The sequence below is a fragment of the Tympanuchus pallidicinctus genome, unplaced genomic scaffold (genome assembly GCF_026119805.1).
Source record: "Tympanuchus pallidicinctus isolate F22 unplaced genomic scaffold, pur_lepc_1.0 scaffold1, whole genome shotgun sequence".
In the NCBI taxonomy this organism is placed as follows: Eukaryota; Metazoa; Chordata; class Aves; order Galliformes; family Phasianidae; genus Tympanuchus; species Tympanuchus pallidicinctus.
In genome coordinates this window covers 26182166-26254254 of record NW_026294618.1, presented here as the reverse complement: position 1 = coordinate 26254254, position 72089 = coordinate 26182166, and positions in this window count along the sequence as shown.

Genomic DNA, 72089 nt, shown 5'->3' with positions numbered 1-72089 from the left:
GGACCTATCAGTTTAGATTGCCCCACTCAATCTAGCTCCCAACATTCTGTAGAGGGAGATAAGGTCCCTGTAGTACATGTGAAGGACACTTTGGGAAAAGCAGTTTGGGTCTTACCAGCAACTGGAAAAAAGCGAACTTCTCTGTGGAACTGTTTTTGCTAGGTTTGTGTTTACCAGGGTCATAACATTATGTAGTGCACCGGGAGTTAAAGAGCTAGTGCTCCAGTACTGTGGATTATCAATAGTTCCAGGGTAGCTTTCATAGAAGAGAACAACAATCGCATCTTCACTGTTTCATTTTTCTTTTTCAATAAGAGGGAAAGATAAGACTATTTGGGAGTCATGAGACTTCCCTTTCTTCTTTCTCTTCGTCTCTGCAGTGTGCTCCCTAGACATCTTCCCTTCAGCATTATAGTAAGGCCTTTGGTTTTTGGACACACTCTCTCATTTTATTTGATTAATTGGCTTCAATTACAATTATATTGTATTATACTGTGTTATCTTGCATTCCAATATAATATTTTGCAAACCAATTTTCTCCCTCAGCTCATTGCTGCTGTTTAATTTTTAGAATCATCTCCCTACTTTTCCCCCTTCCTCTTTTCTTGGGATGTGGTTCTGTGGGACTCTCCAACTTATTACTCATGGAACTGTGCTGGAACAATTGACACCCTGTAACACATGCCTCCCACATATGTCAATAGAACAAAACATTTCATACAGATTTTTGAAGGAGTTCAGAATTACCTAACTATAAGTTAGATTTCTGATCACTTAAAAAAGTACCAGCTCAGACTAACTGAAACGTTAATTGAACTATCTAGTTAGCTAAAGTACATGCTAGCTAGTTTTTAAAATGAAATGTTTGTTGGAAATTTCATTGGGAAAGTTGGTGATAAAAGCCTCATTCCAAAAATGTGTATGTTGATCCAGGTACTGATCAGACTAAACTTTTAGTTTTAATCTAAGAAATTGCTATGTCATGACATTTGCCTCTGGAACATCATTGGACTCATGCCACGCAGGAAGGAAGTCAAAAACTCTTATAAATGAGCAAGTTTCTAGTGCTAAATGGGCTAATGGGAGTTTTTGTAGTAATTTTTTTCATTTGAAAACTCTTATTTAATGAAAAAAACCTTTTTCATAGAAATGCGAAAATTGTTGAAGATTAAATTTACAATTAGCTGTGCTTCTACACTCAGTTATGAATGCATTTTGAGAGTATGGCTTAAAAGCCTTCATGCCTTTTAGAGGGGAAAAAAGAACAAGTACATATGTAAAACCTGTTATGTACAGTAAAACTTCATCATAAAATAGAATTTGTTGATCAGTGAAGGAGGAATGATCAAGTGAAAGAAAATGCACAAAAATGACTTGAACTGGAAATGAGTATGAGAAAAATAAATTCCTATCACCAAAATCATATCAATGAAGAACTCAGATGCTGGCAAGTTACTGCAGCCTTCTACCAGCTTCATCTTCTTAAATAAAATTGTTAACATTTACTGAAAGACCCAGAAGGGAATAAAGAAGTGAGCATAACACCATTTGTGTATCAACGTTAAGTGCATTACTAGTGAGTCTCTTTCTTTAAATATTAGATAATTTAGACTATCAGTACTGGTATCACTGTAGCTGCAATCATAATAGCTTAATGAATTGTTTGTTTTGCATATATAAAAAGCCCAGGAATATTACACAGTCCCTCTGGTTTTATTGAAATCTGAGTATAGAAAATCATGTTCAACAGTTGAATCCAATAAAGAAAATTTTCTGCCTGTAATTTAGAAATGTTATTTTCCATAGGTTCTGAGCCTCAAGTTTTTCACACCGAATTCCTAATCACTGAAGAGGACTTCTAACAAGCATAAAACCTTATTCTGACAAGTGAGATAGAACGTAAAAAAAACATATCTTAAGTTCCTCATGTCCACAGTGAAGATATCTGTATTAGAGTTGCAAGAAATTGCATGTGATTCACAGTCCCTTTTTGAAAGTGGCCCATCCAGGTTGTTTTTTGGAAAAGAAAAAATAAGCAAAGAAAAAGAAAGTGTTAGTGTTAATGGAAACTTTCTATGATAACAAATAGCACATTCACTGAAGAATAAGGACATGAAGATTCAATGCCTTCTTGCTAGCCTCTAAGGACAAAAGCTATGTGTATGAATCAAAAGCCATACGATCCATTAAAGGCATGTCAATAACTCTGCATTCCTTATCCTCTAATCTCTGTCAGAGTAAGTTTGCTCACTGCAAGGCAATTAATTCAAGGTGGATATCTGAAAGTAAAGAATAGAATTTACATTGGTATCACAGCAGAGAAAATGAGTCCTGTATTCTCATGCTCATTCCACAGGACTGTTTAAAGCCACACAATCCCAACTTCTCATCTTTTGAATCACAGTTAAAAAAAATAAAAAAAAAAATAAAAAAATTGAGCACTGTACAAGGATACAGTTTAACTAAGCACAAAATTGGCACATTAAGGAAAAATATGCCTATCCAAGTGTGTGATTCATTGTGCTCTTTGTTTTCAATTTGAATCAAATTATTCCTTTGTGTAAAGCCAGCTATGAAGAAATCTTGTCTCTTGTTCCTGTCTGTTTATATCCAAGCTCTATTAGTTTTAATAAAATAGATCCAAGACCTCCTAAAGTCAACGAGCCAAGGCTTCTTTTCTTGGACTGGACTCAAGATATCAAACCAGAAGGAGATTAGTCAAAGTTGACTGTTATATTGCAGAAGGTATTTAGAATTAATTGACAAATTCTATTAACATTTTGAGAGTTAGTTTCTGAACGGTGAAGTGGATCCAGAAGAGAACAAGGTGTTCATACAAGCTGTGGAATAATGATTTAAAATATAGCTACTGTCACATTCAAACTGATCAATTTATTGCAAATTGGCTGTAGCATCTTTTTTTCTCTACTACAAAAATCTTAACAGATACATTAAATTACATGTAACTGAGTTTCTGATTGTTATTAGCAACTTCTACCATGTAACAAGACTAAAGACTCTCGCTTCTTAAGGGTAAAGGGGTCTAGGAAGCCTAGATGCTCCTCAAGATGGAAATCTTAAAGGCACAAGAACAGGCTGTCCCTGAGTGCCGTAAGGCGAGCCATAGGGGTAGACGACCTGTGTGTATGAGCCAGGAACTACTTTTGAGACTCAGGGAAAAAATGAGAGCCTATGTCCTCTGAAAGAAGGGACAGGTTACTTGGGGAGATTACAAAGAAGTAGCTAAGGTATGTAGGGAAGAAGTTAGGAAGGCAAAAGTCCAACCTGAAATCTGCCACTGCAGTAAAAGAGAATAAAAAATCCTTTTATAAATATATCAACAGCAAAAGAAGAACCAAGGATAACTTTCATCCTATACTTGATGCAGCAGGAAATGTGGCCACTGAGGACAAGGAGAAGGCTGAGGTCCTCAATGCCTTCTTTACATCTGCCTTTAATAGCCAGACCAGTTATCCTCTGGGCATTTTATGCCCTGATCTGGAAGTCTGGGATGCTACTCAGAATATGCCCCCAGCGATTCCGGTGGAGACAGTCAGAGAGCTTCCCCTCCGCCAGGACTGTCACAAGTCCATGGGACCGAATGGGCTACAGCCTTGGGTGCTGAGGGAGCTGGTAGAGGTGATTGCCGAGCTGCTCTCAGCCATCTATCACCACTCCTGATTAACTGGAGAGGTCTCAGAGGATTGGAGGCATGCTGATGTGACTCCCATCTTCAAGAAGGGCCATAAGGAGAATCCGGGGAACTATAGGCCTGTTAGTCTGACCTCAGTACCAGGGAAGGTTATGGAGCAAATCACCTTGGATGAGATCATATGGCACATGCATGGTGTCCAGGGGACCAGGCCCAGCCAGCATGGATTCGTGAAAGGCAGGTCATGCTTGAGTCCTGCCTTTGAGTCCTTCTATGACTGGGTGACCAGACTGGTAGATGAGGGAAGGGTTGTTGATGTAGTCTACTTAGACTTCAGCAAATCCTTTGACACGGTCTCTCGCAGGCTTCTTCTGGGGAAACTGGCTGCCCATGGCCTGGACAGGTATACCCTTCTTTGGATAAGGAACTAACTAGAGGGCCGTGCTCAACAGGTAGTGGTGAATGGAGTTAAGTTCAGCTGGTGACCCGTTTCAAGTGGTATCCCCCAGGGGTTGGTACTGGGACCCATCTTGTTTAATATCTTTATTGATTACCTAGATGAGGGGATTGAGTATACCCTCAGTAAGTTTGCAGATGACACCAAGTTGGGAAGTGGTGTTGATCTGCCTGAGGGTAGAGAGGCCCTTCAGAGGTATCTGGATAAGCTGGATCACTGGGCTGAGGTGAACAGGATGAGGTTCAACAAGTCCAAGTTTCAGGTACTGCATTTTGTGCACAACAACCCCATACAGTATTATAGGCTTGGGGATGAGTGGCTGGATGATTGTAAAGAGGAAAGGGACCTGGGGGTGCTGGTTGATGCTTGGCTGAACATGAGCCGACAGTGTGCCCAGGTGGCCAAGAGGGGCCAAGGGCATCCTGGCCTGCATTAGAAATAGTGTGGCCAGCAGGAGCAGGGAGGTGATCATCCCCCTCTACTCAGCACTGGTGAGGCTGCATCTCGAATATTGTGTTCATTTTTGGGCCCCTGACTACAGGAAAGACATTGAGACCCAGAGAAGTGCAACAAAACTGGTGAGGGGTCTGGAGCACAAGTCTTATGAAGAGCAGCTGAGGGAGCTGAGATTGTTTAGTCTAGAGAAGAGGAGGCTCAGGGAAGACCTCACTGCACTCTACAACTTCCTGAAGGGAGGTTGTGGTGAAGAAGGATTTGGCCTCTTCTCCCAAGCAACAAGCAGGACAAGAGGGAATGGCCACAGGGTGTATCAGAGCAGGTTTAGATTGGACACAAGCAAGAACTATTTCTCTCAGAGGGTGGTCAGGCACTGGAATGGCTGCCCAGGGAGGTGGTGGAGTCACTGTCTGTGGCAGTGTTCAAGAGGCGTCTGGATGAGGATCTGTGAGATATGGTTTAGTGTTTGTGGTAGCAGTGGTAATGAGAAGATGGTTGGACTAGATGATCTTATAGGTCGTTGCCAACCTTGTGATTCTGTGATTCTATGAATCTAAATAGGAAATTTTTCCCAACCAGTCAATGAAGCTCGTATCTCACTTTCAAATTTAAATCTAATCTTTTCTTCCCAGATCTTTCTTTGAAGGGACTGGTAGCAAATAGATCTGCCAAACATTTTTTAGAGAGCAATATTTTGGAGACCAAGTATAAGATTTGGCCAAGAACTCATTCTACAAACTTTCTGGGCAACCTTTTTGCACTGCTTAATCTTAAGTTTAATTTGTATTTTTCTTGTTATAAACTGTGCTCACTCTCACTCTGCCTCTTCTGTACAGCCTCAGAAGTTTATTTCCTCTGTGTCCTCCCACAAAACAGTAGAAGAGGAGATATGGTTCCTCAGGCTTTTATTCTTTAGCCTGAACGAATCCAAATCTCTGCTTTGGGCAAATCTCTAATTTATTGGTAAACTGTGTTCTTCAGGTGGATAATCATCATCATTGTGTTGAGAACTGTCTGTAGGGCTGGGCCCAGTGGTGGTGAATAGAACTTGATCTTCATTTACAGTAGGCAGATTTATCATCTCGTTTTTCTTACCATGTTTTCTGCAGCTTGTGCAGGGTGGTTAGAGCCCTTGTTGGTGAAGACTGACACAAAGAAGTCATTAAGCACCTCAGCTTTCTATGTATCCATCATGACCAGGTCTCCAGTTTATTCTGGACAGGGCCCACATCTTCCCTGACCTTCTTTTTATCACTGATATACCTGTAGAATTTCTTCTTGTGTTCTTCAATGACCCTGGTTAGATTTAATTCTATCCGGATTTCAGCTTTTCTAACCTGATCCCTGGCTGCTCAAACAACTTTTTTACTGCACTTCCAGGTAACCTGTTCCATTCCCACTCCCCATACACTTTCTTTTTGAGTAAGACTGGACTTTTAAGTAAGTCCAGAACTCCTTGTTAATCCACAGAGGCCTCCTTGCATTCTTGCTTACCTTTTTTTTTCTCTCAGGATGCACTGCCTCTGGGATTGTGTTCAAGACGCGTCTGGATGACGTACTGCATGATATGGTTTAGTACTAGTGGTGGCAATGGTGATGAGGAGACGGTTGGATTGGATGATCTTATAGGTCATTTCCAACCTTGTGATTCTTGTGATTCTTGTGATTCTTGTGATTGGAGGAGATGGTACTTGAATACTAACCAGCTCTCTTGGGTCCCTCTTCCCTCCAGGGCTTTCTCCCATGTTACTCTGCCAAACAGCTCCCTGAAGAGTTCAAAATCTGCTCTCCTGAAGCCCAGAATAACAAGCTTGCTGCACACCCTCTTTGATGTCCTACTGATTTTTGTGCTCCACCGTTTTGTGGTCACTGTGGCCAAGGCTGCTCTTGAGCTTCACATTACTCACTGGCCCCTCCTCATTACTGAGAACAAGGTCCAACAATGCACCTTTTCTTGTGGGTCACTGTACCACTTGGAAGAAAAAGTTATCATCAATGCATTCTAGGAAGATCTTTGATTTCTGGTGCCCTGCTGTGTTGTCCCTCCAACAGATATTGAGGTTGATGAGAACTCCCACGAAGATGATGTTTTGTGAATGTGAAGCTGCTCCTATCTGTTTGCAGAGGGTTTCATCCACTTGGTCTTCCTGATTGTGCAGCCCACTGAAGAATTGCACTGTGATGTCTCCTTCCTCTGACTTCCTTTTAACCCTAACCCATAAGTTTTCTGTCAGCTTCTTGTCTATCTCCAAAAGGAGCTCCATGGACTTCAGGTGGTCATTGGTGTGTAAAGGGCAACACTCCCACACCTTATTTCCTACCTGTCTTTGCTAAAGTTTATAACCATCTATTCCTCCATTCCAGTCATGAGAATTCATGGAGGAATAATTACTCCTTTGCTTGCTCTTCTTAATTCTTTTGAAATATTAGTAGTCCTGAACAATTAGGAATGTGAATAATGACATAAGGTCAAACAAGGTTATTTGTGCAAGCTTGGAGGAATTATCCCCCTTGCACCAGGGTTTTCACTCAATTGCCAATAAAACATAGCTTCCCTATATCCTTACAGGCTATAGGGTTTGATTTTCCACATGTCCTTAATTCCAAATACATTGAAAGTTGAGGTTTTAATTAATTATAGCTACTTTTTTTTTTCTTTTTTTTTTTTTTTCTTATGGTTATAATTGTAAGTATGTTCCGTGGCCGAGTTACCAAATGCCTATACTGATAATATATTTATGTAAGAAATCCAGATCTCCATGGAAAGCATCTTTAAACAGTTATCGACTCCAACAATAAATTTTAAACAAAAGAGATACGTAGGAGTTACTTAAATTTTCACATTGTAAACTTACAGTAAAATAGAAAAGAGTAAAATCCGACTTTCAATATGTTGAGTATTTTGTGCCTGATAAAATTTAAATATTTTACTGATGATTAGGTATAACTAACACAATATATCTCAGCAGGACATCTGACACAGCAAGGATCAGAAATTGCTTTTCCTAGATTTTTTTCCTAGATTTTTTTCCTAGATTTTTTCTAGATTACTATAACTAGAAGAAACCAAAACCTGACAGACTTACAAATAATTGCTCTCTTAATTAAGAGGGAACACCCTCCCTATGGAACTCCTATCAAACATGATATTTATATTGGCTTGCTTTGCACATAATCTAAGGTTGTATTAATTAAGTTTATGAATGGCAGAAAATTAGGGAGTAATAATTTCCTCAGGAAAATATTACCTCATATGGAGACAAGAAGTATTACAAGTAACTGTATGCACTGTGAAACAAAGGACTGGGGATACACACTTTGGGTTATGCACACACACAAAGACACATCCATACACATACAAAGAAAATCATGGGCATGTTATCAATCACTAGGGCCATTAATATAACAAATATATATATATATGCCAAAAAAAAAAAAAAAAAAAAAAAAGGAAAAACATTCCTAGGATGTCAGTAAAGACAAGAAAAGACAAAATACCATGCCATTTTATAACGCTATGGTAATACTGAAATGTAGAAAACTAAAAAAAAAATAATTCCAAATAAATCAAGTAATGAGGTAAACCACTGGACAAATCTGAAAACTGTTCCTAAGGAGACAAATAAAGGAAAACTGGATTGTTCAGCCCAGGAAAGAAAAAGATTCAGAAGGATGATAATGGCTGTATTATATCATTTAGGAGACAAATACTGACAAAGAAGAAAAGTCATTTAAACTGATGGAGAAATTCAGTTTGGAAATTAGAACTTTTTAGATGCAGAATAAGTGGTATCCAGGAATAAATTCCTACAATATCTGTGTCTCCATGCAACAGAATCACCATAGCCACAGACCAGTGTACATGACCCAAAGTCCATGTAAATGTTATGTTCCTATGAAAGATACCATCATTTCTTTGATGAATTTTTACTGCATCTTCTGTTTTTCAGCTTTTCTACCAGCACAGTACATCTGCTGGGATGCTGAAAATTCAATTTATATTTTCTTTCTGTTTCTTTGAAAGTATTCCCTAGAGTAAAATAATTTCATTACATATTAATGTGCCAGGAATATTTTCTATTATATTTACAATTGTTTAAAAATAACTGAATTAATGTTTGAGTTTGACTTTTAAAAATTATTTCATTTTCATGAAGAGCTGGTAAATAAAATATTTATTTTTCGATATAAACAGAAAAATGAGAAGAGCCTAAAGAACATAACAGTACATTAATAAGATTATGCAGACAAAAAATTAAGTGGAAAAGATGTAAAAAAAGTACTGATATTTTTTTTCTCCTAGAATAATAAAAGACATGTTTTCAGAGTATAATGGATTTCACTGAATCTGAATATTCTAAGAGCAAAATCTTTTTGCAAAACAGCTATTACTGGATTATTATGGTATTATTCCACACAAGTAAAATGTGTCTTAAACTTGACAACCCTTAAGTTTATTTCTATTTGAAAACATGAGTAAATCAACTGTCTGAAGAAGTCTGATTATATTATAACTATATATTACGTATATAATTATAATTAACTTTGAGTTTTCACAAGAATCCAAGTTTACTTTAATCTTTAAGTCTTCAGAAAAACTAAGATACTATGTTTGTTGTACTTCTACATGAATGCAATTATCTTTCTTTTAACTTGATAAAGTTTGAGAGTGGAATTGATTTTACTTTATGCAAAGTTCCCTTCTGAGATTTTCATTTTTTCACTAAATATCTCAGAAGGGCAATATAAGATTTGACTGCAGATTAAACAATGCATTAATCTGATTCAAGATTAATTTATATAAACAGATCTGTTGACTCGAAGTCAAATTACATTTCATTTTGACTTTTTTTTTTTTTCCATATAGGTAAGGGTTCTTTTTTCATATAAAGCACTACTTTACACTTGTTTTAACACTTCTTTTGATTCAAAACTGAAGATATTCTCTGGTCTACACTGACACAACAATGAGTTCAGAGACAGACTGTTTTTATTAACTTCATAAAAATAAGATTAATTAATTAAAGAGCCCCACCTAGCTGTATTTGCAATTTGGTTCTTACTGAACTGGAAATTTAAACACCATAAGAAAAAAAAACTCATCCGTAAAGAAAAATGAACAATTTACCAAACTTTTATCATGGTGACAAGATGCCTGATATTGCATATGGTTAAGATGTTTTAGATATTTCTAGTGTTACTGGATGCCATTCTCTGTAATAATTGGCAGTAACAGCTAAAGAACAACTTGTCTCTCTGTTGCCCATTTCAAATCAAAAGTAAGACAATGCCTTCAGAAAGCTTTAGGTGCATTTGTTTTTCTTATATAACAGCTGAACATAAGTTAATAGACCTGAAGTCCTGAAGTTCAAATGATGACAATAATTTTGGCATTAATGCTGTTCTGATATAAACGGTCCAGTATTGCTATATATCAAATTCAAATTTTATTGAATCTATTCAATTTTCCATTAATGATTAAGGAAATTATTCCGAAACTCTGTCTTTTGAAAAGTCAGGCCTCTAAAGACTTGTCTACAGCTTACTTTTAATAATTATTTTACAATAATATTTCACGTTGAGAATATTATTACTTTGAAATAGATTCTACATGCAGATCTGAAAGACTTCCAAATCTAGACAGGTCCTAGTTTAATGTGATTGATCTCTTTTACTGGCAATATGAGATTCAAATATTAAAAAAATATTCGAAGAAGTTTGAAATGATCTGAGGATGATTTGTAGGACTTATTTTCAAAGCCAGTATTTATAGTTGGACTAACAAAGTTCACAAAGAGACTGTCATGGATTGACCTTGACTGGGTAATAGATCTCCACTCATCAGGACAGGAGGAGAAAATAGGATTCAAATTCCTTTGGTTCAAGATAAAGACAGGGAGATCATTTACTAACTACAATCATGGACTGACTCCTCTACTTGCTTTGTCATAACTCCTGTTTGTTTGTCCAGTGTGTTCTGCAGTGGGGCCAATGGAGACAGATGGAAGTGGCTGTGTACAGCATGGGTCAGGTCCTATCTTCTCAAGGCTGAGAACTCTTCACACAAAGTCTAACAAAGTCTTGCCACATAAAATGTATATGCATCTATATGGAAAAAAAAAAAAAAAAAAAAAAATGAGGAACACCTAAATTTCTTAACAGCATTACTCGTGAGTTTTAAATATCTGAAAATGGTAATCAAATAAATAAACCATAAAAAGATGAAAGTCAAGTAGGACTAAAATCAGTACCTGAACTGATTGAAAATCAGATGATACAGAACTGAGTCATTGGCTCTTAAAGAAGAAGGCAGGACTACCTGTGTGATATGTTAGCTATAGCCTCAAAACAAGACAAAGAATTCACTCTCAACATTCATCACAAAATCAAGAATAACATAGTATGAAGGACATAAATCAGAGACATAAACGCTTTGATGAACAGCTGTGCAGAGGTTAGAACATTTTTGTGCTGTGCTGTGGAACAAGGAATGAGAGATGTGATATATACATATAAAAGTTAAATTCACTTCCACTATCAAATAATTTTGTTTGAATGGCAAATTATGAGAAGCAGAAGAGAAGAGCTGTCAAGCTCTCCTATCTCTACTGAATATACATGATCATCTTGACTCAAAAACAGGTAGCTCAAATGAGTGTTACGCTTTTTTGCAGAATTCCACTCTCGGAATTAGTGAGGGCAGAGGAAGCTCAGGCCAGTCAGAACAGTGGTGTCACTCATGTTGCTTTTCAAACCTAGCCTTAAAAAGTTGCTTGCTTGACATTAAAATGAGAGAGACTTTAATACCATAATTGCTAACACACATCATTTTGGAAAGGTGTAAATGTGCCTTGAATTCCAAATACAGTTCAGTGTCCTTAAGCATTCAAATGTGGAGACATTTTTTTCCACCAACAGCCAATAATTATGTAGGTTGGCAAATTAGTATCATGTCAAGAAAGTAATCTATAATGTTGAGTATAAGATAGGCTATTCAGATATCCAATCTCAAGCATAAATCCAATCACAAGCTATTATTCCCAGTGCTTAAGTTGTGTGGAATCTTAGAAATGTGATGAAATCTTTGACATGTTTCATTGTCACAACTCACATTAGCTATTTTGGAAATAGGCAATTCTAAAGAATACTTCAGGCTGGTGTTGTTCTTAAATATGCACCATCATAGATGAAGCCATTTGAGATGTTCCTGAGCTAAGAGCAAAGAAATAGAAGAGTGCGCATTTTTCTTCTTATACATTTTCCAGCACTGAACTGAACAGATCACAGATGTTTATTCACTTAAAATGGCAAAAGAAAAAGAAACACATTCTTCCACTTAGCAATTCAAATGTCCTCAAATTTCACATATCTTCTCAAGATTTTCTGATTGAATAATCACTTTATGGCCATCTTAGTATTTTAAATGCCTCCAAAGACAACATACTTTCACTAAAATAATTTCATAGAATGCTGATTTTATAAATCATTAAATTAAAATGTTCAGATCTGGTTTATTAACTCAGAACCTGTATTTTCAAAACTTTTGTAGCTTTTCCCATGCTTCTTTACTGTAGCAGGAATTAGGAGAAAATGAAAGGTTGTTCTAAATGCAAAAGATATTTCTTCAATACATTGCAAAATGTTAGAAATACAGAGAGTACCAATGGAAAAGAAAAATAATAAATGAGGAGTCAATTCTGTTTCCCAAAGCAAAATAAAAAAAGTGGTGAAAAATTAAATGATTTAGAGCAATATGTTTCATTATCTGGATTTCCCATAGGTCATAGTCTTTCTGATAGAATTTCTGCCTGAGACTGAAGATAATGGATTTTCAATAATTTGTGAGATTAGGTGGATTAGTAGATTAAGTGCACAGGTCTTTGGACTCTGAAGAACTAAGTTAACGGATCTGCTTAGGTGAAAAGAGAAATGAATTTGATAATCTGTGCTGAGTCCCTGAAAAAATATTTGTACAAAACAGAAAACCACATTTAAGCATTTCCTACTATTTATATTCCATATTTGCAAAGGTCAAAGCTGGTGTTACAGGAAAAGAAAATCATACAGCAAAGCATGTCTTTCTAATTAAAACTGAGCTACAGAGCTAAGATACTGAGTCACTCAAGCTGTACTCAGATGGTTCATAACAACTCACATATGAAACAAACAGTTTTGCTTATATAGTCACATTAAGTTTCCTTTTTCTTTTAAAATATCAATTTAACAATTGTTATTTTTCACTTCATGTAATAAGGTAGCCAATGGAGTTCACCAAATTTATAAGCCCATTTAGAAAATCAGTGTTACTACTTTACAATAACAACCAAAGAAAAATCAAGCAAAATATTTCTGTCTATTTGTTTTTGGGTCAGGAACTCGAGTACTAGAGTAGGGTGCAGCCAAGCAGCTTCTGTGAAGCAAGGCTGTGGTCTGCCCTGTGCTATACACAGCTGGTTCCATTCAGTTCCAACAGTCCTACTACAGGGCACAGCTGTGATGCAGCAAAGATGGCAACATCTCTAGAAAAACTATTCTGATAGCTTATCACCCTCTGAGTAAATAATTTCTTCCTAACATCTAATCTAAATCTCCTCTCTTTTAGTTTAAAGCCATTCCCTCTTGTTTTGTGACTATTAGACCATGTACAAAGTTGGTCTCTCTCCTGTTTATAAGTTCCCCCATCCTTTCTTCATAAGAGAGACAAGAAGATCACCTTTATAAGAAGATGATGGGCCATCTGATCATCTCTGCAGCCTCCCCTGGTCCCACTCCAACAGTGCTGCATCTATCTTATGCTGGTGGCCCCAGGCTTGGACACCCTACTCCAGATGGGGCCTCATGAGGGCAGAGAAGAGGGCGACAATGACCTCCCTTGTTCTTCTGGTCACTGTTCTTTTGTTGCAGCCCAGGATACAGTTGGTCTTCTGAGCTGCAAGCCCACAATGTTTGTGCATGTCCATCTTCTTGTCCACAGGGAATCTCAATAAATATATAGTGCAAAAATATGAGACTGTAAAGCAAGTATTTGCAGCCAAACTGTGTGGACCAAATAGGCTAGAAGCTCCGATACGGAAATCTTTTTTTTTTTTTTTTCTTATATGTCAAAAATTCCCTGGCCTTTATGGAATGGCTATCTGGCTTTTAGATCCAGAACATTATTCTACCTACTTTGCCTCCAAAGTCTAGACCTAGTATAATGGACATGTGCTATCTTGTTTCATACCTGCATAACATATTTCCAAAGCGGAAGTCTGTGTCACAACCATTTCTCGTGATCTCCAGCCTCTCAGGTAAGGAACAGTTCCCCACACAGCAGCTCTCCCAGGATATATCTTATTTCTCAGGACCTTTTTTTTTTTCTTGTAATATCCTTGAACATCCTGATTTTAACAGTTGTTGATTCTGATTTCTCTAATCAAATGTTACAGTCTCATTCCTAATTAACATTATGAGTGATTAAGCAAAACTTATGGCTAGCCATAACTGTTGTAGTGACTTCACTACTTTTGGATTTCCTCTGTTTTTGTATCAGTGTTCCAATGCACTCATCTTGTCCATTTATTTTTGCCAAGTGGGCATCCTCACTGGAAAGTGCTTGATACTTCAGGCTACCAGGTGCCATTCCACAAACTAAAAAATAATGGATATATTTTTTTTGGCCCTCTTTTTGACATTTTCCTGTGTCCACTTTAAAACTCCGAGCAAGGAAATTAGCCTCTACCTGTATTCCTAGGAGGTGGTTTATCTTCATGTTGACCTTCTATTTTTTTGAACACCCTCAGTACTAAGTAACCAAAGCAAGAATATGCTTACTCCTGCATTGCCCTCTGATCTGATCAACTGCAAGAAGCTGTTGCTGTAGCTCAGAGTACTGCCAGGAACTGTTTATCTCTCCAGAATCCCTCTGTCATTCAGATGTAACAACGTGGCTGAGAATTCAGACAACTCCAAAACAGCATGGTAAGCCTCCCCCATCTTTCAAGAATCTTTTGCACAATATTATCATTTTTTTTTTAAGAGTATGGAAATTCAGGTACCAGAGAATAACCAAGGACAAATTTTATTTTCCTGCAAGATACAGGTGGTATATCTTACTTGCATCACCCATCCCTGAGCTCTGCCCCTTAGCACTGCTTACAGTGCTGCAGCTGTAGAAGCCAAGGTGTCCTGTTCCTCAGTGAAAGAGTAACAAACAGTACAATATTCCTGTATTCATACTACATATTGGGCTACAGCTTGATACATCCTCACTAGACTGGTTGCCCCAGTTGCAAGCACCTCCTGACAAAATGTTCTTACCATACATTAATACTCTAGGACCAAATGCTAGAATCACAGATTCTTTACTCCCCATCTGCACATTGCTCACTGCTTAGCAACAGAGTGATGTCCTGATTTTCCTTTCAGGCACAAGCTATGAATCTTTAATTCTCTGCTGCATCATGACCCAGTTACAGCAGCGAAGTGGGAAGGTAATCCTGTAATTTGGTGATTATGGAATTCTACTCAAAAATAGGCTTCAATTCATAGGTTTGAACCTCCCATTTCTGGAATGCAGCTACTGATGTTTAGAAGATATTACAGGTGCCTTTTCTCAGAAGAGAACAACCATATACACAGACAACAGCTTTGCAAATGTGATTTGTTTCCATTCATGTTAAAGAGGAATGGACAACACAATTGGGTGCATAATCTTTCTTGTGACTAGCTCTCCAAATTCTAAAATGTCTGAAGTGCAATATCAGAACATTGCTGGCATGAAGGTGCACTGCTGGGCTCAGCCTACACTTGCTTACATGCAAATATGTGATTATCTTTAGACTTTCATCCCAGTAATTCCTAAAGACAAGAATAAATGTAAATAGTTCTTTCTTTTGGAAGGGAATCATTCCTGCTTTGCTTTATTTCTTGTAGCAAGTATATGTGCAATTGCAACTCTTTTATCTGCCTTACTGTAAAAGAGGACAGTATTCATTCAGTAATTCTTTACTCCAGTTCAAAACATTTGGATCAAGCAGCAATACATTTGTAAGAAAAAAAAGTCAACCTAACACATTATTTCTTGAAGTGGTAGTTTAGTAGTGGTTACTGGTTTAGAATCATAGAATCCTTAGAGTTGGAAGGGACTTCTGAAGTTCATCTAGTTCAGATCCCCTGCAATAAAATGGTACACCCACAGTTAGATCAGGTTGTTCAGGGACTTATTCAGCCTTGCCTCAAAAGTCTCCATGGATGGGGTATGTATCACATCTCTGGGAAACCTGTTCCAGTGCCTCACCACCCTTACTGTAAAAGACTTCTTCCTTATATCAACCTAAGTCCACCCTCTTTCTGCTTGAAGAAATTTCCCCTTGTTCTATCACCACAGACCCTGCTAAAGAGTCCGTCCCTTTCTTTCCTGTAGCTCCCATTTAGATACTGAAAGGGTCACCTTTCAGTAAGGTCACCTCCAAGCCTTCTCTTTTCCAGGCTGAAGAGCTCTAGCTATTTTCTGTACATACTCCAACAGGTCTATATGTCTCCTGTACTGAGGACTCCACATCTGGATGCAGTAAACTAGGTGAGACGTCACTAGCACAGAGTTGAGGGGCAGGATCACTTCCCTTGACCTGCTGGTCACACTTCTTTTGATGCAACCCAGGATATGGTTGGCCTTCTGGGCTGCGAGGACACACTGCTGGCTGATGTCCATCTTCCCATCCACCAGTATCCTCAGGTCACTTTTGGTAGGGTTGTTCTCAATCCTTTCATCCACCAGTTTGTACTGGTAGTGGGATTGCTTTGTCCCAGGTGCAAGACCTTGAACTTGGATTTGTTGAACCTCATGAGTGCTCCTCATGGGTGCACTTGACCTCACTGTCAACGTCACTAATGAAAATACTACAGAGTATTGGCCCCAGCACCACCCCCTAGGGGACACCAGTCACCACTCATCTCCATCCAGACATTGAGCCATTGACTACTGCTTTCTAGACTCAATTCTGCAGCTAGATCTTAGTCCATCGAACAGTCCACCCATCAAATCCCTATCTTTCTAATTTGGAGAGAAGGACTTTGTGGGATACCATGCCAAAGGCCTTACTGAAGTTGAGATGGATGACATCAGTGTCTCTTCCCTTGTCCATTGATGCAGTGACACCATCATAGAAGGCAAATAGGTTGGTCAAGCAAGATTTGCCCTTGGTGAAGCCATGCTGGTCCTCTTGTATCATCTCTTTGCTTTCCATGTGCCTAACCATAGATTCCAGGAGAATCTGCTCCATGATCTTCTCTGGTACAGAGATGAGATTGACAAGTTGGTAGTTCCTGGGGTCATCTTTTTTACCCTTTTTAAAAATTGTATGATAATACCTTTTCTCCAATGACTAGGGCCTTCACCTGATTGCCACAACTATTCAAACATCTTACAGAGTGGTTTGGCCACATCAGCCAATTAGGTTGGAAGACAACTGCAATATTATAGGTAGTGATTGACTAGGTTTGATTCTACAGTATTTGTTTTATTGGTTGGTTTTGTTGTTGTTGTTGTTGTTGTTGTTGTTGTTGTTTTTGTGTGTGTGTGTGTGTGTGTTGAAATATTTCACAGTAGCCACTTTGCAAATTCCAGCTGGCCAGTTTTAATGACCTTCAGAGTAGCGAAAACTGTGTTTCGTTCTGAATATGAAATCTTCACTCTACTATTCAGTTTTTTCTATGTAGGAATGAAATAGAATACATTCCAACTTCTGGAGCATCAGTCAAGCATCAATCAAGACCTAAATAGTATGATATCATACTGAGAAATATAAGATTATTGTATTGATATGGAACTTTAGTATACTCTGGAGTTACCTCAGATTCACAAAGCAATTAGCCAATAATGTTAAGAAGTTATGACTAATTTAACTGATGGTTAATGAAGCCTGCTAAATCTGTCAGGGTTGATGAGCCCAGTGAGATTTTGTGCAAGAGCACACATTAAAGTTAGGGTCCTCATTTCATTTTGGCAGATTAATCAGTATCTTAAATGATAGTCTTTATCTTCTAAGATACAAAAAAGATGTATTTTCTTTATTAAATAACTTCTTAAATGTTTAAGTATATATAGTAGCACATGTATTTTATATTTAAGAAAATAGTTTGTGGTGGACATTTGCCCTTAGAAAATAGGTAAAATAGACATAATAGGCTTATATTTGAATTACACAATTATTGGAGCAAAGAACAACTAAATATGTAAGTGAAATGTGGTCTTCGTACTCCTAAATTTCAGTAACTTCTATCTCTGCTTCTGTGTTTCATTACTATTTTTGAGTAATTTATTAAATTTATTAGTAAGTACAAAAAAAAAAAAAAAAAAAAAAAAAAAAGTGAGATATTCCAGCAAAACTAAAAAAAAAAAAAATTGCTGCAGAATGGAAATCTGCGTCATGAAATATTAAAAATTAATTAAAAAGATGACAAATCTTACACATAGAAGCTTGAAATATGTAGTCTAAAGCACAACTACCTTTCTGAATTAGCTTTATCTTTTATTCATGAAATGTTGTGGGCTTTTACAAGCTGTTTGCTTTTCCACATAGTTCACGTGACAACACAGATTCCCTTCCTTCACTCAGCACCCTGCTGTCTGTAGTTCACTTGCTTCCAAGATTACAAATTTGAACAATGCATCAGACACTGGAATAAGAGATTTTAAAAGAGCTTTCATTAAGAAAAATATGTTACACATGGCATGTCTGCATGCATACTCGTATACAACATAGAACCTTTTAAAATGAAATGCTTCCATTTAGATTATATAATTGATAAAAGTATTTACCATTTACTTTGAAAATATGAAATATTACTAATATGAAGAGAAAAACATATAGCTATATTTTTCTTCACTTATCTGTTGATATTAATGTTTTACTGTTGAGATTCAGTATTACATGTAAGATATATAGCAATATATTTTGTATTCAGGAAAAAGACTGATTTGGTGTTAAACTATGTACCAAAATAAGATGATTTCATAAAAATCAGAAAAATCATTATAGAGTTTACATTTTCATTAAAAAAAAAAAAAAAATTAAAAAAAAAAACAAAAACTTCTTACTATTGTATTTCTTTTCACTTTGTATACATACGGGTTCTGAAAGTTTCAGTGGTTATTAAGCAAAGGAAAAGGGCTTTTCTTTCCCCACTATGCAAAATCAGTTTTAGTAGACAGGATACTCTTTTATGAAACCTGACATTCAAAGCATACATAATATATCCAACTATGCTATTTATTTATAATTTATTGATGAACAAGAAAAAAGATGCCATATGACCTGTTGGAAACTTCTGAATCCCGTCACTTAGAAGCAAATGATCTCCCTCCCTTACTTCTGAAGAGAAACAAACAAACAAACAGACAAAAATATCTTAGCACTTAACAAATGAAACCATAAGAATAAATAAAATAGTCACTCTTAGAGTTTAAATTAATCAAATTCAAATTTGTTTAAATCAAAGCCTCGTATCAAGAATTGCACTCATTTATCATGTGAAAAGTAAGTACAATTTTTATACAACTGAAATGTTATGAACAGAAAAGTAAAGCTGGTATACTCTAAGCCAGTTATGTAGCAAAGGGCATGGTAATGAAATAAAAATCTTCAAAATAAATTGGAACACTCACACCAAAGTATACAGCAGCAATGAAAGCTTTTACTTTTCTCCCCAAATGGAAATGTGCAAGCAAGACACTGAGGGATGTGGGTAATGAAAAGACGCAGTAGGTCAAGCTGATGGCTGAATCAAGTCAAGTCAACTGGTCAAGTTGATGATCTCAAGAGTCTCTTCCAGCCTTGACGATTCTATGATTTTGTGTATAAGAAGGAAATAAAATGGCAAAAGCAAGTGAGAATTAACATATTTATGATTAAAGAGGAATTCAAAACTGAAGAGATTGGTTTAAAAGGCAAACTCCTTCAGATGTTTAATCTCAGGAGTATGACCAAAAGGAAATTCTAAATCAGTTTAGGCAGATATTTTATAATATTAGTTTTGGTGTATGCAGAGATTTGAAAAGTTTTTATGTTTCTCAGAAGAAGAAATCAACCAAAAACCCAAGTTAATATTAACTGAATACAGTTTCCTTAAAGTAAAACACCATATCAGCTTCAAATTAAGGAAGGAACTTAATTAGTTCAGTTCTTCAGATCTGGGAAATAAGTTTGCTAACATGAGATGATGATGATGAAAGCATGTTGGCTTATTTTAGAAACCAGAAGTTATGAGACAATAAGCAAATGAGATTTATTTTGCAGAATAAAGGGGCTCACCTCCCTCAAAATGTTGGTCACACTTCCCTTGATGCAACTCAAGATATGGTTGGCCTTCTGGTCTGCAAGCAAGCACTACTGGGTCATGCTGAATCTTTCATCAATTGACACTGCCAAATCTTTCTCCTCAGGGCTGCTTTCAAGCCACTCTCTGCTCAACCTTTGTCTATGCTTGGGATTGTTCCGATCCAGGTGCAGTACCATGCACTTGGCCTTGTTGAACTTCAAGGGGTCAGTATGGGCTCACCACTCAAGCCTGCCCAGGTCCATCTGGATAGTATCCCTTCCCTCTAGCATGTCAGCTGCACCACTCAGTTTAGCGTCACCTGCAAACTTGCTGAGGGTGGACTTTATCCCACTGTCTATGTTGCCTACCAAGACATCACATAACACTGGTCCCTACACCAGTTCCTGAGGAATATCACTTGTCACCGGTCTCCACTTGGACAGTGAACTACTGACTACAACTCTCTAAGTGTGACCACCCAGACAATTCCTTATCCAGCAGGTGGTCCATCCGTCAGATCCATTTTTTAATCCAATTTGATCACCAGGGTGTCATACAGGAAAGTGTCAAATGCAGAAATATTTCTGCCACCAGGAATCACAGAATCACAGAATTATAGGAGTTGGAAGGGACCTCTAGAGATCATTAGTCCAACCCCCCTGCTAAAGCAGGCCCACTATAGCAGATAGATGTCCAGGCATGTCTTGAATACCTCCAGAGAAGGAGAATCCACAACCTCCCCGGGCAGTCTCTTCCAGTGCTCTGTCACCCTTACTGTGAAGAAGTTCCTTTGCATATTGGTATGGAACTTCCTATGCTCAAGTTTACGGCCATTTCCCCTTCTCCTGTCCCCACGGACTACAAAGATCATGATGCATTAATACTATAGAAAATATAACACAGTGTAAATAGTGTAGTCCTATAGAAAAAAAAGAAACATAAGAAATTAGCAGCAAATTATGGAGAATCATCTAGGAAAAAGAAATTAAAAAAAAAATCTCTTTCTATTTATTTTAAATGAAAGTATTATCAAGGCCATTCATTTTTTGGAACTTTAAAAATAAAAATGGGGCTACATTCCTATTTGTTGAAGAGGTTTTTTTTTTATGCTTGGTTTTATTTGGTTTGTATGATTTTTTAAGTAGGATTTGAGTTTATCAACTTGCTTTCAAAATACTGACATTTAGATAACTGGCATAATTAATTATAATTTTATTAGGGAGATATTCTAGATGTGCCCCAAACAGATAAAAAATAAATTAAAAATAAAATCCTGCTAAGAATCAAAGAAATATGTTATAAATTCACTTGGTTGCACACCTAAGAGAAGAGAGATTTTCCAGTTGAAAAATGTACTGTTGTAGTAAAATAGGTATTTTCTCCAGTGAGAATTGTACTTTCCCATTTGACCCTCTCCTGTAGCATAGGAGTCCAAACAGAGACAGCAGCTTAGATAAATGTCTGCTGACTTAAAATGATTATCAAATTACCTGCTGCATTCCTTTCCTTTCTTCAAATAAGAAGTGATCAAATACAGACAATTCAAACTCCTCTTTTTACTGCTTTCAGTCTGTAACTCACATTTGCTTTTTCTTTAATGGAAACCAACTGAATACGTCATGTATCCTTCCTTCCAATGATCTTGTGGTTGGCAGCTCTGCCTGTGGCAGGGTGGGTGGAACTTAACGATCCTTGTGGCCCTTTTCACCCCAAGCCATCCTATGATTCTGTGATGATTCTATGATTTTATGATTATTGCATACATTCAGAATGTTACCCTTGAATAACACACATATTGAAAATACTAATTCTAATCTAGCAGCTTGTTTAACTAAGCACGGTTGCACTTCAGTTGGCAATTTTTTTTTGCTAATGGCACTATAATGAGAACCAGGCCAGCTTTTGTAGTTTTTTGCTTTATGATTAATTTTGAAATGGCTGATTGAAGATGAGGATTTGCATCACCCTTAATCACACCTAATGTGCTGAATAAAGACTTTCATTTCTGCTTCTTTTCAACTGACTTGAAAGCACTTTTTTAAAATGATACTTTGGCATAAAGTGTGTATAAGTAACATGTTCAGGAATACTAGATTCACATTTTAATTTCTTACCTGCTAGATTTTTTTCCCAGTAGAAAAATAGAATATTTACTTGCATGAGAGCAGAACAGGGTTAATATTTTTAATATCTTTTTCAAGCCAAATTCAAAATACTAAATTGGAAGATATTGCTTGTATGATCTGCTGTAGAAAAAGCATCTGTGGTCACTTCCTTCTGTATAGGAAATTTACTCAATGCCCTCTCTCTTATATTTTACGGTAAGCTCAGCTCTCTTTCACAAGACGTTCTATCAAGGTCAGTGGCTTTTTACAAAACAATATTACAACCTGTTCCCATTCTGATTCAGTCATGATAAACTGTTCCAGGAAAGCGTAAAGAGAAAAGAAACAACAAGAAATCTTCATAATCTCTGCTTCCCACTGCATTGATCAAGTACACTGGAATAATAATATAAATAATAACACTAATTTAAGAGGATAAATAATAACACTAATTTAAGAGGATTCTCAAAATATCACACAGAGTCACAGAATGGTTGAAGTTGTAAGGAACCACTTGGGATCACCTAGTCTAACCCCCAGCTCTAAGCAGAATCATCTGGAGCACATTGCTTAGATCACATACAGGTGGGTTTTGAGTATCTCCATAGAAGGAGAGAGTCCTTGGCAGCTTGTTCCAGGAGTGTCTTTATAGGACCAAGAATTTAATAACCTTAGCACTTAGACATAAATGTTGACAGTTTAGTTATTTTAATGAGAGTTATGTTTTGTGCATGTGGAATAAATGGTTTGCTTGTGATGAAGCCTGGAGAATGCCTAAAGCAGAGGTTGTTTGCATGTCTCACACTAGCAAAAAATTCATTTGCACTTGGTTTCCTTCCAGTTGAAGCACAAATAAAATTTTAATATACAAATTTAGGTGACTCTTGCAGTTTTTATCTTTTTCCAGTGTTATGAGCTAATGTAGTCAATGGGACTTTAGGAAGATCTTGAAAAAAACTCAGTTCATACTAGTGTGATCAGTGTAACTACTTTTGAAGAGTTGGATTTCATTTCTATGAGCAGACTGGTACAAGGTCTTTATCTGCTTTTTTTTTTTTTTTTTTTGTATATTGATTGTTGCTTGTAGGTTTCTGAATCACTCTGTCAATAGATGTGACAGACTTGGGAGGAAGGAAAGACAGCATCATCTTCTTATCCTGGTGACCAAAGGACAACAACCCTAGTTCAGCTCAACTGCTTTGCCAAGAGCACTCCATGCTAATGCACTGTAGTCTCAGTGCAGCCATCAAACAGCTTACTGATTGACAGAGCTTAATCCATGATCTGAAATGGACAGATGTTCTCAATTTACTCTCTGTCTATTTTCATGTATTTGCGCTTTTATACATTTTCCACTTTCAGTAAAAGATCTTGATTGTAAAGTATCTTGCCCTGTGAAACAAAAACAGTGTCAGAGTTAAAAATATTTTCTACAGCTTTCAACTGTTTTGAACAGTCCTTCAATCACATAAAAGCATAAAATCACATAGTTTAGTCAATAGTACATACACATATAAATTGCTACACTATTCAGCAGATTGTCTAATATGACCTATTCTCATGCACAGCTGTGCATGAATCAAGATATACTGCTAAAGATCTTTTTGATATGTACTTCTCTCTAAAACCACAGTACTCAAGGAATTGTTTTGTTTGCCCATGCCCAATCCCCTAAAAGCATATATTTTACTGTGATCAATAACAGAAATGAAAAATTGCAGCATCTGTAATCTGTATTGAAATTTCTGAACATTTCTTTGAAAGTAAGTACATCTTCTGATAGTGTGGACAGCAGTTAGTAAACTGGCATCTAAAAGATTACAAAGGCCCTTGTCTGTTGTCCATACAGTGAGCTACAACTCTACATCCACCAAATACGTAATTAAAAATAATTTTATGATAATACTTTCATGTTCAGGCTATGTTTTTAACTATTATGGAAGACTGCTAGAATTCTTTAGAAGTCCTGTGATTTTGAAGAAGAAAGTGAGATTCAAGCCATCTTGGTACTCTATTCCCACTGTATAACCGTAAGGGCAGACATTTTTGTCTCTCAATATTTTTGCCCCAAAACACTGCAATCATCTCATAAAATGAACCTCATGCTATGTTCAGCAAAAAATATCTTTTCAGTATCATACATTTCTAACAATATAAGTCAAACTTCAACCACTAGAATTTTTGAATTCTTCATTGTTCATTCTTGTAAAACCTTACAAGAAACATGATCATTTTCATACGAATTTGAAGCCTCATGTGTTGAAATTATTTAGTAAACTACCTCTTCTGGCAAGTATAGGGGTGCTCCATAGTCAGCTTCAAAATTCTGCACTCTATAGTAATGGAGTCACACACAGGAGAGCAGAAGTTGTCAGTTCTTAATAAAATGAGAATAATCACATTGGAGCACTGTAATACATAGATTGTTCCACAAGTAATATCTCCTCTTTATTTCTACAGGAACTCCAAAGTATATAACAAAACTATGTGATAGAGCAAATTTTCAGCTACAAAACAATGTTTTCCAACATAGTCATCACTATTAGTTTTGCATTTTCACCAGGGATAAACAAACCTGTATGTCACGCTTGTAAAAATCTTCATCAGTGGAGGTGGCCTACTGTCACTGTTACCACTACTGAAATGCACCACCCACTGCCTCACTGTTATCACATCCACTGGTTGGTCTCCATAAACATTCAGTAATATCAATGTATGTCTGTGGGTGCATTTCTTTTCCGCAGAATTCAATGACACATCTTTGCTTCATATATGTTTCGATGTCAGACGCCATTTTGTCAGACTGCCCCTCTGCTGCTATCTGTCACATGGCAACAAAATATAGCAGAATATTAGTGGGAGAGTTCAACCTTTACTGCCATAGCACCTACATCTGCCTCTAATGTTGTGTGCTAATACAATAAAATGGGAGGCAGTACTTTCGGACCAGTCTTGATATTTATTTTTTGGTACATTGATTTATGTAATTCTTTAATTAACAGAAAAATCTTGTTTACTTATCCTGGAAAATATGTAAGCTGATTTCCACTTAAACAAACAAGCAAACAAACAAAAAAAACCCTCTTCGTCTGTGGAGATTTGAACTTGCAATTTGATGTCCAAATTGTTCCTTTTTCATTGAACTATTATTTATTCTTCTTAAAGTTGTGCATTTTTGTTTCCATCTCCTATAACTCTAAGCAACCCTTACAGCCTAGAAACAGCAGCAACAAAGAAAAAATGCATGTTACATGACACCTCCCAGATATCTGTCACATTTACAATGTCTACTACTTTACCTGAGCCTATCCATTTAGAGCAAAACTTAAAACAATTCTTTCTACACTTGGAATATAATATCTGTTATACATCTTTTGTTTATCTCTTCATTACCAAATTATCAAATATGAAGTGAAAAAGTGAAAATAAAGTGTTTGCTGATACTGAACTTGGTATAGAAATAAGTGTTGAATTCCTAAGAGAGACAGCTGTTCTCCAGAGTACTGGCTGAGATATTATGTCCCATCTCTGATTCAAAGGACCTGACTTTACTATCTATGTGGTGTGAATGAGCAAAAGAACTGTTATTCTACCACACTTCATAATCAGGAGTTTCTATGTACAACTTAACTATATATTTTTTGCAGTTCTTTCTCTCTTTTTCAATTCTTCTAGCTCTGTTTGTACTATACATGCTCTCCAGGCAAATATGATTGTGATATTAAGACAAAAGTTTCATTAAAAATAATGGATGCCATAATAGGAAGCCAGTTCAATTAAAACTGTGATCTCTCACTCTCACACTCAGTAGACTATTGAGCAAACTATTACATGATATTCTTGTCTTCTGAATCAGAAACAAAGAGAAATGGGAGAGAGTAAAGAAATCAAGTGCTTTTCAGTATATTCTGAGTAATGTACGTTCATGACTGCTCTTGTCAACGATATTCATCTACCGTATCTTTCCACAGAACCAGATGATTTTGATGTTATATTTTATGATATAAAACATATTTCTTGATAAAATTTCATAAACAACATTTCATTTTATGTTATACTTTAACATTAAAACAGATATTTTTCCACACTAGAATATTTGGACAAATCAAATCTTGAAAAATTTGAAATCTCAGAAATCCAACAGCTTTACACTTCAGCAATTTTATTTTGAATTTATACATTTTTAATGTGACTGTTTGATCATTTATCATAGATATTTTGATAAAGTGTGTATAAATATTATGTAAACTGATCTCTAAAAATCACAAGATCAATGTACATTATAGCACATTTCTTCAGGAGATGCTATTGTGACCTTTACATCTAGCACATTGGTTTGATTCCTTAGCTGGAAGGAGAAAAAGAATTTTTAATTTAATGTTAAAATAGTCCACCTGCTTCAGTCTATCACATATTCCAATTATTTTGACCTTCTGTCACATTTACATTACATAATTCTCACAAAATTTCTGTATGGTTGGATCAGCTAAAATCTACTGCTTCATAGTAATAACATTAATATTAAAAATAAAATAAAATAAGTTTTTAATAAAATATATTTAAAGTTTTTATATACAGAACATGTTGTGTTATGTGTTTTATTTTCTTCTGGTTATGAGTATTAAAATTAACTCTGAAACCTTATAATTGCAATGGATTGTAATTTGCACCTGATTTTCACAGATTAAAAAAAATAAATGAATAAAAAACAAACAAAAAACTTGAAAAAATATTTCCCTTGTTAAGTATTTGTAGATATTTTTAGATGTTGTGGAGTTTTACTTCTTTGCTGTTATTTTTTTCCCTCTCAGTGCAATATCATCTGTCTAAAACAGCTGCAGACTACCACTATACTTTTGGAATATGGAGTCCAAATATTCTTATTTACAATATTTTCATGTTGTAAATATAATTTTCTCTACAATCTCAGTTTTGGATACACATGCCTGAGAAACTGGTAATTCATAAAAGTCTTCTGTAGCACTGCCAACTTTTCCAAGTTTTCTGAGGCTGCTCCTGTTCATTACAGTCACCATACTGCTTATTTCCCTTTCTCTTTTTCTCTGAAGTAATTAACACTTCCTTTCGTAATTCTCATGAATCAGCTATTTTGAAGATGAAACTGAAGGGAGTGTTTTTTCACTATAAACATTTTGCATTTTTACATGTATGTGTAAATAATTTGGTCTAAATTTTGTTTAGTTTATACTAGGAGACCAACACTAACAATAGATTCACTTGTTTCAAGCTTCAGGCTAGTAATTAAACATGTTACATCTGTTTACTCCCTATACCTTTCTAGTTTTCCTTCTTTAACCCCTCTGTGAAAATAACAAATGAAATATGTTCTTATACTCTTAAAGCACATATCTACTATTATTTCTGCTGCTAGGGAAACTGAGCTATGAGAGAGCCACATAGGCAACTGGGGGAGAAATAATTTCCCTTCCATCTGCAATGAAAAGATCTGGCCCCGAGATACATTGCAGATATAAGAAGAGTCAAAAAAAATTTGAGCTACGCGTTCATTTTCTGACAGTTCATTTTCTGAAAAGGTGCTATGGATAAAAGGCAGAACTAAAATAAAAATGTACTACTGATGATTATCTTACATTTTGACTACATCTAGAGTTTGCGTGTCTTTGAATGTGCCTCAATGATGTTACATAGTCTGACTTTAAATACAATGAAGATTAATTTTATTTATACACTAAGTAAGTCATTTTTTCATCATCTGCTTTAGTAAATGTCTTTCACATGTCTTTCACAGTATATGGCAATTGGACAGTATTTTCCACTTTGGAAAATTATATTGTTCCTTTTGAAGTGCTTAAAAATTATAACCAGTGTACAAAAGCTCAAATCTAAGTAACTGCACCTCAAAAAAAAAAAAAAAAAAAAATTAATGAGTTTTATTTTCTAGTACCTGCACTCGTTAAGATGCCACAGTAGGCTACTCATAGATGGAAAACAGTCATCTTATCATTTGGATTCAACATCATAGAGAAAATTAATACTGTAGATTTTGAGTTTGAGTCTGGGAAACACTTAGAAGGGAACAAATCTCCTGGCTGAGTATTCTAATGGCTGGTACTGATGTGCAGAATCAAACTCTGTAACCCAAGTAAGATTACAAAGCAGGTAGGGTTTATTCAGCCGTGCACATACGCTGGGTACAAGAGGGATAGATCCACCTAACTTGCACACAGTCAGGAAAAAGTGTGCTACAGATATAGGCTGAACTAATACATAGCCAATAGTTTTCCTGAAATTTGGATACATATTCATTACTCCCGAGAGTTAATTAGCACGCAGATCCTCCCGTCTTGCGTGTGCATACTGGGTCGTGGGATGAAGACTTGTCGTCTTCCTCGCGAAAGCTTCGTTGTCTTCTTCGCTGGAAACTTCTGACCTTTTTGGGGGGAATCCCCCCCCAAATCGGTTTCTTTTATCTCTGTGGACATCTAATCACCTCCCTGCCAAATGTCCTCGGGCTGTTCTCAGACCCTTATCTTTATGGCCCTCACTATCCCAGACCCAGTGTCTGCCATCACTTGTTTTTCTAACAAGTTCTGCATACTTCTATAAACTATCCCCATCACTCCCCTTATTCCCAGTCACTGTGAAGCCTTCTTGCCTTTTTACTTTTACTTATGGGGCCCTTCCCATCTTTCATTATTGAGACGGTTACAACTATTCAAGTTTCAGATGTTGCTCATTCAAACCAAGATCAAAAGTTAATTCATGCGCTGTATTATGTGACATAGACATGTTTTGTAAGCCCCAAACTAAATTCTTGTGCTCCCAGTGACACACAGAGTAGTTAAAGGCTATAAACAAGTTCCTATAGATAAAAACCAAATAGCACAGAGCAATGAAGGTACAAATAAGGTAGATTTAGGTGCATACGCCAAACAGAGAAACCAAGAAAATCCATCCAAAAGTGATAAGCATTAGGGATAAGCATTTACATGAAAACTTATCTAAACATTCAAAGCTTTGATACTGTACATGCCCTGAAGTCTCACTGTCTCTGCTGAGTTGAACATCAGATGCTGATCCCAAGCTAATCAACCTCACAGAGAGGTAAGATATGATTGTATTTCCAGGATGTTGCTACTTCAGATTTGGCCAAGTCTGGGCTGGCTGTGACTATCTGCTATCTTGGAATAGTAAGCAAATAGTCAGCATGAGCCACAGATGAACATTAGTATGCATCTCTCTCATACATTGAATCTCAGTCATACATAGCATGCTCCACGACTTACTTTCCAGTTCCATTTTTGTCTTCTCTTTTCTATTTTATACTTTAGCAAATATATTCTCCACAGCCATTTTATGTTTCAGTCATGATTATTATTTGCTTGAGGAGCAGGTCAGCAGAAGATGGCTCATCTGGAGGAAGTTCTTTACTATAAGAGTGGTGAGGTGCTGGAACAGGCTGCCCAGAGAGGTTGTGGAGCCCCATCCCTGGAGGTGTTCAAGGCCAGGTTTGGATGGGAACCTGGGTAGCATGGTCTAGGATTAAATGTGGAGATTGTTGGCTTTGCCAGCAGTGGGGAATTTGGAACTTGATGATCCTTGAGGTCCCTTCCAGCCCAAGCCATTCTATTATGATTCTGTGAGGCAATCTGCACAGACAAAAAAAGCCCTGATTTGAACAGCAGCTTAAATAAACCTTGCTGAAGTCATTGGACGGGAGATATCATTTCAGTAAACGAATATCCATGTGAGAATGTTTCAGACTATTATGGGATTGCTATCCTTCAAGACAGACTCAGAAAGTACAGAGACCCTACATTAATAGCCATAGTCTTGTAATGAGTGCTGTGCCCTCAATTCCTCATCTGGCCACCTGCTCTCTCCCACACCCATTCAGTCCTAGCACTGCTCGGTATATGTGGTTAGTATATAGTCACCATATGTGCTCAGCACTGCCCTAGAGGTTTCCTGAGGAGACTGTGAGATTCTCTGGTGTAATGCTAGCTGTCTGAAAAATGCAGACATCTGGCAAGGGAGAAAGGTGCCTGTCAGCCCCTCTCTGAATCCATAGCTTCTTGTGAGGATTTTTTGGCACGTTCTTGTCCTCTACAATAGGTTTGTGCTGACAGTTCCTTTTCTACGTGGAATTCAAGTATGGATTTCCAGATTGTCCATTAGAATGCTGTTTCCCAAAGAGTTCTTAAAGTCCATACTGTTTTTTTTTGTTTGTTTTTTTTGTTTGTTTTTTTTGTTATTGTTTTGGGTTGTTTTTTGTTTTTTGTTTTGTTTTGTTTTGTTTTGTTTTGTTTTTTAATCTCAATTCACATGTACACAGTACTAGATTCAGCAATACACAGCTGTGACTAGGGAAGAGTAAGATTTTGCTTTATGTTTGAAAACCTGTTCCTGCAATTGCTGTGACTGCAATTCCTATTTTATTAGAAACTAAAGGTTTAGAAAGGCACATCATAACTGAGAAAGCCAGCATGAATCCAACCTTAATAACATTTTGAAACCAGTACCCTCTGTGAGCTACCTGTCTCAATTCACTCCTGAAAACAGTCTAATTAACTCCAGTCTGCCTTAGCTGAATAGAAGACTGCAAAAATGATGACGTACAGTTTTTCCTTTACCCTTTTGTCTTTTGACAGTGATATACTTTGCTGATACATAGGTCCTTTCATATTCTTATTTTGCTTTTTCAAAAAATGTTGTAATGTATCTTCAGGAAGAGCAGCATATCAAGCAGAGGAAAAGATTCTCCCAGTCAAGCCCTTTATGCTAAGTCTAAAGGAAAGGAAGGGGACTTTTTTTCTGGTATATACATTAAGTTGAAGATTAGAACTCCTACAGTTATTTACAGTCACTTTGATCCTGTTTGCTGCATTTTGCTTGCAGGAATTATTGGCCACTGTATTTGGATCAGGGAAGAATTTTCTACAATATAACTGGAGCACCAATGGAATAATTTCTTGTGGATTTTTTGTTTTCCTCTGGCACTGGTCAATTTCCTTGCATTATCTAAACATTCTACCTAAGATAGTTCTCATGTGCTGGGTGATACCTTTAAACCCTCTATTCTCTACCTAATGTACACCAAACTTTGCAATTTCCGTGCATAAACCACTTTTTGCTAGAAGTGCTCAGGATATATGCTCCCTGGGTACAGGCTGACTGGTATTAGTTGGCTTTTATCAGCATTACTGGACTCTCTTATTCCCCCACAACAGATAGTCACTGATGACTACTGAGAAAGTGTTTCTCCCTAGGTTTTTCTAAGCTATGGTCAGAGAGCACTTTAGCTGCTCTAGGTCAACCTGATAGAAAGAACAAAGTAACAGGACAGTTCTGTGACAGGTCCTGTATTCTGATCCTGACATGTTTGGGGCAAGGCTCACCTCTCCCTCCTATGTTCTTACACTGTTGCATATCAGACTCATCTGTGTTTCAATAGAAAAGACATACAAATATGCATAAGGAGCCTCAAAGACTGCAAAAAGACTAATTGAAGAAAACAGAGAAAATACTCCCTCCATTTTATGATCCGATATTAACTCTTTCAGTAGTCTGTGAACTCTTCCACAAACTGTTTTTTCTCTAATTATCATTACAGTAACAAATAGAGCAGGGGGCAACTTTACTACATATCATCCTATATTTGTCTAACAGTGTCAAAGTCTTATAAACTGTTATAATTAGAAAATGTTTCAATATTTTATTCAAATTTTCTCAAATCATAGAATCATAGAATCATAGAAAGGCTTGGGTTGAAAAGAGCCATAACGATTATCCAGCTTTAACCTCCCTGCTATGTGCACCCATCCCATCCACAACCTCCTTGGGCAACCTGTTCCAGTGTGTCACCACCCTCTGTGTGAAGAACTTCCTCCTAAACTTCCCCTGTCTCAGTTTAAGACCATTCCCCCTTGTCCTGTCACTATCCACCCCTGTAAACAGCCATTCCCACTCCTATTTATACACTCCTTTCAAATATTGGAAGGATATTGGAATGATAACTTATGTAATTTGACCACAAAATTAAATATACAAATCATAAAATTTCTAAACACTATAAGAATTTAAATTTCTATCTTAACATACCTACAAGATAACAGTCTGAAATTGGTTTGACATTGAAGTATATTGCATAAAGTAGAAGGATGCATACTCCACAAAATATCAGTGAGTTGAGAAGCAAAAGATTTAGAAGTTCTTGTCATTTTTTGCGCACCGGATTGTAACCTCATTATTAGGTAAAGGATTATTGACTATTTGAGGACACTTTTAAATTTAGGCAGACTATGCAGAAATTTGATGAAATTTTCTACTAAAATATTTTCCAGACCACTTCAAGAAACTATAGGCGACAATTGTTTTACTTTTTACTTGAGATGAACACAACTTATTTTCTCTTTCTGTGACTAGATTTTAACATTTTTTCTGTTATCCTCTGAGAGAAAACCAAGATTTCAAGTCTCTTACTAAAAACCCTTCTAAGATATCTTTCTTACAATAGCTTGTTACCTAGGACATTTAGTGGTTTAAGGAAGAGGAGGAGATCCATTCTATTTTATCGTTATTTGGGCTTTAATTATTGATTCAAAAGAGATAGATTTAATAGAACAGCTTTTTAAAAATTGAACCAGATTAATGAATTTAAAACCTTATGTGGTATTTCTGAAATTCTTGCTCAGTGCATATTCTTCAGTATTTTTTTTTTTTTACTAAGTGGGAGCCTAGATTCGTGGTATCCCCACAGTCTGGTTTTGACCTAAGCTTTGTCCCAGCCCTATAACAGCCTTTAAGAATTTTCCATCTATCAGAATTTTCCAGTTAAATGATAACAGCAATTTTGAGTAAACTCTGATTTTCACAGTTGTATGTATCAATTCATTTTTTAAAGATACAAGTTAGCAAATCTGATGTTGACATTTTTTCCAAGTTCTTTTGCTGCAGATGCACTTCATAAAGCAGCAATCAGATGGAGGCTGAAAAAAGTACCTTGCATTCTAAATGTCTACTGTCATGATATTCTTTTTCTCTGTTCTTGATAAGGTAATCCAATTGAATTAATTTCAGACTAGACAAGTTGCATTCTAATTTTTCCTGATTTCTGATAATCCTTAATGTCCAAAATCAGATATAAGTATTCAAGTTTTCTAAAAATTTGACATTTTATTCTTGAACTTCAGATAACCTTTAGCAATAGTTATAGTTACAGCCCTGTAATTGAAGAATGTGAAAGCCCATTTGGATCTACACTTTATGAATAAGATAGCCTGGGGCAGACTGTGAACTTATTCTGATTAGTGTATAGGATTTACAGACACAAGGATGGTTTCTCACAGTTTACCACTTAACAGTTTCTGCTTAAATCTTCTTACTGTCAGAACAGCTATTTTTCTGCTCTTCTTAATCCCTTCCTCTTCACACACCAAAGTACTGTATTTACAAAGACTTAACTTTAAGGATATTAATAAGCCAAATAATGGAAACTCCTCAATAACTTTGAGGCCAGGATGAATCCTTTAGTATATATGAGAGGCCTCGGTGTTCATAGCTGTCCTTTAGAAAATTATGAAAGATTATTTTCTCATACAGACATATATATACATTTTTCTTCCTAACAAAGTCACAAAGACACACAATGAGACACACAGTGTTTTCCTATAACACAGTGGTAGAAGTTCTTTTCTTTCCTAGGGTTATTCCTTGTAATGACATTGCTGGTTGTTACTGGATTGGAATTACTGCAGATTTCAAAGTAGGTATAACGTCTTGAGTAGCAAAGTGGCATAGCTGAACACCAGACAATTTTAATTCTCATTTCTTCTAAGATGCTGTCCAAGACAGAAAAAGGCATGTATTTATAGATACTTTTCAGTCCAAGTGAGAGCTTATAGCATATATCTTCTGTATAGTCTTGAATCTTACAAATGTTATTGTGCAAATATTTCACTATAGGGAATTTAGATTTGAATTCCTTGAAATGCAAACCAGGAGATTAAACACTGTGGTAATTCTAGTATCTGAAATTAAGAGTTCTACTTCCCCAAATGAAACATACTGTACTGACTTAGATATCCAGATGTTCTTCTAAACATAGTAGTAAGATTTACTCCTACATTGGGAATCACAGCAAAAGTACACCAAGTGAAAAACACATCTGAGTTAGTCAAAAGATAGCTGTAACTCCAGTGTGACCTCTGAGGACTATCCCAGCAGTTACTATTGTGAAGTGAGATGTTAATCTTAAATATTTCCATTAGACAGAATTTAATAGCTGATTTCAGGAAAAGAAATAAGGAAAAAATCACTTATCAAACTCAGATCCTTCAGGCAACCTACTACTTAAGCTGTAAACAGAAACAAAAAAATCATCTCTGATGTCTGAACTATTTTTAAAGTATGGCTCCTGATTTACAACTTTATTCAGTTATTAAGGCACAGTTTGTTTATCCAGAATTAAGACCATACATCAGTCCTTCAATTGTCATTTCAAATCATTTATTCATTTTTTTAACAATGGAGTGAAAAACCTCTTTGACTATTCTGTAATTTTTTTGTAGTTTAGGAACTTGTCTGGGATTTGAAAAAAGGTGTAGGTTTATGAATCAAACTCTTACATTTAAGTTCCATGCAGTGTGCTGTAAGAGATTATTCTTTTACATCATTGTCTCAAAGCTTGCTGGGGACATAGATGAACAAGTCCAAGCAAGTCCTGAGCAAGGGTTGTGAAATCCTTTGTCTGAGGAACACAGATGGACAAGGCGGGGGGCAATGAGAGAGATAAGCCACAGCTTAATGGTTGTGAAGCAGTCTTTTGGGCTTATCTCGAGGAAGATGGCCATCTCAGGGGTACTCACATGACTCTTGCTCAAGCACCCAGGATGTCACATAGGCTGGCAGAAGAAGGATAAAAAGGGGACCTATAACTGTGAGGTTGAGGTTTTCTGGCAACAGATTCCTCATGAAGAAGAGTAGAGGTTTTCTGGCAACAGACTTCTCTTGAAGAAGAGATTTCTGCCATCTCTCTCCCTCCTGGACTTGCTCTGCGCTTACCACGATGCCGAAGAAGAACAAAGGGGTCTGCCATCAGATTCCTCAATACAGAATTCCTGCATGCTGATGGACTCCCCTGGGCCTGCTACCTGGGTCCTGCTGCTTCCTCCCAGATTGGCTCTGCAACTTTTTCCTGCTACCTGCTTGCTGCCCAAGGCCAGCCACACTGCTGCTGCTCTTCCCCTGCTGCTTTTGCCTCGGACCTTTGAAACATCGTGCAACAGGACGGCTGCTGGATTCTGGTGGTGACTATTCCCACTTTACACAATTCTTGCTTCTTTCCAATCTTTTCTATCGCCCTCCTTCCCTTCCCCATCTCCCTGACAAGGATTTACAATGAACTGGTTGGACCAACATTTGAACCGTTGTTTCTTAATCTCAGAGCGGGTATACAGATATTAAAAGAACCTCCTCTCCCTCCTATGAATTGCAGCGAGACATGTGTTTCAGCAGTTATGTGGGAAAGTGCTCTTCAGCAGAGATGAAAAATGCCCTTGAGACAGTGGGCCTAGGAAGCCATAGGAATTATAACTGGAAAGGTTTTGCCTGAAATCTCAGCTGCCAATCTACCCAAGGTAGTTCAGAAGGACTAGGAGTATGTGGGAGCGGAACAGATATGAAGCTGTATTAAAAGAAAAGCTGAAGTTTCCTTTCTAATGCCCTCAGCAGTTAATAAGAACAAAGAAAATGAAGGGAAAACAAACAAACAATTAAAAAAAAACAGACAAATTTGGTGCTTGAGTGCAAATTATCAAGAAATTATGGTCACAATATGTATCCCATAGTAGTAAAAAATTCTGTGGAAACTGGATATAAAACTTCATTTTATGAGCAGCAAGGGATCTACTTCTAGCATCTCTACAGATAACAGGTCATCATTGCATTCACTCTCCTTGATGTATTTCCTCCTTAAATCAATGTGGTTAACACCATGTCGGAGGTTTGAAAATCTAAAAAATAACTACAATGTGGGCAATTGTGGACAAAAGTTTATGAAATAGATCAGTGACTTCCATATAAAGATCTGGTTTCACATTTACATTTAAAAAGAATTGTTCATTTACAAAAACACTCGAGTGACTATGGGCTCATAATTTACATGAGGGTCCTAGAAAGTGGGTGATAAATCAGTGTATTTACATTGGAAATGTAAATAAAAAAGAATCAGTGTTATTAATTCCTAGTGTAGATACCTATTCATATAAGTCACAACTTCTGCTCTCCAAGGGAGAAGAATTTTTGGTAAAACTTTCAAAATAAATTTTTCAAGATTTTTTTTTTCCTGAAACGCTTTCCATTTTTTTCATGTCAAACTCAGACTTCTTTATTTGAAAGCATTTATTTATAGATAAGTATTACATATTTTTAGTAAAATTAAAGTTGTTGAAGTGATAAATGAGAAACTTCCTATACACAGGAGTATATGTACATTTTTTTCAAATTACTTTGCATCCTTGCAAATCTACTCCATTTTTTGTGTGTATTTTGCTATAATTTTGAACAAATAATTTTTTTAATAAGCCCTGAAATTAATTACAGTTGGGTCATTTTATTCATAAAAAGGGATGCATTTCAAAGGAACAGGATCCTGATTTCTCTATACATCCTTTTATCATCTATGCTCCTGCTCAACCTCCTTGCTAGAACTCAAGAATACAGTCACAAAGGTAACAAGGTAGCCCCTTGAGGAAACAATTTCCTCAGGATGCTTAGGCACTATAGTCACAGGTATTTTCCTAAAAGTGTATTACTTAAAGAGCAGCAATTCTTTGACTTTCAGTTGCCTCAAGACATTTACAAGGATAATGAGACCAGTAATCCATCTCCCAAGGCAAACTGCAGTCTGTGGACTGACAGTGAGGCCTGGTTATCTTGATGATGTTCCATGGAGAGCTGTCTGATCACAGGATGGCAGCTTTCCTCCTTGTTTTTGGCTGCAATACTGCAATGAAGACACCTAGAAATATATTAAATACTTTTCTAACTTTATTCTATCTTGTAAGCTGTTGGTATCATTGCATAGGATGCATTGAGGTCTTAAGGGTTTTGAACTAAACACAAGAGTTCCAAAGCTAGAGAGATAACTGAAATAATTATCTATTAGCAAGAGTTTTTAAAACAATAATAATAATTAAAAAATAAAAAATAAAACCTAGCTGTCTAGTTTAGGCATAAAGATACGCCTAAAAATGCAGACATAGAAACAGCTTCTGGTGATTATTAAGAGAGGAAATTGATCTCCATGTCATTTTCCTAGTAATATTTCTCTGACTGTGGTGATGCAGAAGTGGGAAATCTCTTGAGAAGGAATACTTTGCAAAGGCAGGTTATGAACTGATCAAAGTTTTAAGTTTCAGGAAAAATTTTGCAGTGTGTTTGTGAAGGCTACTGAAGGCCACTTGGCTGTGATGACTCCTGAACTGAACGAATGCTTTTGTTGCTGTCCAGATTACTGAAGTCTTGGAGAGAGCATGAAGCATTGTACTTTCTTCAGTATGTTCACAACATTTGCAGCTTTACATGAATGGAAGTTTTACAGTCTTGCATTTGAAGATTTCAGTTAGGCATTAAGAGAATTAAAATCTGGGTTCCATTGGTAACAACTGGAGAGAATTACCCCTTCACTACATCCAGGGTTGCATCAGTGACTGACTATATTTGAAGACATGCAAGACTTGCTGGGAAATATTCTGACACCTTGTTCCTCTGATGTTCAGCTGGAAATTGATTGCCCAGACTAACAGATGAAAGGAAGGTAGGTCCAGGTCAGTTTGACAGAATTTATATTCTTAACTTACCCAGAAAACAGTTTCAACATCATAAGAGAGATGGTCTGCTTATCTAGTCATGAATTCCCCAGTGAATCACCAAGGGAATATAAGGAAGGTGAAAAGAACACAAAATTGTTTAAAACTCAAAAATTAAAATTAAATAATTGCCACTAATAGAATAAAAGTTTATTATTCTAGGCAAAAGTTCAGGAGGTGAGGAAGGAAGGAAGGAAGGAAGGAAGGAAGGAAGGAAGGAAGGAAGGAAGGAAGGAAGGAAGGAAGGAAGGAAGGAAGGAAGGAAGGAAGGAAGGAAGGAAGGAAGGAAGGAAGGAAGGAAGGAAGGAAGGAAGGAAGGAAAGAGGAGAGGAGAGGAGAGGAGAGGAGAGGAGAGGAGAGGAGAGGAGAGGAGAGGAGAGGAGAGGAGAGGAGAGGAGAGGAGAGGAGAGGAGAGGAGAGGAGAGGAGAGGAGAGGAGAGGAGAGGAGAGGAGAGGAGAGGAGAGGAGAGGAGAGGAGAGGAGAGGAGAGGAGAGGAGAGGAGAGGAGAGGAGAGGAGAGGAGAGGAGAGGAGAGGAGAGGAGAGGAGAGGAGAGGAGAGGAGAGGAGAGGAGAGGAGAGGAGAGGAGAGGAGAGGAGGGGAGAGGAGGGGAGAGGAGGGGAGGGGAGAGGAGGGGAGAGGAGAGGAGAGGAGAGGAGAGGAGAGGAGAGGAGAGGAGAGGAGAGGAGAGGAGAGGAGAGGAGAGGAGAGGAGAGGAAATACAAGAAGGAGAGGTGAGGCAGGCAAGGCAAGGCAAGACAAGGCAAGGCAAGGCAAAGCTAGAATTTTAAAAGCATATACTGAATCATAGAATCATTTAACTTGCAAAAGACCTCTAAGATTTGTAGTGTAACTATCAACCCATCACCACCATGCCCTCTAAATCATTTCTCTAACTACAACATCTACGTTTTCTGTTATTTCTTCTATGTTTACAAAAGCTATGTGCATTCTTTCATAGATATTCGGAAAACATACAATGATGATACGTCTATATCATCATTGCTATGTCAAGAAATGTTGCTGATGGGCCTAAGCCTTGGAACCATGCAGAGCAAGTAAACGCCTTTCCCTGTGTCTGTTCTTTATCCTTTACATACACTTTTTTTTAAAAAAAAAAAAAAAAAAATTATGGTCATGTAACCTAATTCTCAGCTGCACGTTCACTTCCCAGAGGGTTTTATCATTTGATCCAGAAAGACTTTGTTCTGCTATCCTGTGAGACATATTACAAAGTTAATTATTCTCACCAATTCAAAAGGAGGTGGAGAAGTGGAGAGAGGAGGCAGAGAAAGAGAGAACAGGCCTAGGGAGTAAAGAAGGAGGGCAGGTAGAAAGAGGGCAGGTAGATTTGACATTATGCCATTTGCTAGCAGTATGTTACCGTAAAATATGTACCTGCAGAATAGTTTTCTGGATAACATAATGTGGGTTTTTTAAAATTATTTTGTTTTATTTTTCAGAATGTTTGAATATAATTTTCATGTGTATTTATGTATACATCTGTATGCAATGATTTTTATGTTTGTTGACTCAGCAAATCCTAAAAAAGAAAAACATAACAGTTAATAGTTCTAACTTAACAACCTAACAATTTTATTTTATCTATGGGAAAAAATAAAGAAAGAGAATGAAAAAAATTTTGAACTCAGTCAAATGCAACAATAATAAAAGCTCAAAGCTTTAAATATAATATATTAATTAAAAAAAAATAGAAATATCCTAGAAAAATTTAAGACCTACTTTGAACACTTTCATCAAAAAGACATTTTTAAGCTTTTAAAACTTAGACTGTGTTGCAGGGAAAAGAAAACTAAAATGAAATAAACCAAAATAAATCAGGAAATAATTTTCTTTCCTTAATCATTTTCTGGTTTCCATGGTTGGTTGTTTTTTTTCTTTTTGTTTTTTTTTTTTTCATTCTAAGTCTGTTTTCATTGAAAGCAAAAATTTTTATAGATCTAATTTTGCCTGTTGCCTCTGCTAGATATTTAATCCAACTGGTGGTGTAACAAGTAGCTCTAGGAGAAACGTCTTTTACATGTTTGCAAAACTTCATCTTGCACAGTTCTGGATATCCAGATTTAATTCAGTGTAGCTCCAAGTATCTTCACCTCCTGTGAACAGTCATGGTACTTAAGGACAGTATCTGATAAAATGCTCTCATTAGCAACTAGTAAAAGAATAAAACATATGGTTAAACACTAGAGCCTATTTTATGCTTAATCTCTTGATTGATTTAGTTATGTTTTACACAAATTTAAATGAGTGTTATTTTACAACAGTCATTTATTCAATGCTATACAGAAACATGGAAACCTGCATTTACTTTTCTTATGACTTCTCATTAATGTTCAAAACATCACCCTTTCCTCTCTATACACTTGTAGGAATTTCCAAGGCAATGATTTTGCTGTAACTGCTTCACAACAAATTCTAGGACTATGCAAGCCTTCCAGGATCATTTTAACCAGTTAATTAAATAATCACCTACTTTGCTTTGTTCACAGCTGCTCCTAGATGTGGCTCTTTTTCATCATATTTCTAGACATCAAGATACTTCACAAGTCAATTTCATTAAAACAAACAAAACACCTACCCCAAAACTTCTCTCACTCTAAAATATTGTAGGCTAAAATATTTTGAAGTCAAATCTTGGCATGTCGCTTCTTTACTGAGATTGTCTTTACTGAGAAATCTCTTTACGGAGATTATATTCAAGAACAGCACAAAGGCAAGGCAAAGCAAAGCCAGGAGTTTGGAGAAAGAGGTTTTGCTGCTGCCACACAGTCACTAAGTCTGTTAAGATACTTAGGTTGGGATGAAAATTGAAATTTTATTGGAGCTAGTGTCTTTTACAGAGTTATAACTGTTTCGACAAGAAGTGTAAACAGGACGATTTCTTAGGAAAACTGCTCTAGTATTTCTTAAGAGAGTGCAAAAAAAGAAAAAAAAAAAAAACAAAAAATAATCCAAAGGCAACAGAGACAAACCAAAATAAATCGAATTTAAAAGGTGATATTTGCAATCTGAAAATGGATTTTCTGACATATCTAATTCACAGATGTATTAAATATATTTCTTGTTTTCCCAGTGTAAAAGTAAATATTTTAAAACCTGATTTTGTGATATTATCTCAATATGGAATGCCTGAACTCTCAGGAGTTCTAATACTTCCTTTATTAAAATTGTCAACTCAGTTCAGAACAGGTAATATAAGACAAGTAGTATCTATACTGAACATTTTTGTGTCTTCTACAATTACAAGGATATTTTATAGTCTGAGATTTGAAAAGCGAGAAGTGGTACAGAAGCTTTTGGACTTCGAATTTTTTGCTTAAGATTAGCCTGTTAAGATATGAAAGAAACATTTAAAAAACAAAAATTACTGTAGTTCCTGTTGCCATTAAAGGGGACTGTATGTTGAACTACAGTGTACAGCATGTCCAGAGAAAGGCAACGAAGCTGATGAGGGGTCTAGAACACAGGTCTTATGAAACTTGGATTGTTTAGGCTGGAGTAGAGGAAACTCAGGGAATCATAGAATCACCAAGGTTGGAAAAGACTTTTAAGATCATCCAGTCCTACAGTTCACATATCACCAGTATATCACACTAAACTATTTCCCTCAGTGCATCTAAACATTTCTTGAACACCTCTACAGACAGTGAGTGCACCACCCGTGGACAGCCCATTCCAGCATCTGACCACTCTCAGAGAAGAAATATTTCTTAACATCCAACCTGAATCTCCCCTCATGCAACTTGAGGCCATTCCCTCTAGTCCTTGCTTGTTACATGGGAGAAGCAGCTGATTCCCACCTCACTACAACCTCACTTCAGGTAGCTGTAGATAGCAGTAAGATCACCCCTGAGCTTCTTCATGTCCAGACTAAACAATCCCAGTTCCCTCAATCACTTCTCATAAGTCTTGTGCTTCATATCCCTCACAAGCTTCATTGCCCTTCTATTGAACATGCTCCAGGGCCTCAATGTCTTTTTTGTAGTGAGGTGCCCAAAACTGAACACAGTACTCCAGTACGGTACCACAGTACATTCTCACCAGCTCTGAGTACAGAGGAATGATTACTTTATGCTCCTGCTGCAAGACTATTTCTGACCCAAGCCAGATTCTATAAGATATTATCACTATCTACTACTGTGCAAAAGGAGGTTTTAGAGAGGTGGGGTTGCCCCAGATAACTACTGATAGGATGAGAGGTAGTGGCCTCAAGTTGCACCAGGGCAGGTTTAGTTTTGATATCAGGAAAAATTTATTCTCAGAAAGAGTGGTCAAGCATAGGAAAAGATTGTTCAGGGAAGTGGTTGAGTCAATGCCCCTGGAGGCTTTCAAAAATAGGGCACTGAGGGACATTGTTTAGTGGGCATGGTGGTGATGGATTGGTGGTTGGACTTGATAATCTTAAAGGTGTTTTTCAACTGTAATGATTCTATGATTTTTATAGATCTAGCTTGCATGACCCCATAGCCTGTTCTAGTTTCTGCAGGATGGCAACCTGCCCCTTTATTCATTTTGCCCAGAAATCACAAAACTGCCAGCTCAGGATAAAGACTAGAAGGGGATTCCTTGGCAACAAGCCCATAGACTCAGCAGTCATTGTGAGAAATTAGAGGCATGAGTCATTGTTGTGGTCTACCACCAGCAGCACTCTGCAGCACACAGCCACTCACTCACTCCCGGATGGGATGAGGGAGAGAATCAGAAAGATAAAAATGTGAGAACTCATTCTTTGAGATAATAACAGTTTACTAGTTAAAACAAAAATTGTGCACTAAAGGAAAGCAAAACAGGAATTCATTCATTTTCCATTGTCAGGTAGATGTTCAGAAACTTCTAGGAAACCAAGGCTCACCACATAACATAATGGTTTCTTGGGAAGACAAATGCCATCACTCTGAACATACCCATCTTCCTCCTTCCTTACCCCAGTTTTATTGCTGAGCATCACATGGCATGGAATATCTATCTGGTTATGTGGAACTATCTGTCCTCATTCTGTCTCCTCTCAGCTCCTTATGCACCCCCAGCTCCTCACTGGCATAGCAGTGTGAGATGTAGAAAAGACATTAACTCTTCATAGGCAATGCTAAGGAACAACTAAACATTAGTGATCTATTATCATTGTTTTTACATAAATTTAAAACATAGCATCATCCAGGTGTCTGTGAATAATATTAACTCCAGTCCAGCTAAAACCATAACAGTCATCTACCAGAATTCAGGAGTTAAATTTGTCTCTCATACTGAGCATTTCAGCAGCTGCTACTTAAAATACAAGTAAAGAGGTTATATGAATAGCTAAAAGATGCAAGATAATGCCAGAGGCTCTTGCCTCTTCTTGAAAGTGAAAAGCCACACTAGGGAAAGAAAAGCAGTTACTAGCTTTTTTTAAAATGTACCTGAATAACACTAAAAGGTAAAGGAAGAAAATGAGACCACACATATTTTGTGGCTTCAGAATCTTTGTGAAGGGCTAAACAACATTATGTCATCACCATGGAATCTGAAAACCTAGACTGAAAGAATTATCATTGCTTTCCATGGAAAATAAAATTAAAAACAAACATGGTAAGTTTCATCAGCTTGACATACCTTATGTGCAGTGTTACCTCATTAGTTAATTAATTTGATATTCACAAAATAGTACAGAAACTAAAGACTGTTACCTCTCTAACTACCCCTTTTTCACTAAACGCATGTACACATGAGGTAAGCAGAAGTTCATGAAAAAAAAGAAACAGAAAATCCACTTTAGAAAATATCAATTCTTTTTGCTATTGATTTCTCTTCTGAATAGTGTTCAGGAGCCAGTGGTGAATTTTTCACTCACCTATTTTTCACTGCTTGCCAGAGGGAGTTTACCTTGTACAATGGAGTCAAATATATCTGCTTTGATGGTACAGTTTGTGTGATCCAAGCAGTTAATCTCTCTTATGGTAAAATATTATAATGTATCTTGACTGATACCTAGGAAATAAACATACTCAGAAAAAATGCAGGACTCTTGTTAATTTCAGCTAAGGCTTTAGGTAGACAAATAAAATAATTAAACTGTAGTGAAGGGTCATAAAATCAACTGATGATGCTGTGAGTTTTAGTCCTACTGTTTACAGGGGGCATGAAGAATATGATTAACACTGTTGGTAGTCTGGAAATATTAAATGAAAGATAAGAAATTAATGTTCTTAAAATAAAAATATTATCATTGAATGTAACCATAAATAGAAGTGTAAGAGACTGTGAAAGTAAAGGATAAGTAACTGCACACTGCACGACAACATCAGTGAAATCCAATAGCACTGCAGTCCGTAAGATTCATTTTAATTGCTTCTATGCTCTCCAAACTTTAATGACTCAAGCTTATTGAAATGTCCCCATTCGAAATTTGCCTTAGGTTAACTCATGAGCACTTAAAAAAAAAAAATAGTCAAAGGAAATTGCAATGTTTTGATAATATTACTGTAATTATACTTTTTGTATATAAAACTAAATGTTGTGAATAGGCACAGTACTTACTATGCAAAAAGTACCCAAGTTTTTCTCTTGTGCACTGCATGATCAATGTTGTTCAGTAAGATGCTTGGGATTTTGTTTCACTTTGTATTATTTGTATTAAGTAAAATTCACTTGACTTGAAAAACGTACTCGCATTATTGACTTCAAAGGAATATTAACAGTGATTCACCAGCATATCATGTATTCAAATGGTCAGAGACATGGAGCAATCTGCTTTGCTCATAGATGTGTACTTACCACATTATTATTACACAGCTTAAAATTCATTTACTTTTTAACTGAACACACATATATATAATAGAATTGCTTCTATCTCTTTAAGAAAAAAAAGTAAAAGATGAAGCATTTTTTTCTTTAGGATCATGCAATAGTTAGGACATGATAAATCAGAATAATTTAAACAACAAGAAATTTGATAACTCCAAACTATATGAAAACATTTATGGGACAAATGAGTTGAAATCAATTGACACTCATAAACTATAAAAGATAAAATAAACAAAAACAAATATGATCAGTACTTCATAATACTTCTTAATGTAGATATGAAGAGTAAAGTGGAGGAGAGATTTATAGTTAATTTTAATTGGATTTAATTAACTAAATTTAAAAAGGTTCTATGCAATCAGTATGCAATATTCTCATAGTACTTGTAGATTAGAAGATAAATTGTTGTGAACATTACATCGAAAGCTAGAACATTTTTGCAGAGCTATTTTAACTTCTTTAGATATACATTAAAAACTTAAAACCAAATTTTTTGCTATAATTTCAACAAAGCTATGCCAGTGCTTATTTATTCATACGTATATGTGTGTATGTACGTACATATTGCATGTAATATTGTATATGAATATTCACATTTTACATAAGTCCTAAATAATTTGTGCTGAATTTATATCGGATTAGGAAAACAGAGGCATACATCTGTATTAAGATACAAAGGAAAAAAAAAAAAAGAATCCTGTTGAGTTCTGTTTTTCCCCATATGCTTGCATTTAACTAGAAAGAAAAGGTGGAGTAAATTATGAAATCTGGTGTTCAGTTTCACCAGCTGAGATCTGGGTGCCAACTACTTAAGATTTCTAATGTGACACAGGCTTTTAAAACTAGAGAATAGTAAGAATGAAGGAAAGAAGGGAGAGAGGAAGGGAAGGCAGGAGGGAAAGTAGACAGGAAGGTGAGAGGGCAGGCAGGGAAAGAGAGAAGAAGGGAAGAGGGAAGAAGAGAAGAAGGGAGGAAAGGAGAAAGGAAGATAAAGAGAGAAAAAGTAAGAAATAAGAAAGTGATTAAGGAAGAAAGGAAGAGAAACAAGTAAGTTGTGATTTAACCTTTCAGGCAGTTAATCACCAAAAAGCCATTCACTCATATCCCCAGAAGGATGAGAGGGAGAATAGAAAAAAAGGTAAAGGTGTAAAAAATTGTGGGTTGAGATAAGAACAGTTTAATAAGAAAGGGAAGGGAAGAAGAAGATGACCTACTGTTTCCTTGAGGGAACAATATTTTGTGCAATAATAACTAAATCTATCTTTAAAGGTTTTCTGGCCAAAATCACTTTAGTTTCATATCATAATTTTTTCTTCTTTATAGTTTTGATCCCAAGCATGCTGACTAAATTGTTTCATTTCAATTTGTGAATAATCATGGTTTTAGATTAATTAAAAAAGAACATGAAGAAGTTTTTTGTTTGTGTTGTACAGTTCTTCTGTTACCTATCAATAATTCTTCATAGATGTCTGCATAGAGTTTGACAGAACTAACTCCATAAAGAATTCTTTTTTGTCATGTACAACTTTTTGCTTTATTTCTAATTCCTGCTTATTACAAAAATTCTACCTTATGTAATCAATGGAGCAAAGATGTTTTGTTGTATATTTTTTTCATTTGTTTTCTTGTTTTATTTTGTTTTTATGTTTATGGTGTTGTTGTTCTTCCCCATCTGTTTCAGAATAATTTTCTATTAAAAAAAAAAAATAGAAAATTTAAAAATTTAACAGATGTGTTGAGTTATTTGGCTGATATTAAACTAATTCTCTGTGTTTACCATCCTGAGCCTGAATATCACTTGAACTTAGCTTTTGGATGCCTATTTATGTGCTACTTAATTTAGTGATTTGTGAATGCAGAATTGTCTTCTTTGCTTTAAATAGGACCTTGAAATATTTTTTCCTCCTTCAATACTCATAGTAAAAAAAAAACTTATCACATTTTAGCAATTCTTCACATACTCAGAAGGTTTACAATGACTTTTTTTTTTTTTTAACATTCCAGTGTATTAAACATTAAGGTCATCAGCTTTTATTGAAAGTTTATGAAGAGTAAAGCCTTTCTTAATTACCTGATTTTTCATTTAAGATATCTGAAGTCACTTAAAAGCATTTCACCATTTGTTTCTCTGATTCACAGCTTCCTAATGTGTTAAGTCTCTTGAGCATGATTAATCTTTCTTGCTATTCAACAGGGAATACTCCCTCCAATGAAAGCCCGTTGGTTTTTCATCTGATTACATATTACATATTGTAATAATGCTCTAGAATATGTCTACCAAGTGGATGGCAAATTTAGAATTGAAAAATGTTTGCTTTATTTTCTTCTTGTTTCTGGTCTTACCCAGGGTCTATAGTTTTCATTTATTCACTCTGGCTGTTATATTATTTTTCTCATTTCCCCATTTAACTATCCGTCTTTGCTACCTACTGTAGTTCCCCTTTCTTCTAGTCTTTACCTTCTTTCTTTGCAGTCAAAAACTTGTTTTTTCCTTAAAATATTTAAACAGATATAATTTTGTCACACAAAGAGCTTGCTGCTATGATTTATACTGGTACTTCAGCATTAAGAATCGCTTTCAGTTTGTATAGAGCTAATGATAGATATTAAAAATGGATTCCTTCTGATTTAAAGGAATGGAAGAGATGATACGTTTGTAGAAAATATCTGATGTTGAAGGAACAAAAGTAGTAAAAATGCTTAAACATGACTCCTTCATTTAAACTTCAGAAGCTAACAGGTAATGAATGATTAAATTGCATCAAGAAAGTGATTTATTACAACTACGTCACCAGTTTGCCTCAAATGAAAGATACAAAACAGTGTACTGGATAAAATTCATAATGACCATTTAAATTTAAGGCAATGAAAAATGAAAAATTAAACTAATGATTATTTTTAAAAGTAGCCAGCAAAAAATACAGAAAACTATGCTAATCTGTATTGATTTATGTTATTTAAATTTTATATTCTCCACATTTCTTGGTCAATTCATTAATATACTTCTCAGTAAAGTTAATGAACCCTCAGTTAATGAAAAGAATTTGGATGGATAAACTGGCAAGCTGAGGCTTTTTCTATAAAATATCATAAATACAGCCATTTTGTTTCCTTACTTTCAATCCACTCATTTAACAATTTGCCTTTTTAATTGACTTCTCAATAAATGCTTTATTTGCAATTTAGAAGAAAAACTGCTTTTAATTACAACAGTAGAAAAGCTTTACATTTACACCTATATATATCCACACACATACTGTTGTTATAAATACCACTAAGTAAATACATGCTACAGATAGAGGATTCTGTGACACCAGCAAGTTTCTTGTGTTAAAAGCTGACAGGCCAAACACAAAGAACTGACAGCCCGACTTCCAAACAAGTTACATATGTCTGAATTGAAGGTCTCCTTGTCAATCAGTGCATCATCACAGACATGATCTGACAGCAATGCCTGGGCAGAACCTAAGATTGTAATAATAACTTTATGCACATGTGTATATTTTATGCCTCTTGAGTATTAGCTTTAGTTCAGTATAAGTACTGACAAAGACATTTTTAAAATACTGCCTTTTATATAGAAAGCATGAGTTAAAATAGCTGAATTTTGGCTCATATATCATACAGTATACTCTGTGCAGAGAACGCACTTGACTAAGCTTGCTCAGCTACACAGCTTGTATGTATGGGATACTCGTATCTAGTGTCCTGTGAAAGGAGACTAGAAATCTTTGCTTATGTTGAAGACATCCTGGAAGAAGAATAAAGTGGTTTTTGAATAACACAGGATAAGTCTAATACCTAGAAAAAATATATTTGATGCTTGATTTTGCATATCACCAGATATATTTTATATCAAGAGGATTTGCACTTTTCTAATAAATGTTTTCTATATGTTCCTGATGCTTATTCTATCACTTAGTAAACTCAAAATTTACTATTTAAAAAAAGCCTTAGACTCAAAAATGAATTAAAACTTAGCATTGCAATGTCTAGCTTGTACATCCAGTATACCAGTATATCATAAGCTATTGCAATGCCTTTACAAGTTTTGGCTCTTTGCAGAATGAAAGAAAACACACATGGATAAAGAACTTGCAAAAGGTACTGAATGGAGAGTGTAAGACCTTGCATAGACAGGAAAGATCAAAGATAGGAGTTATGCTGTATAGGGACTGATGAATTAAATCTGACACAAAGAAATCCCATCTCAGCTGGGATTTTATGGTATCGTCTTTGAATTAGTCCTGAAATTCTCATCAGCCTTTTCTCACATAAATAAAGAAGATAGTGCCTTCTGCAATTCTCCTATTTCCTCTCACACATCTTATGTGGTAGATGTCAATGTATGTTCTTGAAGATCTGAGATGATATTGAAGAAAAATGTGAAAAGGAGTGTTTGCAAACTTGTGTAGTTTGTAAAGACAAGAATAAATAAATAAATAAAAAATTAACAATCCAAGCTTTAAAATTCAATGTATTGTAATAGATGACTCAAAATATATTAAAAAAAAAAAAAAGTTAAAAAAAGAAGTAAAAAAAAGAAATAATATTTGTCCTATAGTCAAAGCTGATAACAGCTTTCTGTTCCTACTAAGAACACAATAACAGCTGCTTGGCACACAGGAAAATTGAAAGTTACCAATCTGCTAGTAGAATAGTGATGACGTATTGGCATTTTGATCAAAAACTTTACCCTTCAGACACTGCAGGCATGGGCCTTACAGTGAGAATTGTCTAACTAGACTGTAATTACTGGAGCTTTTAAGGAAATCAACCCTTTATTTATTTAATTTTATATTTATTTATGTCCTTGTTATATGACTTAATAACCCCCATAAACTGAACTAAATTTTCCCCACAGGGTGGTCACATGAGACACACAGTTTGGTAAATGTTACGCTTTATCACTTTTAACTCAAAACATTGAAGAAAAAAAAATTAAAAATAAAAAAGATTTTTTAAAGATAGCAAAATAGAAATGATAATGTAAGTGAATCTAGTTACCATGGAAACATCCGGAACATCGGTTTTGAAAACAAGGTTCCTTTTCTTTCAGTTATTAGCCAAGCCACAAAGCATAAAATCTCTGAGATTCTACTCAGTTCCTCTGGAATCTTCATAAAGGACATTTAAAACACTCAGGCGGAGTACTGCCAGTTTCCTTGATGCTAACTTACTAGTCACAAACTTGACCTATTTGTAGATGAAGCAAAAAATGCACAGGTCATACATATGAATTCCTAGCATCAGAAAGCTTTGTCTACTTTGGAAATAAAAGGAAATATAATAACTGTTGATTTCTGGATGATTTTCTAAGAAACCTCTTGTCTGTCATCTTCCAAGTCCCTGACATTTTGTATGACAACACTGACAGCTGCTAAAATCCCTTCTAGCTGTGAGAATCTAACCTTGTACGGTGTACTTAGATATGCTCTGCGTGTCCTAGGTACTTAAAGTGGTTTGAATAAAAATGGCTTGTGACTTTAACACATAAGGGAGGAAATAGTCATTAGAAATCATAGAATCATAGAATTATTTCTTGACCTTGAACACCTCCAGGAATGGGGCACCCACAACCTCTCTGGGCAGCCTGTTCCAGCAACTCACTACTTTCATAGTAAAGAACCTTCCCCCTGACATCCAACCTAAATCTTCCCTCCCTCAACTTAAAACCATTTCCCCTTGTCCTGCAGTTATCAACCCTTTCAGAGAGTTGATTCCCCTCCTGTTTGTAGGCTTCCTTTAGGTACTGAAAGGCTGCAGTGAGGTCAGCCCACAGTCTTCTTTTCTCCAGGCTGAACAAGCCCAACTCCCTCAGCCTGTCTTCATAGGGAAGATGCTCCGGTCCCCCCATCATCTTTGTGGCTCTCCTCTGGACCCTCTCCAGCAGCTCTCTGTCTTTCTTGTACTGGGGGCTCCAGACCTGGACGCAGTACTGCAGATAGGGCCTCACAAGAGCAGAGTAGAGAGGAACAATCACCTCCTTGCCACTTCTGCCACCCCTCTTCTGGTGGAGCCCATGATATCATTTGCTTTCTGAGATGCAAGAGCACACTGCTGGCTCATGTTAAGCTTTTCATCCATCAGGCCACACAGGTCTTTCTCTCCAGGGCTGAAAGGGAACAGAAAAGAGAGGGAGAAGGAGAGGGAAAGGGAGAGGGAAAGAGAATGACAGTGGGAAAGAGAATGTGAGCAAGGGAGAGAATAACTTCAGTCCTTGCTGAACTTATCTTCAACTAGGAACAGGGCAGCCTGGCAGTCATGGATATGTTTGGTCCCCATCCCCTTCAGTTAGAAGCCAGGAAAACAGACTGCAGCCAAGGCCTAGTATTTTTCAAGGAACAAATGGAACGAGCATAATCACACCTTTGGATCCTGCTGCTCAGCTTTGTATCATGTAGCTCACTCCTGGAGTTCCCTCCATAATTCAAGGTTTACCTGCTTCCTGCTATAACACCAGTCCCAGCACTGATCCGTGAGGAACTCCACTCATCACCAGTCTCCACTTGGACACTGAACTGTTGACTCTAACACTCTGAGTGTGATCATCCGCCCTTATTTCTTATCCAGTGAATGGTCCATTCATCAAATCAATTTCTCTCCAATTTGGAGACCAGAATATCATGCAGGACAGTGTCAATCAGTTTGCACAAGTCCAGGTAGATGATGTCAGTTGCTTTTTCTTTATCCTCTGATGCTGTAATCCCATCATAAAAGGCAACCAAGTTTGTCAGGCATGACTTACCCTTGATGAAACCTTGTAGATTACCACCAATCAGTTCATCCTTATTTTCCGTGTGCCTTGCTGTATGGTCTTGCAAAGCACAGACCAAACTAATCTTAAGTCACTATGCAAGATATTTAAGATATAATGTGTGCATGTTACCAAAGAGCTGCTCCAAAAGTAATGCCTGCTATTTTATTATGTCAACCCTCAGTGTCGGAGGAGGATGTTGGTGATATAGCAGTAGAGACTTAGTCTTCCCACCATGAATGGATATTGCATTACATTTGTTGCCATGTAACAGGTGGTAGCAGAGGGATGATATGACAAAATGACATCTGACATAGAAGTTCATACGAGGGAAAGATACATAATTGAATTTCTCCATGTGAAAAAAATGTACCCATTGACAGTCATTGACAGTTGCAGAATGTTTATAGAGACCAAAAAGTGGATGTGAACACAGTGAGGCTGTGGATGGTGTAATTCAGCAGTGGTGACAGCAAATGCTCACACAGGATCACAAAGAACACCATGTACAAGTTTTTCAGGTTCTACTGAAACAATACGGTGCAGAAGGTGAAAGTTGCCTGAATCACATCATTACAGGTGATGATAAAACTTGTCACCGTTATGAGCTGGAGTCAAAACAGTAATCTATGAAATTAATTCCCCATCAAAATAAAAGTTCCCAATCAAAATAAAACATGCAGTTCTTGGTGGGCAAAGTGCTGTACACTGTCTTTTGGGATAGGAAAAGGGTGATCTTTCTGGATTTTCTGGAATCAGAACAACCATTAGCTCTGATTGTTATATTGTGATGCTGACTAAGGTGAAGGCTGGAACTTCTAGAGTCAGGCCAGAGAAGACAACATTTCTTTTGATAATGCCAGGCCCCACAAGAATTTGAATACCGTGGAGCACATTGACTGAACTGTCCTAGTGCAATTGTATATTCCAGATTTGGTGCCTTCTGATTTCCATATGTTATCTGATGAAAGATGGACTGCATGGGCAACATTTTCCTAACAGTGACACTGTCATATTAGTAGAAGCTTTGAAACGGTGGGCTGCCTCCCTTGGTGCAGATTTTTACAAGCATATCATGCAGACTCTTGTTCGTTGCTGGAGAAAATGCTTAACTAATGATGTTGACTATGTTGAAAAATAGTGTTTTGTAGCTGAGAATTTTATCTATCAAACTAATAATCTCTATCAAGTACTGTTATTGTGCTCTTTGTATCTGTCACATTTTCCAGGGAAATAAATAGAAGGCACTACTTTTAGAGTGACCTACATACCAACACAACAATTTCAGTACAACAGGACAAAAAGAAATAACACTGATAATACATTAACAAAATTAATAAACGTTCTTTATCTCTCCCAGTTTAATCTATATTCATTGGCAAGTAATTGAATCTGTGATAATTCACTGAGGAAACCTATAAATAAAATGAGGAAATCAAAATTAATATTGAACTAGCATAAAACTTTGCTGGATGATGTATTATGCATAATACGTTATGAGGAAAACAATGAAAATAAATCCTCTTGTTCAGTCCTCTCTTTCTCTGAGCTTCACATGTCAAGTTTTTATTACTGTCCTATGAGCTATTGTGTACAGTTTTGTTTAGCAGGCCTGACTTTTTTTTGTAGGGTACAGTTCTAAAGTAGTTGAAGCTCTGGGATTTTGAAGATCACAAAGGAATTTACAGATCTTCAAAAACTGTGAAGAAAATATAATGTCAGAATATTATAATATTGTAAAGTAGTATTCACAGAGCAGGGTTTTAAAATCATGTTTATCTTGGTTCCTAAACAGATGAAAATGCTGTCCTGAGTGGTAATGTGCATTTTTCTCTCTCTTTACGGTAGGTCCATTAAACCTCTTTTCCAATTTCAATTTGACAGTGAAAATGATTTTAAAGATTATCAAAGACTTATTTGGCATTTATTAAACGTCTTAATATTGAAGTACATTCCAAAAGTTACAATTTATTACAAAGGGAATATATGTTTTTATCATGTAGATATCTACATTTAGTGAGATGAATCCTATCAAAATTTTTGAAGTCGATTGCATGAAAACACCTTATTAACAGCACCTTGAGGGACTAACTAAATGTGCTATTTCAAAGAAACTATAAAAGATAAATATATATATACATTGTATTGAATGTATAAACAAATTGTATGTATCCGCAATACATATCAAGACACTGAACAAATGGCAAAGTTCATTAGTTCTTAGTGGAGTGAAATCAGAAGACATATCTACATGGAATCAGGTTTCATTAATTCTGTTTTCCACAGTCAAACTTGCTACAGTTATCAAAACAGTTCTACATAATTTTTTTCTGATATTCTCTCTTCATTGCTCTAAGATCTTCAGGTATTTTATTTAACAACACTATTTCAAATACTTCACATTAACACAGCCTAAAATAAAACTGGAGATGCATGTGTTGCACTTCCACCCTTCTTACATGTCAACAAAATAATCTGGTTACAATGAAATACTTTGAATCCCAGAATTGAAATAAAAAGGCATTTGTTCTTACACTGTCAATTTTTTATACAGTAAGAATGGACAAGAGCTTTGGAGTTTATAAATGAAAGTGAAAATGAATGCCTAATGTTTTATTTTTTTACTTTTGGAAAAGTTCATCCCACAACAAAGGATGTAGTATCAGCTGGATGCCTGCTGGTATTTTGGTGTCCCTTGGCTTTTTGCCGCATCTGATCTCATCTAGAGTATTTTGATGGTTCCTCAGCAATTGAATAAAGTATGAGTGGGATATCATTCTCTGGTTGAACTGAAAATGGTTACCTTGTGGAAACATTTCATCTTTATACTTACAGGGACAATACAGAGAATTCTGTAGAACTATTGGTTTTGAATGATTATCCTTGGATTTACTGCTATAATCAGGTGCATACTTTGAAAGATATTTAAAACAAAACAATTACATGGAAGTTAGTAATAGAGTACGTTTCAGAGAAATTGTGTGACAGGTGCAATACAGCTCTCCCGGTAACAATTCTTGTTCACATGTCTTGGAGCAACTGGATTTCCACAGATAACTGCTTTAACAAATCTTAAATATTATCTTCTCAGGCACAGTTTTAAAAAGAAGATAACACACAGCATAGACTAAGAGGCAGTAATTATAATTCTTCAACTTGGTTCTTAATAATGGAAATGCACAAAATACTAAAAAGAAGAACAGTTTTGACTGCAGGACATAAATATAATCTCAGTCTTCCTGGGAATATTTTCTCTGATTTTAGCTTTTGGCTTTATTTTCCTTAGTATGCTTTAGTAAATGGGACTAAAAGCTAGTCTACAGAAGCTGGATCATTTTAGTATAGTATGTTTTAATGTTCCTGTAAAAAATCAGTTGGTGCAATGACTTTCTACTGTGCATGTAACTTAAGTCTGTGTAATGTTTTAGATTTCCACTGCCTCAAATTAATGCCCTGGGATTACACCTATCTAAACTACTTACCTAGATCTAGACTCTGACAACTCAACTGTTTTTTTCGTGTGCAGAAACTGTCTTAGTCTGTCCTATATATCTAAAATCTACAGTTCAATCTTCAGCCTAGTTTCTGCAGACTAGCATTTATTCCCAGTCACTAAAGCATACTAAGGCCTTTAAGACACTGTCACTCAAAAATTTTTAAATATTTCAGACTTATCACTCCTAAAGAACTTACTTTTCTATTTAAATAGAACATAATTGCTAATACAAATTTTATTGCGATTATTACAGAATGTATTTCTGGTTCTCTTAGAACATAGTGTCTTTCTTGAACAGGGAAACTCAGAACTGGACATAGTATAGAATCATAGAATCACAAGGTTGAACAACCTATAAGATCATCTAGTCCAACCTTCTCCTCATCACCATTGCCACCACAAGCACTAAACCATGTCACCCAGAAGCCTGTTGAACATTGCCAGGGACAGCGACTCCACCACCTCCCTGGGCAGCCATTCCAGTGCCTGACCACCCTCTGAGAGAAATAGTTCTTGCTTGTGTCCAATCTAAACCTCTTCTGATACACCCTGTGGCCATTACCTCTTGTCCTGCTTGTTGCTTGGGAGAAGAGGCCAAATCCCTCTTTACCACAACCTCCCTTCAGGAAGTTGTAGAGTGCAATGAGGTCTCCCCTGAGCCTCCTCTTCTCCAGGCGAAACAATCCTGGCTCCCTCAACCTCTCCTCATAAGACTTGTGCTCCAGACCCCTCACCAGCTTTGTTGCCCTTCTCTGGACACACTCCAGGACCTCAACATCCTTCCTGTAGTGAGGAGCCCAAAACTGAACACAGTACTCGAGGTGTGACCTCACCAGTGCTGAGTACAGGGGGATGATCACCCCCCTGCTCCTGCTGGCCACACTATTTCTAATGCAGGCCAGGATGCTGTTGGCCCTCTTGGCCACCTGGGCACACTGTTGGCTCAAGTTCAGCCGAGCATGAACCAACACCCCCCAGGTCCTTCTCTTCTTCAAACTCATCCAGCCATTCATCCCCAAGCCTGTAACGCTGCATGGGGTTGTTGTGCCCAAAGTGCAGTACCTGACACTTGACCTTGTTGAACCTCATCCCATTCACCTCAGCCCAGCGATCCAGCCTGTCTAAATCCCTCTAAAGGGCCTCCCTACCCTCAGGCAGATCGACATTACCTCCCAACTTGATGTCATCTACAAACTTACTGAGGTACACTCAATCCCCTCATCTAGGTCATCAATAAAGATATTAAACAAGATGGGTCCCAGTACTGATCCCTGGGGGACACCACTTGAAACGGCTCACCAGCTGGACATAACTCCATTCACCATGACCCGCTGGGCATGGCCCTCTAGCCAGTTCCGTCCCCAAAGAAGTATATACCTGTCCAGGCCACAGGCAGCCAGTTTCCCCAGAAGCCTGCAAGAGACCATGCCAAAGGCTTTGCTGAAGTCTAAGTAGACTACATCAACAGCCTTTCCCTCATCTACCAGTCTGGTCACCCAGTCATAGAAGGAGGTGAGGTTGGTCAAGCATGAGCTGCCTTTCATGAACCTGTGCTGGCTGGGCCTGATCCCCTGGACACCACGCACATGGCGTGTGATCTCATCCAAGGTGATTTGCTCCATAACCTTCCCTGGTACTGAGGTCAGGCTAACAGGCCTATAGTTCCCCAGATTCTCCTTATGGCCCTTCTTGAAGCTAGGAGTCACACCAGCAAGCCTCCACTCCTCTGGGACCTCTCCAGTTAATCAGGAGCACTGATAGATGGCCGAGAGAAACTCAGCAATCACTCCCACCAGCTCCCTCAACACCCAAGGCTGTAGTCCATCTGGTCCCATGGACTTGTGACAGTCCAGGAGGAGGAGAAGCTCTCTGACTGTCTCCACTGGAATCACTGGGGGCATATTCTGAGTAGCATCCCAGACTTCCAGATCAGAGCATAAAATGCCCAGAGGATAACTGGTCTGGCTATTAAAGGCAGATGTAAAGAAGGCATTGAGGACCTCAGCCCTCTCCTTGTCTTCACTGACCACATTTCCTGCTGCATCAAGTATAGGATGAGAATTATCTTTGGTTCTTCTTTTGTCATTGATATATTTATAAAAGGATTTTTTATTGTCTTTTACTGCAGTGGCCATCCTGAGTTCAAGTTGGGCTTTCACCTTCCTAACTTCTTCCCTGCATACCTTAGCTACTTCTCTGTAATCTGCCCAAGTACTCTGTCCCTTCTTCCAGAGGACGTACACTCTTTTTCTCCTTAAGTCTCAACAGTAGTTCCCGGCTCATCCACACCTGTCCACTTCCCCTACGGCTCGCTTTACGGCACTCAGGGACAGCCTGTTCTTGTGCCTTTAAGATTTCAGTCTTGAGGAGTGTCCAGGCTTCCTGGGCCCCCTTACCCTTAAGAAGCAACTCCCAAGGGACCTGTGCTACAGGCACCCTGAACAGATCAATGTCCCCCCTCTGGAAGTTCAAGAAGGTAGTTTTGCTGGCCACTCTTTTGACATCCCCAAGAATGGAGAATTCTACAATTCTGTGGTCACTCTGCCCAAGACAGTCCCCAACCTTCGCTTCTCCCACCGGTCCTTCTCTGTTAGCGAAAACCAGGTCCAGCAGGGCACCGCCCCAGGTAGGCTCTCCTACAACTTGCGTAAGGAAGCTAAGTAAGAAAGTACTTCAGATGCAGCCTCACTAGGCAGAGTACAGGGGGAGGATCACCTCCTTGACTTGCTGGCCACACTCCTTTTAATGCACTCCAGGATACCATCAGCCTTCTTGGATATAAGGGTCACTGCTGGCTCATGGGACAGGACAACCAGTTTCTTCTCCGCAGAACTTACAGCAGATCAACGCCTAAACTGTGTGATGCATACAGTTATTCTTCTCTGGGTGTAGGACTCTACACTTGCCCTTATTGAACCTCAGAAATTTCCTCTTTGCTCAACTCCCCTGCTTGCACTTCTTTTCAGACATTATGTGGTGTCTAAATAAATAAATAAATAAATAAAAATGGTTTCTTTACAGTTCAAAGTGCAAAGTGAGCCTTCTCGTGACTCTTCAGTACTTCCCACAGTTTTTTGTTTTTGTTTTCATTTTTTGTGTCTGGTAGAGTAACTGTGTATTTCTAGCAGCACCAGATTAGCAGCTGCCAGTTTTCTGTTACTTTCATTAACACCATATATTGCAACACATCAATTTTGCAATTTCTTTAAATGTCACATAAATTCCCTCAACTGTCAAGATGTATTAGTCTTAGTACCATCTACTCTTGGAGTAATTACAACATCCAGCATTGGAATGTCCTGATTTTAAAAATTTTACAACATAAATGCTGATATTTCTGCTGTTGCCTGCCTTAACTTAAATTCAGCACACAGATGTGCAAAAGGTTAAAAACCATTAAATAAAGATATCAGTTTATGATGTTTTGAGTCGTTACACAGTAATTACAAATGTGTCTCTGTAAACAGGAAACAGGAGACTTATTTCACTGAAAGGATTAGCAAATTCATACTTACAATTGCATAGAATACAATTGCATATCATAATTGATATGACTAGAAGTAAGCCATGTGCAATAAGTCTGTCTTACAGCCATTTGTTTATATACTCACACTTTCCGATCATGTGCCCATAACACTGCATAGTTTTAGAACTAGGAGGAATAGATGAGAATTTTCAGTTTCATGAAACCAGTATTCTCTATGGAGAATTTCAATAGCAGACAGTCTAGGACTCTGATTTTAGTACCTTCAAGCTTTAATCTTTTTTATAAAATAGAACACTGCTAGAGGGAAGCCAAAGGTACATGAGGAATAACAGCTGTTGGCAAACCAGTCTACTTTCTGAAAGCATGGAAAACTGACAGAAACATAAGGAATAAAGACTTTGAAGTTGGTATGTTCTTTAATTACTTAATTGATAATTTTAGATCATGCATTTCTATACTTGAGAGGTCAGTATGGTCAAGACATTACTCACACACAGAAGGAATGTATTTCATTTTTTGGGTGGAAAAAGAGTTTTTTAGAATGAACCAGTGAACCAGAGTGGAGACTAAGAAAATCTGTGTTTTTGTGCAATAATCATTTGTGACTCAAAAGACAAAAAAAAAAAAAAAAAAAAAAAAAAAAAAAAAAAAAAAAAAAAAAAAAAAAGTAAGAGGGAGAGATGATGGTGAAAAAAAAAGGCTGAGTAACATATGTATTAAGAAGAAAAAAAATTAGTATCCCATTGATTTCTGGTTCTAAATGCAACATGTTTTATTTATAAAAGAAAGCGCAGCAACAGATACTGAAGATTTCAGTCTGTAGACAGTAGTACAGCAATTTTTCCTTTTTCATGTGAATAGATCTTTCAAAATAAAATCTATCATACTTCCTAAAACATACTTATGAATAACTATTAATGTATGATTATATACAGCCTTATTTATTTTCAAAGTTATCTGTGTGCCTTTGTTGCCACCGTTATTATTTGGTAATATTTGCTACTACATACTCCCATACTCCTAATAATCTGTGTTTTAAATGAACTCAGCCATATTCATTAAAATATCTTTAGAATAAGGTGAAATGAGATAAAAAGAAAAGAAGAGATGCATTAAAAAAATAATCATGTTTTCATTTTATAAAGAACATACCTCCATTAAAAGAAATAATTATCTCTAATTCTTTGTTAATTTAACTCCGTGCAGAAGGATTAATTTACAGTCTGTATTAGACCTTCTGAAATTAATTAAGTTGGAAGAACAACTTTTTCATTAATTTGTGAATTTAGTTACTAGGCTGTTCTCACAATCTTTATACCTGTTGTTTCTTCAGATTCAGATAAAATACAAAGAAATAATCTTCTGCTGTCTTTCAAATTGCGTGCTTACAGTTTGTGTAAATTCTAAATAAGGCATTGCTTTTGTGACTGACTTCACATTTTTTATTTTGCAATAATTAAGAATAGCAATAATTAACCAGCAAGAATAATAAAGTAATAAATTTATTCTATCTAAAAAGAATACACAAATCTAACTATTTTAACAGATTATTGTAACATTTGAACATAACTGAATATTGAATCAAATTTATTCTCTAGAAGTTTTTTATTGATGGAAAAATTATTTATTTATTCTATGTTTATTTAGGATTGTACTTACCTTCTGAAAAGCTGCATCTGGCATTCAAGATTTATCTCTGTTCCAAGCAGTACATATAACAAATATGTTATCTATCTAAAATAAGATAGGAATAATAAAGAAACCTGAATTCATCCTTTACATGTAACTTCTACTTCATAAATCTTAACCCTAGACCCATTATTGTCATCCTTTTCAAGCATTGGAGAAGGATAAACAGAGAATGGAGTTAATCACTGCTTTCTGCAAAAAATTCTATTATACTCATAACTCCTTTAATAACTATATTCTACCTTTATGTGAAGTTAGGTTTTGGTTGGAAATTAGGTCAAATACCTGACCTTAGAATTTCAGAATGTCACATGGGAATTATTTTATTCAAAATATAACTTTTTTACAGCTCAGATTATAAGAGAAAACAAATATATATGTAAAATGAAGAAAAAAAAAAAAAAAAAAAAAAAAAAAAGGAAGAAAACCTATTTTTTCTTTTTGTTTCCACATATTATCTGCCATATGACAATGAAAAATGCAACAACATTGTTATAGATCTTGATAACACTGGGCAGGTTTGTGGCTATTTTGGGCTATTCAAGGTCTTGTTCTTCTGTTGCTCTTAATAGGATCTCAGCACTTACCAAAAGCAGCCACCATCAGCTTCAGCAGACTGTAGCAAAAACACAAGAGTGGAGCTCTATATTTTAGCAAAATGTTGTTATGTGTATGTCATATTAAAAAAAAAATTACAGACAAGGTAAATTGGGAATTGGAGCAATCTATGAGTCAAGGGCATTACTTTTGAAACTGATAAAATATAATATTATTTTACTTGACATATATTTGACTAGTGGTATTCATTGCCACAAGATGATAGCAGCATCAAAAGAAGTACTGATACATATAGTAATACTATGTGGAACTTAAAATTCATACTTATGCAGTAGAGGACAGAATAACTTAAAATTAATGTACAGCCATAAGCTCTAAGATATAAACTAACAAGCTGACAGAAGTTGAAAATATTTTTTTTCTTTGGACAAATTATTCCTTTTGCATTTCTGAATTTGCTGCATCCTCCTCGGACTAATCCAATTGAGTCATCATCAAATGCCGTATATTGAGTTAGCCAGACAGTGCAGTGTGGCATATCTGAAGCCTTCTGCATCCTTGATTTTCAAAGAGTTTACTTTAGTTCTTCTCTATATTATTGTTCTTGAATTGTAAAATAGTTTAAGATTTGGCAAGATTTTTGAAAACTTTGTTTATAGGAATGTTCATCACAATACCATATTGAAAATTATTTGTGGAGGTACAGTCAGAAAAGGTAAGTGTTTTCTCTGCACAGAGTAAGGGACACTCATAATGCCTTCCAATAGTCATGCATCATAGAATCATAGAATTGCTCATGTTGGAAAAGACCTTAAAAATCAAGTCCAACCATAACATAACCGCACTACCCTAAATAACAACCATCTGCTAAATCACATCCCTGACCACCACATTCAAATGGTTTTTAAACACATCCAGGGATGGTGACTCAGACACCTCCTTGGGGAGTCTGTTCCAGTGCTTCACAGCCATTTCTGTAAAGAAGTTTTTTCCAGATATCCAACCTAAACTTACCCTGGTGCAAATTAAGGCTATTTCCCCTCATCCTGTCACCTGTCACCAGTGAGAAGAGCCCAACACGGTTCTTGCTGTAAGCACCTTTCAGATTTTGGAAGAGAGCAATAGAGTCTCCCCTCAGCCTCCTTTTCCCCAGACTGAACAGCCCTAGTTCCTTCAGTTGCTTCTTGTAAGATGTATTCTCCAAGCTCTTGTAGTTCATGTATTCTGAAGTACGTTTCTACCACTTTTTAAAAATGCTATCCAAATCCAAAATACTCAGTACAAGGTAGGGTGTGTGTGTTGTCCTGGTGGATAACATGATCATCATGAATTAGCAGTGCACCACTGAAGCAACAAAGGCCAGTCAGATCCTGAATTGCATCTGCAGGGGCACTGCTGGAAGATACAGAGATATAATCATCCCATTCAGCACTTGTTAGGTCACAGCTGGAGTACTGTGTCCCCACAATTCAAAAGACACATAGAGTGTTTGGAAACAATCCAAAGAAGGGCCACAAAGATCAAAAGCTGAAGAACATGCCATATGAGGGAAGACTGAAGCAGTTATGTATTTCTGCCCTTGAAGAGAAGTCTCAGAATCTTTTAGATCATAACACTATTCCAGTACTTGTAGGGCAGCTGCAAAGAGGATGGAAGCTCTCTTTTCAAAAGGAACCTCATAGAGAGGACAAGGGCAAAGGGAACTGATTGCACTGGGAGAGGTTTCGTTTTGTTATAATCAATCACTGGAATGACCTCCTCAGGGATGCGCTAGAGATTTTCAACTGGCCATGGAACTAGATAATCTAACATAGCCACCCTTTTCCAAAGCAGATTGGACCACGTGATCTTTTGATGTCCTTTCTAAGCTCAGCTATTCTAAGATTTCATGAAAGAAGAAAAACAAAATAAGTGGTCTTTCTGGACAACTGAGAACAGAGTATTAACTTGAAGCTACTATGTCTAGTATTCCATCTGCAGGAACTGACAGCAATAAAAGCTGCTTCACAATGAACTTAACTTTTGAAGTTGTCAAGACAGTTCTTGACAATACTAAATTTTTCTGTTTAGTGCACAGACGGGGGTTCAGGCATTACAAAATATATTAATACATTCCTGTATTTGCTCATACTGCACATAGTAATGGTACAAGAACGACCAAAAACCTGGGAGCATATGTTTCATGTCACACTTCAAAATACCAACAACTAGTACTCCCCTTAACTACCGATTTTCAAACTATATCATTTTGTGATTGAGGTAGCAACAAAATATTAAACTTTTTAATTAGACCATAGACATAAACACAATCTCTTGTGCTACAAAAGATCTGCATTTTGACTCTTAAATAAAATTGCAAGATATTCTCAGTTTGGTGTGATCTACTTAATAAAGTAATATATTCTATTTAATGAAGAAAATATATTCTTTAAACATGTAAAAAGGAAGTGAAGTTTAATATTCTCTAATCAGGAGTTTTCATCTATCCTCTTACTCCTGCATTACCCACTAGCGTCACAATTACTTGGTTATAGAAAGATAATTTTGTTTTCATTTTTCAGAAGCAGAGTAGTTTACAGGCTTGGACACTGTTTCCACTGTTTTAATTTGACAGCCTATGTACTGAGTGAGGCCCTAATTAAATTTGATGATACCTGTTCAGTTGTTAGTTTACATCATAGAGGCAACACGTCTTGGTCAAGTTTGCCTCTGCATAAACAGAGAATAATATCTTATTCCTCAAGAGGGGTCCTTTCTTACACCTACTTATCAATCCATGTACATATATTTAAAGAAGCCATAGTAAAAAAAACAAAGTCATGCAAATCTATGACTTAATGACAGCAGTAGCATTTTCTCTTGTCAACAAGTTTTCCATGTAATTAATAACTAACTAAATAAAAATCAAATTATTTTCTTCTGCAAGTTTGCATGCGTCCTTCATTTTGACCTATGTTGGTGGTAGTAGGCAGTTACTCAGTTTTACTTTTGGAAAGACACCTTGTGACACTCAATACAATATTAAGAAGACTTTCCATTCCCCCACCAGCTTGTCCTTACAAATACATTCAACAAACCAGCTGGATGATAACTGAGATGTATGCTAGCTGCTGAAGTGAAGTTCCTCACAGAGAAACCAAGTATTTTAGGCTGAGAATTTTTCTGACACAATAACAAATTAACATGCTGAAAGGAAACAGGACCTAGAATGATTTTAAAGACTTTATAAAGAGATAATAAAGTTAGTAGCCTTATATGGTTATATTTTTTTTCATATATTTTTTTTCATTGTAAACAAATCCTGCAAGAAAAATATATACGAGCTTCTCAGTTTCATATAACAGCAGCAGTTAATTCAGTGATGTCCTTTCATGTGACAAAGAATATTACTTTGTGACTCAAATTGTAGTGCGTTTAATACATCAGATTCATGTCATTGGATACATCAGTACATCAGATTTAATACATCAGAGCATTATCAGTTGTTTCTGTTTACTGTTGGAGAAGAGAATTATAAATCCTAACTGGTCCTTTTTGTTGAAGCACTTAACCAGTAACTAAGATGGGTAACGTAAACATGAGGTTAGTACAGAGTTTAATTTTGAACCACATACAAAAAGAAGTTGGAATCCGTTTGGAAATAAGATCTCCAAGGCTATTTAAAGAAACTTGACAGTAGTGTTACTCGTGCTTTTAAGCTCAATTTTTTCAAAGTCTATCTGAAGAAATTGTACATGAAGCAGAGTAGATTGAATCAATACCATGTGTCTAAGCTTATTTATTTGGTATCCTAAAGCAAATGAAATACTTCAGTGTCCAAGTCATCACCAAGTTTCTATACCTGAGAGAAAACCTGTAGAAAATGTAACAAGTGAGTTTGTTGCTATAATGTATCACTTTTTATTTCGTGAAAAAAAAAAAAAAAAAATTGCAGCAATAAAATCTCAGAAGTCATTGTTTGGTCTTTTACCTGTGAAAGTATTATTAAAGAATATTCAAATTTGAAAGTGTTTTATGTTGGTTTTTTTTTTTTTTAATGTTTGTGTTTGTTTACTAATCATTTTATTGGTAATAGCCGAGAGAAAGAAGTAGCTAGGCAGAAGGAGACTCCTTCAGGATTTACCACTGTTTCTAGAGCTATGCAGAACAGAAACTTGCTCAAGAAAACCTGCTACGCTGCAGAATGTATTCATATGGATCATAAATATAAGATACAGGCGAATAGAACCTGGCATCAGAGAATACGAGAATATATTAAAGTTCCCTAGCAAAGAACAATTATTTTTTTTTTTTTCAGCAAATTTTTATTTTACCTGAGTTTTTATAAATAATTTTGGAAACTACTGGAATTTTGATAATCAGATAACTTTGAAATATATGTTGTAATGTGTCAGATTTATCTCTTAGGCATTCCTAAAGCTACAATTTCATGAGGAAAAATTTAATTGAATGTGTCTAGAAATAGAGGATTTATTTTGGACAAGCGCATTGCAGAGAAACTTCTAGTTTGGAACATAGATAGAAAAAAAAAAAAGCACAAGAAATCTTCAGATCAAAATAACCTTACTTTCCTAAAGAAAACAACATCTTAAAACTCTAGGGTGTTGCAAATACTCATGAGTTAATACATGGCAGTGCTTACTGTCCTAAGTTTGTCTGCATTCTGTTAGCAGGTGAGAATGGAATTGTTAAGAGGTGAGATAGCAGTTCCATATCTACAACACATTCATCTGGAAGTACAGTAATACGTTATGATTTCTTTTTTCTCTACTAGTAGCTCTGGACATATTTAGGCTTCTGACTGTCATTCTCTAAGTGGCACAAAATAGGATGTTGTAAAGGGAGATTAGAGGAAGTCTAAAAACTTGAAACATGACTGTCACAATTGAGGGAGATAATTATTTTGAGTAGGTATGGATCAGGGAAACATAGCTGACAGATAGTCATGTGTAGCACGTCCGTTATTTAACTGATAGACATAAAATGTATGGCTTTTAGGGCTCTTCACACTCTGCATATTCCCTCACAAAATAAATATATTCTGCGCAGAATATAACTCCCTTCTGTGAATTTTCTCTGCAATGAAAAGGAAAAAAATCATTGTTTTTTAGTGGAAAAGAGGACTTTTTTATAATTCCTGAAAAATATCAGCAGTTCTTATGTTCAGAATGTTGAATGGTCTAAAAAGTGTAAGAAAAGTAAGGCTAGTTATATTCTTCATCTACTGTTGCTTCCACGGGTCTTTGATTTCTATAAATTTAGGCAGTTTTCCTAGAACTGAATATTGAAGAGAGAACAACCCAAAGATGCAAAGGGAAAGGGACTCTACCACCAAGCAGTTAACTTCTGTTTCCCAAAGTAGAGTGTGGAAAGATTTCACTTAGTTCCTACTTGGCCATCTTCTGGGTACCAGTGAGTTGGTTATTCATATAATTTATTGTTCACTGACTATACCACACCATGATCTTTCTGGAGATGTGTAAAATTAAAAAAAACAACACAGAACAACCACAGCATATAAGCCTTTGAAAATCTAACATATAAACTAAACATATAGACTAAAGGAAAGGCTAAGTAGATGTCACATTTTTAAAAAAATCATTCCGGTTTCTTATTTGCTTGCAAGTACAGTAATGCACTGGTGAAAAACCTTTATGTCTGTTTTACCTACCCAACCATATCTTTTTTATTTTATTACACTTGGAGATAATCTTGAGATTTATAAGAGGGATAGTTACATCAGATACATTTTCATAATAATAATGCTATAAGAGCATAAACACATTTTGATAATCTCACTTTCATTCCTTGATGAGTCCCTTGAATTTTACTATTTCACAATGGATGCTATAACAAGTAAACACATTTATCACTTCCAAAAATCTAAGCAAACCAATAAGAAATCCATTTTACAGAATGAAACTGCCAAAATTACATTTATTTTTAGTTTAGGTAATCATTCTTGAATACTACTCAAAATATTACAGAGGAAGTGTTAGAAGACTGCAGATTGAGATTCAAATTTTCTTAAACATGCTTTAAGATTTCCCCTTATAGAAGTATGAATTTATATATACTTAATGAAACCACACCATATCTGTGAGTGAATTATCAAGATAATGTACACACTGAAAAATGCTTTTCTCCTCTTTTTTCCTATTTATTTTCCTGTCCTGTGTTTGAATGTTCTGCAGAGTGAGATTCTTTCTATTTTTTTTTTTAACAACATTATTTAGCAGAATAAAGAACTGATCATTGACTAGGACATTAGACTACTGCAGTCAATCAAGAAGATAATGCCAAGTAGAAACAAATGAGACTTTTGACTAAAATCCCAGGGTTGTAATAGTAGAATTAGGCTGTACAGCAAACTGGATTGATGGTCATATGGGGATAAGTGGAAATGAGGTAAATCATTGCACAGCTATTGTTATTCTGGATGTTTCCCCAGATCTTTGGCACAGTGAAGAAAAAGTGGGGAAAGAAACATCTGAGCAAGAAAAACATTAAAAATAAATAAATAAATGCCCTGACATTTAGCTGATCACTTGCATGACAACAAGGAAGACAAATAAGAAAACTAATGGTTTCTTCTCAAAAATGCAGCAGACGTCTTTGTCCAAAACACAGCAGGAAAAGATGGTCAGAGGTTACACTGAAGACAGTAGGCATTGAAGGGTCCCAAGTGACATCTGGCAGCAGGATGAAAGTGTTTTTCCTTACCTATAGTTGTGCCCTTACAGAACAGGCAGAAATCCCTGGCAGCAGACAAGATGAATGAGAACAAGACAGCATCTAGACCAGTTAGGCTGATCTGTACAGACCTTCATTTACTCTTTAGGGCTCTGAGGCCTCTCAGATCCTTGGCTTACTAGCAGAAACAGGATAAACAAAAAAATTTATATGGTTAAGAGTCTGACTTTGGAAACAAAAAAAAAAAAAATTGGTCTTACACAAGTCCATAGAAACAGATGAGATGTATAGAAAATGCAGAAGGATCTGAATGGCAGAATTACATTGCTATTTTCTTATTGCCCTTGAAAGTCACAGCAATCAGAGGAAATTCCTGAGACTAGAAGAAAGGAAATCATAGAATCAGAGCCATAGGGGTTTGAAGGGACCTCTGGAAATTATGTCCAACTTCTCTGTTAAAGCAGCTTTCCTACAATAGATTGAGCAGGAAAACATCCAGGTGAGTCTTTAATATTTCCACAAAACCCCTGGGCACCTTATTCCAGCACTCAGTCACTCTCAAAGTAAAGTTCTTTCACCATTTTGTATGGAACTTCCTGTGTTCCAGTTTTTTGCCCATTGCCACTTGCCCTGTCCTAAAAGAGCAAGGCCACACTCAATATGAAGCCTTATGACTGTGTATAATCAATAGATATTAAGATGTTATAATCACAATATAATTGTGTAATCAATAGATACCAAGATGTTATAATCACAATATAATTGTATAATCAATAGATATCAAGATGTTATAACCACAATATAATCAAGAGAGTTAGGCAAAGTAGACAACGATAACAAAAAGAGAATAAGTGGAAGAGCTTACCCTTCGGCTGAGCTTACCACAAAACACCAAAAGAGGTGATCTCCAGGAGTGATCCTTCCCCTCTGGTAGCCAGCTCTTAAATAGGTCTAGGAGGGGTGGAGCCTTCACCTGTGCTCCTCTGGCTGACTCATGGCTCGCCTCAGGTGATTAATCAGAGGTTCAGGCTGTGACTCAGCAGTTCCCATACAGGCTGAATTATGGAATAGTGCTATTTATTGGAGCAACAAATTGCAGATTATTTTGAATTGCCAGTGATAAATGCGCTGTCTGCAGAGCATGTATGAATACCAATGATATGAATAACACAGCTGTTAGCAAACATCTTAAACAATAGAATAACTCTATAAAGACTTTAAAGTTTCCCAAGGGAAGTACTCAGTTTAAGTGAGTATGTGAATCTTAACCCAATAGATGACCCTACAATGGGGAAAAGAAATTCAGCCCATTGGCAATCCCAGACTGCTATCTTCCCAAAAAATCCTTCTCTCAATACATTTTTATGCTATTTTCAGATAGAGTTTGATTCACTATAATCATACCTTCATTTGTTACAGTTGTTGTAACAGAAAATTGGGAAGCTGCTAACTCAGAATAACTCTACACAGTTTGTCAGTTCCATGATATCACCAAATTCTCATCCCTGCAATCTTATCATAGAGACTGACCACTGAGTTTTGCACCTTACTCCACCCTCTGTGCTGTTTCTTTTAGAGTCAGCATACCAAGCTCCCTCAGTTCTTCTAAAAATCTAAGCTATGCTAATCATATTTTCTTAGGGAAATACCACAAAACAGACACCCTGAATATTAGCCTGCATTCCATGCTGGGGGATTCTCTAATGCTTTACTTCTGTAAGAGGAGAATATCCCAGTAAGTTATTTCCAACATAATCCATTCTGAGACTACAGTCATTCAGTCTTCTCAATATTTAGAAGAAATTGGAAAGATCACATGCAGTCTTATTGAGAGATCTTATTTTCAGGTATACATCCAGAAATAGATTCCTACTATTTATGGGATAAGATGATTGGCTCGTAGTCATAGTATTTTGTAGGCCAGTGTTATGAGTCCTGAGCAAGGCCTTGGCTATAATAGAAGCATATCATCGCAAGAGGCCTTGCTGAGAGATAGTGACAGAGGATAGGGTAATGAGAAACCAAAAACAAGAGCAAGTGCCAGATTTTGCATCTGAGACATAGTGCAGCCCTGAATATAAGTAGAAACAAAGAGATAAAGACTAGATAGCAACCCAACAGTAAGAGATGTAAGGATTCCAGTGGAGGGAAAGTTGAATGAGTCAGAAGTATGTTTTGACCAATAGGGCCAAATGTATAGCACTGCTAGCTGGTTGAGGAAAGTGTTGTCAGCAACTGCGAAATTGCGAGGCCCCCCCGCGGGGTCTGATGTGCTAAGCTCCCTCCCTGCTCTAATGATTGATGTGTGATGTGGGCCCCTAGGGGCGTAGACGAAGTAATTAGGCTATATAAGGTAGTTAATACGTGTAATAAACGCCATTTTACTGCTCATCATATTGGTGTCACCTCAGTAATTGGCCAAGCTGCGGTCTCCTGGGAAAGCGGAACGGGCGCGTACTGCAACAGGAAAGGGATTGTCTCACTCTGTTCCATCCTGTGGCCTCACCTCAAATGCTTCATGCATTTTTGAGCACCACGATATAAGAAGGACAAAAAAAGAAAAAGTGAAGGTTCCAAAAGAGAAGATCTATGAAGAGTGGCTCAAGTCTCTTGGTTTGTTCAGCCCAGAGGAGGCTGAGGAGAGGCCTCAGGGTGGCCTACAGCTCTTCACAAGAGAAGAAGAGGGGCAGTGCTAACCCCTTATCTCTGATGACAGTGACAGAGCCTACAAGAACTACACAGAGTTGTATCAAGCAAGGGTGAGGTTGAGTGTTTGGAAAAGGTTCTTCACCAGAGCTTGGTCATGTACTAGAGCAAGCTCTCCAGAGCACTGGTCATGGTATCAAGCCTGTCAAAATTCAAACAGAATTTGGACAATGCACTCAGATGTAGGGTTTTAATTTTGAATGGTCCTGTATGGAGCCAGGATTACTTGATGGCCCTCGTGGATCCCTTCCAATTCAGAAGGATAAAACCACAGAATATCCTGTGTTCAATTTGAAAACCAAATACAATCCTTTGGCTAACTATTAATAGTGATATGAAACATGTTAAGACTGCAAGTTGATAAAATACATCTTACATACACACTGGGATCGTGATATCTGGAAATAATACTTGAGAAGGAAAAAGGGTATGCAACTGAGTGAGTCTTCTGCCTTCTATTTAGCTTAGTGAGACTAATGTAGATGAAAACTCCATTCTATATCGCTATCGTATTAAGATTAAAGACATATGGTACAATAAGGAACTCGTTGTCACGGTCACAGATTTAATATATGACATTTACAAAAAGAAGTAGTAGAAAATAAGATGAAAAAAAATAGGTGATGAACTGTATAGCTTCATAGATACTTCAAATAGTCAGGGACAGAAAAGATTTTTGAAAAGAACTGTAAGAAGATAGACATTAAAGCCCAATTTTTCAAAGCACTTACACCATTAATGCATGCTTTTGCCTCCACAATTACAGACTACAATTGTTTTCTTAAAGTCTTCTACCATTTGCTGTGGAAAGTACAGACTGGTAATATGGTGTCCTTTGAGTTGCTCAATGTATATTTGCTTCACTGTACTTGTCTTTGGACTTGCGTGCAGCTTAGGTCAGCAAAGTCTTTCATTTTTCATTTGTATAACCCAGAATATCTTGAGGTTCATGAGGAATAATAAACAGGAATAATACATTTAAGTGCATCAAGAAAGCTATTTAGTACATTGCCTGAATGAGAGATGTCAACCAAAAGAAAAAAAAAAAAAAAAAAGCAGAAAAGGGCTTTTTTTTTCTCCTCAACCCCATTCCAGCAAACAGATTTGCACGTTATTTTTATTCCAGGGGTAGTCAAAACATGACTGGAGGATATACTGACCAGTGAAGCTAGAGACACTACCGTTGCCATAGCTAAACCGTATGACCTTAGCTGATCTGGGTCTTACAGTATTACAGTACTGTGTCACAGCACAAAAATCAAACCAAGGGACTAAATCTGCAAGCATGCACATGTAAGTATTTGTTATGAAGTTATATAATTCTATTAGTATGGATTCACATGAATGAAACAATGGATTAAATTATGACTGAAGTTATTGAGATTTATAATTTAAATATTCATATCTAAGTTTGTATATTATAAAAATATCACTTCAGGTTTAAAAGCCAATTTTTCAGTGGATTGGTTTTACGACTACCATTTTGCAGGAACAGATCTTTACTGATCTAAAACTGCAAGTTTGCCCTATTTCTCTCCAATACTATATACTCAGTTTTCTTTGAACATTGTCCTGCGCACTTCATAGCTTCCTGTACTATATATTAGTTATAATTTGGTTGCACTTCCTGTAATGTGGTCTCCAGCAGTTCTGATTTACTTCATTTACACAATAAAAAAACTTGCCTATTTTTCAATGTCCCAGTGCTAAATATGTGCAAATAAATATCTGCAATTTTTTTATCACAGTCATTGAGAATTCTGTTTATTCTACCAATACTGAACAAAAAACAAAAGCATGCTCTACCATGCGGAGATCAACAAACTTCTTTTCTTCAAAAGACTGAGTAAAGTATATAGTTCCCTTGAGTTCAATTCAAAACCACTTTACTTTCAGTCTAGATGTAGGACTCCAATTTGTTTCTTTTTTACTTTGTTTTGCTTCCTTCATTTTCCTTTCCTTTACCCTTCCTGAAGGGCTGTTATTGGAGAGACAGATCACATCAAATCAGAAGACAGGATGTGAGATGTACAGGAGAAACATTCTCTTATAAATGTGACTCCAAGAGAAAGAGAAAGA